General features: G+C 37.7%; 2 protein-coding genes across 2 annotated transcripts; one reads left to right on the top strand and one right to left on the bottom strand.

Moving 5' to 3' along the window:
* The first annotated feature begins 18,342 nt into the window (after positions 1-18,342).
* Positions 18,343-27,025, top strand: ZNF518A (zinc finger protein 518A). The gene is made up of 3 exons (XM_053450215.1): positions 18,343-19,092; positions 22,123-22,193; positions 22,298-27,025. Exon 3 carries the CDS (start codon positions 22,377-22,379, stop codon positions 26,499-26,501), a length of 4,125 nt encoding a protein of 1,374 aa, XP_053306190.1. The 5' UTR covers positions 18,343-19,092; positions 22,123-22,193; positions 22,298-22,376; the 3' UTR covers positions 26,502-27,025.
* A 4,479-nt stretch (positions 27,026-31,504) lies between these two features.
* LOC128468260 (B-cell linker protein-like) lies at positions 31,505-57,418 on the bottom strand. The gene is made up of 21 exons (XM_053449949.1): positions 56,943-57,418; positions 49,615-49,680; positions 45,554-45,603; positions 45,022-45,065; positions 44,767-44,911; positions 43,784-44,040; positions 42,575-42,650; positions 41,218-41,301; positions 39,909-39,934; positions 39,431-39,456; positions 38,408-38,447; positions 38,026-38,068; positions 37,449-37,500; positions 37,347-37,368; positions 37,083-37,139; positions 36,232-36,278; positions 35,342-35,385; positions 34,223-34,290; positions 32,946-33,029; positions 32,449-32,604; positions 31,505-31,855 (listed from the first exon to the last, which is right to left on the bottom strand). Exons 1-21 carry the CDS (start codon positions 56,987-56,989, stop codon positions 31,736-31,738), a joined length of 1,554 nt encoding a protein of 517 aa, XP_053305924.1. The 5' UTR covers positions 56,990-57,418; the 3' UTR covers positions 31,505-31,735.
* Positions 57,419-72,089: the final 14,671 nt, after the last annotated feature.

The following is a 72,089-nucleotide window of genomic DNA, read 5'->3' as shown; positions in this document are numbered from 1 at the left end:
GGCTATATATCACGACTGATTACGATGGTGACCTCCAAGTCTGAAGATAAAGAACGTTTTGTTAGAATAACATGAAATAAAACTTGCTTTTGTTCAGGGGTACAACACATTACAGATATACATGAGTATTACATCCCAAAAGGGCTAATAATTTGGGGGAGTAATTAATAATTTTTCAGATGGCATAATTTTGGGATAATTTTTAATGCTTTGCTAGAAAGAGAGGGTGAGGATCAAAATATTGATTGTCTGTTTACAAAACACATGCTGCCCCCACTAGACTAAAACTGGTTATACTACTGCCCCGGGTAAATACGGAGGCAAAGTTCTGAAAAGGGTAGATTTACTAGTGAGACAAAAGTTATTGTATGGAACTCGATCATCAAATTGAAAATGAGACTTAACACCATTCCCTTTAACAATCAGATAAGTGCAGAGATCCGGGCCAGGGCCGGCCGTTGGATATACTGGTATCCGGTGCCTGATGGCGCCCCCTCTGTGTGGCTTTTTGATTATAGGGCTGATTTTTACCCAGTCCTGCACAGATCAAAATAGCTTGGGTTATAACATTTCCTAATATACAAAAAATAGATTAACCCATCGCATATATCCAAACCTAGTACTGGGTGTAAACTGTATTAAAATATCCTTCAACAGATCAACTCTCTTAAAATTAAATTAGAAGGACAGGTAACTAATCGGAGGTTATAGAACTTCTGCTCCTATAGTCATTTGATCAAAAGCACGCACCTACCTGAAAGTGTAATAAATATCCATTTTGCCTTTTATTTAAATAATTGCTTGTTTTTTTGTGATAGTATTATTATTTTTTATTTACAATTTTAATAAAACTGTTGCACAAACCCAGCTGTAATTATTTTTATGAAAGTTGTTACTTGTAGAGTAAATTGAACAAGTTTGAGTTTCAATATTCTGTTTGAAGCTTTCAGCGTGTCTCTGTGTTAGAGATATTAGCAATTTATTATTTGTTAATATTGAAACATGACATTCAATTTGAGTTAAGTTTATATTTTAGGATTTACTGGTACTTAAATAATAATAAAAACGTTTTTTTTAACATGTTCCACTTTTAGAGAGTTTATAACACAATAAAATGTAACAATATTTTTTTATTTAGTTTTTCACAATTTTAATACAATCATCTAAAACAAAGATCAGACATAGAGGCTGAGTGGAAAACCAGCAGAATACCAAAGAAGCGAAAACTAACATGGTGGCGGAAAAACGTACACAAAGACGCACAGCACGAAGAATCTTCGTGTTCGTCTTTGTTAGTATCGCCTAAGTAATTTCCCCCTCTAGCTTACATTGTCTACGCAGCATCGCAGGGGTTAACAGGAGCGGGAATCCATAGGAACGCTCAAGGAGTTAAAGGTCCGTGCCAGTAACTCTACTGGTCAACTGCAGGGCCTCCTCTGGCATCAACCAATAAAGGGCAGCTGCCAAAGGAGGCCCCTGCAGGCGACCAATAGAGTCGCTGGCACGGACCTTTAACTCCTGACACCTAAACTAGGCCTGAGGAGACCATTTAACTCCTGGAGCGGGGAGACCAGTGGTCTCGCCAGGATTTTAAAAGTCAGTACGAGCTACTCTATTGGTCGCCAGCAGGGGACTGTCTGACATCAACCAATGATGAGCATTTGCCCTTCATTGGTTGATGGCAGAGTAGGCCCCTGTCGGCGACCAATTGAGTTGCTAATACAGACCTTTAAAATCCTGGCGCCAAATCTCCTGTATTAACCCTTTCTAAAAAAAAAAACCAGCAAAAAACAAAGAAAAAAAACACAAATACGAAGAATATACACAAATATCCGCCCGAACTGAACACAGTAACGGGCGAATATTCGTGGAATACGAAGAGTAGCCGGCGCCCAAGTCTAATTTCCATACAACTTACCAGACCTATATTCTTCCTGAAGGCTTCAGGCAAGGTGAGAAATATTTTATTTTTATATTTTGCATTGACAATTACATACAGTACCTACAGAGGCACAGGCAAGTTATGGAATGAAGAACAATTCAGTTGAACACTGAAAAATCAAATACAGAAAATATAAATATACTGGTTTAAATTATTATTCAATGCAAAGAATGTAGACTTTTTGTGACACTCCAAGTAAAAACTAGGAATTTTTCAAAAAAATGTAAAGTTCCTTTCTTATTTTTTCTTTTTAATAAAAAGCTGGATTTCTTTTAAGATTCTAAAAAAATGTGATTCATTTTTTAATACTTTGGCTGGGTAATAGGAAGAACACGTTGCCTGGTGTGCTAGCCATTTTCAGCGCGCAATCGATTGAGAGTCATATATTTTCTGCCTCTAACCCCGTTATTGCTTGAGCCTTTAAAGAAATGTATTTTTACAGATACAGAGCCTTTGCCGGCCCTTCTCTTCCTTTTAACTAATGGAATTATTAACTAGCCAATTGAGTAGCCGTAACGGCATTTTCAATCTTAAGAATGGAGGGACTAGCTACTAAGGTTCAATGTATCTTTATTGATCATTGTCAGGGAAAGGTGAGGAAGCAGATTGAGCCGAAATGTAAAGAAAAGGGCACGGCATTCCTTTAAATTTGCAGCAATGCATCAATTCCCGTATTTAATTACGCTAATTTCTCTTTAAAAGCTTTCCGTCACTCTTTCCGTCATTGGGGTCTGAAATAATATTTTTTATTTCGTCAAAGTGGCGCCTCTTAGGAACGCAAAGAGTTAATATGCTAGCATATCCCATGTAATTCATGCAAAATCTAAGATATAAAGTGTTGGGAAAGGGTTATTCAATGATGGGCCGGTGAGAATTTCCTGAAATTATTCTACCTCCAGCACCAAAGATTTCCTTTTTGACAACAAACAGTCTGTCTGGTTTCCTATTATTCCCAGCAGCTCCGTCTCTGCCGATTTCTCATGTTCTGCTCTGTTTTCATTCGTTTTTTTTGTTACCAGTTATTTTTAGCTTTCCTGTGTCTCTCCGCATTCCACTGATCGCCTTTCCCCTTAATTCTCACAGTTGCTTCTTCACAGTCTGTAGGCCCCACGTTTTAAGAGCCTAAGGGTTATTTGGTCATGTACTAACCTTCCATGGCGTTCCAGAGGTTAACAGGTATTAAAGGTGCTAGCCCACTTAGCAGCACTAGAAACACCGGCACTGTTCAACGTCAGGTCATGTGAGCTTTTGCCTCATTCATAATTTTATCCCAGGACGACTTGTCATGTGCCACAAAAGCATCCATTGATAGGTTGTTGCCATACAACATTAAAGTGAGGTCTGCACAGTCTTACCCTTTGATGATGATTTTCTTTCGAATGCATCTCCGACCGTAAAAAGGCTGACTTTTGATCTAATTAAAGTACGCGTAATCGATTTCCTAAAGGGGAGCTCCCGCCGTACGTTTAGATTCTTTTGTTAGTGTTCTATGGTTTTAAGGAATGTGTCACAAAACAGCAACTTCATCTTTTATTTCCGTGCTTCCTGCAAGTACACATCCAGCCACGATCCTCTGCTATTTGAGAAGCTAGTTTTAGGGACCTGGAAGCCCCCCTTTTACAGTAAAAAAAAAACATGTTTGGTGGGACGTTAAAGCTTCCTAAAGGGGACCTCCGACATTTTTTGGCGGTATAACCTAGTAATGTTTGCTTAGTAAAGGGGTCTTAGGTGAGATGGAATCTCTGCAGCGCTTTGATCTTCAGGAGACTTCCAGGTCACAAGGGCAAGCTTCGAGAGTGCCGGAGAATCATGGGTAGGCGAGCACTGGCGCGAAACATCAGGAAAGTAAAATAATTATGGGGGATAAGATCATTGATGATAAACCAGCAGGTTTTATTACCTACATATTGAATCCTTTATTTTAGAAAAAAAAAAACATTGTAAAGGACGGCTGATGTTCCCCTATATAATTTTCTGTCTTGTTTCTATGTGAAAGCTTCAAAGGAAAGAATAAAATGACAGATTTAATAAGATCTATATTCTGAACACGTCAGAGATGGCAATTAATGTTTTGTCTAAGTGGAACAACAACGTTAACATAGTCTATATTTCATTGAATACTACCCTTAAATAGTTAATATTGGCGGCACAGAATGTGAGAATGATGTTTTCATGTTACACATATAACACGTTTGTGTCTATACTTCATTATTGATACATTTCTTTATCATTACAGCGAATAATCGTATGGAGCCCATGAGGCTCACAGGATGGAAAAACACAGAACTCACATCTCTGAGTTTCTTAGCTGCGGTGCCGGTCGGGGAATTTATTGTCTATACATGAAAAATGTTTTTACTTGTAACTTGAGATAAGAGCAGGCGGTATCTCAGCTTCAGTCTGCCAGAAATGTGTGGTATGTTTCATAAATATTTGGTGCCGAACCATTCAGTTTAAGTAAACAAGTGCAAAATTTAGACAGTATTGAAGATTAAGTCTTTAGCTAGAATCTGCAGATGGGTACAAATATGAAAGATAAATGTGAATTTATCTTTGTTGTTCAGGTCATGTGAAATTTTACCTTGTTCATAATTTTATACCAGGAACATTTAATTGTCATGTGCCACGGAAGCATCCACTGATAGGTTGTTGCTGTAGAACCTTAAAGTGAGGTCTGCACAATCTTGCCCTTAGGAGATTAAGAGAAATCCCCCTTTACTTAGTTGATGCTTCCATTCTGTTCAGAGCCCGGACTCCCCACCGTCAGCGGAAGGCTGCACCACCGGCTTCCTGCTGACAGATGGCTTGTAACGGTGCTCAGCACTGGCGTAACTACAGCCCCCTAGAGGTACCCTGTCACCGCTGCGACCCCTTGCTCCTGTCTCCTTGTACCGATTGAAAACTAAACTATTTGGAACCAGCATGGGGAGACACAAGCTTCTCGGGGGCACGTTACCCCATGTGACCCCGCGGTGAAACCAAGGCTGCCCGTACAGTGTGTGAGCAACCGGAGAGGAAGCTGCAGGAGTGGGGAGAGGTAAGTGGAGGCGGGCGGGGGTAAGTATGTTTTTTTTTTTTATGTATGTATGAATGTGAGCATGGATGTGTAGTTTGTGTGTGTGTGAGGATGGATGTGTATGTGTGTGAGCATGGATGTGTAATTGTGTGTGTGTGTGAGTATGAATGTGTTATTGTGTGTGTGTGAGCATGGATGTGTAGTTTGTGTGTGTGTGTGAGGATGGATGTGTATGTGTCTGAGCATGGATGTGATTGTAAGCTCGTTTGAGCAGGGCCCTCCTCACCTGTTGTCTAATCGTTATGTTCTATAGTAATTATGTCCTGTCCACCCATTGTACAGCGCTATGGAATTTGATGATGCTATATAAAACAATAAATAATAATAATGTGTATAATAATAATAATAAAAATCTACTTGGACTCTGACTACAAATGTGGGATACATGGGACTTGATTCAATGACCTTTTTCAACCCTAACTGTTAAAGGTGGTGGAAAATACATGGTTTGTGATTCAAATTCCCCTCTAAAGAATGGGTTTCTTATATTGGCGACGACCGCAAAATAAAGTCTAGATTTTAGACATTGAATCGAACTCAGTTGTCACCGAGCACCTAAGGTGCGTCTCCCTGTTGTAAATGACCCAGCATTATGCTTAAAGTCACTCTATCACGAAAAAATGTTTGTCTGTGCACAGTACGTGTTCAGTATTATATAGTAACTTAATGTTATAAAAACACACCTCTTGTTTTGATTTATTTATATTATATTTAATTTAGTAACTGCCCATTAACCAATTGCGTTACCTTTGTCAAGATTTTTAGATGTATTAAATGTATTTACTGACTGGATGTTATTTGTAGATCTGGTGCAAAATGTTAAAATTGGTTTCACCGCGTCAACCAGTGGAATTTTTCCTGCAGATTCAGCCTTTTTATTGGTTGCTTAAGTACTAGTCGGGCACTTTGGACTAGAATCGTTTTTTTCATAATTAATGTGTGTAAATGATGTGTCTTTAATCTGATATTTTTAATATGACCCAAGTCAAACAATTTTTCAAGTTCTAAGATTGGTTGTTATCTGCCGACACATTTTATGTTTCTGTAGTTAAAGTAGTTGTTATTTTATACCCAGCTAAACATTTTACATTCATAGAAAAGCGTGGCATCAGGGGATTTGAGTACAAAAGAGGGACTGACTTTCCTAAACATGGGTATATCGTTGTTAACTCACTAAACAATGGAAGGACGGTTATTAGACGCCATCTTACCTGCTGACATATGTGAAATCGTTATAAGGGGCACTACGTGGATGAGTAGAAATGTGGTCTTAATGGCCGAATATTAGTGTTAAAAGTAGTGTAACAATCAGAAAATACACACAATTGGGTTTGAACAAAATCTCAACCACTTGCAGTGTTGTAACCCCTCCAAAAAATTACTGTATTCACTAAATGTACATTCATAAAAAAATGGTTAGATTTAAAGCGAATCTGTCTCTTTTCCCATATCTGACATATTCACTCCATGAATACATGTGTGTTCAGAGCCCTCCCTCTCCTAATGTATCCCATGGAGAAAGGTATCTTAATTGCCCCTTATCTCAGTTGCTATCAGATGAGCCTTTAAACAAAACAATTGCACAATTACATTGAATCCATCTAGACGGGAATTGATAGGTTTGGTAAATTAATTTACTTTAAATACACAAAAAGCTGTTGCTTTTTATTTAATTACCAGCCATACAATAAATATAAGAGTGCTACAATGTTATCTAAAAAGCACACATTATGGAGAAATGAAATTAAAATATAGACCAGGAAATTTTAGGGAGTTTTTGGATTCACCATTTTGATAAAAAAAAAAAACAACTTTTGATAAAAAAAGAAACATAAAGCCAAATTTAATGAAATGTCCCTACTTACTAAATAGTAACTGTTACTTTTACTCTAGGGGTTAATCATGAAGGTTCTATTAACTATAAGAAAAATAAAATAATCGCTGGTATTATAAAAATTGTACCATTACCGACCAGATTATTCGGTTCATGTGGAGCGTTTTCTAGTTGTTTTTAATGTTTAGTTAAAAAGAAAGCAAAGTCACTAAAAGTAATTTAAAGCATACGAAGGCCTGTCTTGTGGCTATTATCCCATGGACTCTGTCACACTTTATGACCAAGCAGCTGGTTCCCCCTTGGGTAACTAGACTATGTTAGTAACATGTGTAGCTCCTATGTTGTATGCTCCTGTTGTGTCTAACAGAATGGAATAAGATAATAGAGCACATACAATGAGAAACATACAACTGTCACTGTAAGACATTGTATTAAATAAAAATTATTATAAAGGGACATTCAAACGTATCCATGGATGAGCACTAATACCCCGGTCCTGCAACATGGAGAGCTAAGGCTTGGAGAAAAAGAGCAAATGTAAAGAGGAGATTCCCAAGAATCCCTCCATGCATTTACAAAGGAAAACAAAAAAACATTCAATGGGGACATAGCTGGAGAGACCCTTTAATCTAATAAGAGATAAGAAATACAATTAATTTCATTGATTTAATTTCAAGGGTTTTTCATTGATTTAATTTCATCACTAAATAGTTAATAATGAAGCAATCACAATCGTCAATATAACAACATGTCAAGTAACAGATTACTACATGAAAACTACGATTTAATAATATATAATATAAATGTTACTGGGCTCTGGTTTATTCGATTTTACAGACGGGTATTATTTGAAACTGAAATAAAACCCTGTCCTATCTGCACTTCTGGTCTCTTCGCATGATTTCAAATCTAGCTATATTTTGATTGGCTCAGCCGTGAATTCAAAATTTCAGTTATTTTGTTTCCCTGACACTTATTGCTTTTTTAGATTATTTAAAGCGGTAAAAATCTATGAATAAGGCAAAATTACAGGTTCTTTGAAGTGTATTTTTAGCTTGCTATACATTATCAAACTATAGTGGGTTGTTTTTTTTTTTTTATAAAATACACATTCAAACTCAATAAGCAATTACTGTTTAAACATCAATATATAATATAAGTACAAAGATGTATTGTCATATTGGGGTGCCATACCAGGCTCTATATATATATTTGAAACGGTGCCTTGTGGGACGCCCTGTATCAAATGCCTTAGCAAAATCTAAAAAAAAGACAATAATGTACAGACCTTAAAATACTATTATCTACAGACCTTACAGAGACACGGCTAATGGAATAGTATCTGTACTATGGATGCGAGGAAGACCCCTGCACTGGGAACCACCGGGTTCCTTTATTCTTCATGAAGCTCCATGCCGTGTTTATAGATCTTTGGGCTGCTTTTTTTATGAAACGTTATGAAGGTTTTAAGGGGTTAAACAACTATGCCTGGGAAGACCTGTCATTTTATTCTCTCCTCTGAGGGTTAATTTACATAAAACCACACAAAATGTGCAGTTACATTTGCTGAAAAATGACAAATTTAAGTCGTTGCAGAGGTTATATTTCTTTTTTGCTTATAAAGTCAATAAAGCATGTAATTTGGCCAAAGGAGCCCAAATATTTACATACAGCTGTAATAAAATAATGAAAAAAAATTGGTATTTGTCCCTTTAATCTTACATTTTTTTATCTGCATTTCTAATCTCAAAATTGAAGTTGTTTGCCCTTGAGCTATAACTTCTTGTCTCTTTCTTCCTCAAAAACGGATCATTTTAAACACATGATAAAAATGTAAATTTTCACAGAAAAATAGTATTTTGTAAAATTATCAGATTATGTTTTGTAAAATCCCCAAAATTGCCTCCCTGGTCCTAGACTCTTTGCTAAATTTGGTATTTTGTGAGATTTAAGTGAATTTTCTTTTAGAGATCATGCCACGGAAATGTAATTTGTTGATAAGTGTAACATGCATTTTTTTTTTAAATATATATTTTAAAGTCAAATTTTCTATAAACCGTGTTTCCTCTACTTCCTTCCTCTCTGGCACACAGAGAACAGTTAGTCAATGGGTGGCCTTGCAGACAGCAAGGTATTTTTATAGAGATATTATACAGATAATGTATCGGGATTCTTTTGTTTATAACGGTGCATTCAGATAAGATTTCAATGTGTTTTTCGAGACCGCAGATAAAATGAATGAAAAAATCCAATAAAAAAGTTTATTTATTAAGACCAAGATCTTGACCCATGCTCAATATTTCATTTGAGACAAAAAAAGTGTTATAATCCTATGTACTAATAAAGAGTTTTCTTATACATTTTCCTTTTACATTAACAATGGTGAAAAGCATAACATTGTAGGAAACTGAATGAGTAAACCCATGATGTTTGAAACCTTTATAGAAGCAATCTTTATATAAGCGACATTTTCATAATTGCTTACATCCACCCAGTAAATCATAAAGAAAAATGGCAAAATGTTATTTCACTTATTTGAATTTTTTTGGGCATGAATTATTAACTGAATTAATTGTCTAGTTTCTAGACTGTTTCATGAAAAAGAATAAACCTTAATTGTTACAAAGAACTCAGGAATTCAACTCACAGGGCACACAATCGCAGACACGTGTACACGTTTAGCGCATGTAACTTTGTATTTCCCCACATCACTGCTTGTCAAATCAAGGCAAGCCAGCCAATTAAGTTTCAACTTGATGTTTCCAGATACCCTTGATACAAACAAATTGATACAAAACAAATAACACACACATGTAGTATTATTTAGCAATATCATATATATTTATATTTTTTTTGTTTTTGGTCCATTCATTTTCGGACAACAAAATACATTTCCTGGCCATTTGTTTTGGCTGAATATCAGCAGGATTTTTACATTCGGAATCAAAATTCGTTGTCATTCACCCTCAGTCACTCTCTCATACGCTCTCATTCGCGCTCTTTCAAACTCTCATTCACTCTCTCTCCTGCTCAGAATGTCTATCTACCTTCACAGCTTCCGTGTTCCTGTCTTCTTGCAGCGTAGCTCAGCTTCTCATCTTGCATCTTCTTGTTCTTCTCTCTTCGCCCGGTGCTCTAAAAAAGTCTTCGTTCTTCATCTGCTTCTCTGTGGACAACGAATATATACAATATATATTTATATATTATAAATATATATGTTTGTATGGCACTAACAATGTATGCAGCACTTCTTACTATAAATATATTCAAGGGTAATGACAAAACTACAATACACGGATTAAGACAAATAATTATGTATATATTAATAATGGCAAGAATGGAACTTTAAATAAATAACACAAAAGAGTCAATAAACACCAGAATCCATAATGCAGCCAAGTGTGCCAAATTACACAACAATTATGTTTAAAACCTACTTACACTGTTGAAATGTTTTTTAGTTTTATTTTTACTTTCTATTGTTGGTTTCTGGGACACAGATTTGCTACAATGTTTCCAGGTACAAAGTGGTGTCCCAGAAATCAACTAAATGGACTTTTACAAGTTGTGAAGTTTGACTGAAGGCTTCATGCCAGAATTGTGTCAGTCTGTACCGGTGAAACAATCTTGTCACACTAAAGTTGTGCAATAAAATGGTTTTGATGTGGTAACTTCATAGCATATTGTGGGCAAACTTCCCAGATATCAATTTTGGCAAAAAAGTTAAACATTCAAATTAAAAAAAAGTTACTTTTGCAATGCTGACCCATTTTGGATTCTGGTAATTAATTCTGCTAAATTACTTTTCTTTAACATCCCCCTTTCTGATACTTATTCATATAGGTCCTTGCATCTATTAATGCATTTAAAATTATCATCATTATTTTATACAATTATTATTGCTATTATAATTATATAATTAAATATATACAATAATATACAAACTACATCATTGTTTATTACATAGAACTGCCAGCATATATTCATAATATTTGGCAATTAAATAATATTTTTTTCAGTGTTAAGGTTTATATAGACTTCTCTGTGGACGTGCCAAGAATTAGCTTTACCTTTTAGCAATGCGAATTCATTGAATTTAGCTCTGTCTACAATTTTGAGATGTTGTTTTTTAATCTTATAGAAAATCTGCATAGAATGTGTAAGTTTTACATGTGCCAATGTTCTATGGGCAAAGTAAATCACTCAAGAGCAGATATTTCCATTAGCTTTCATTGTAGCATGTTTAGTGGTTGTTGCCTTAATTCTACCCCAGACAATTTATTTTTTATACTTTTTTAATTGTAGTTTTAAAAAAAAAAACATTAATTGTCCACGAAAACCAATTAAAGGCAAAGTCCAATGGAAAGAATATCTCTGTCCTTCAGCAAAAACCCCAGTGCTGTAGACAGGTCGGCATTGGAAACAAAATGTTTTTATCTAATTTTAGTATAATAAATGCCTTTTCTCAGTAGACTTGAATAGGAACCTCTACCTATTGTTCATAATTAAGCCAAAGGATAAATACAGTAGTCATGTAGCAGTGTTTACAGATTTAAATAAGCAATATGTATATTTTAGTAACCCATTTTATTTGTATACCATGTAAGCAGCCATGTAGACTCCCTGCTCTCCGGATCTGCAAGGATCTGATCAGAGAAAATCAATTTATGTTTGCCTTATTCAGTCGAGGGGAGAACTACTATCCCATTGTACAGGGCTGGGGAATACGATTCCACTGTATAAATTAATAAATAACAATAATAATATCGTAGAAAACTGAATAAGCCAACCTGGATATTAAAGCTTGAACTTCTTGTACATTATTATTATTATTTATTGTTTTATATAGCGCCATCAAATTCAGTAGCGCTGTACAATGGGTGAACAGGACATAACAAGTAGTATAAAACATAACAATTTGACTAACAGAGACAACGGGTGAGGAGTGCCCTGCTCAAAGAGCTTACAATCTAGACATACATTGCATAAAGGCAAGACCAATTGTAGTGCAAATTTACATGTAACTCACACATGTAACTTTGTTTAATCAAGAAGAGACCTCTGAGGTCCTGTATGTTTTTTTCGATTCTACTTTTTTTGTGTTGGCCCAAAAACTGGAAGGCGCCATCCCCTCTGAGGCCAACATGACTATATCCATTTTTCTTATTAATAACCGTAATGAAACAATAAAAAATGTGGGCAAAGGAGAGCTAGCTGCCGGTCGAATGACTGTGTCAAATTACATTTTAATCAAGTTTCTTATTAAAAGGACCCTGTCACCTAAACAGTGGTTTCAGTGGAAAAGTTTACAAAATATAGATTGCATTACCGAAATTGCAAGAAAACCAAAACCGAGAAACATTTGCATGGTGACCAATTCAGGATATCTGTGTGTTACATAAGCAAATATACATCTTTGTACATCTACAGTGGAGAATTAATGTGCATATGACACCATATGTTAATATTGTAAATAATATATATAATATATAAATGATATAATGTATATTTTATAATTTATATAAAATATAAATTATATTTAGACACTTGTATGATAATCTACATGGCCAAACATAGGTTAAAATGCATGCTTAACAGCTGCAAATACTTTTTAGTATTTGCATAGAATTAATGTATAATCTGTTTTTGGCAACAGGCCCACTTTATGATCGATGATATAATATATGTAATGTATTCCGCCTAGACAATGCTGTCTGTAACAGAAAATGCCAAATATCTCAGCTTCCATGAAGTGGATGTTTAAACCAAGCATCTCCAACGCAAATATACCATTTAACAATCATCTTTTTATGTAGTTTTAATATATTTAACATATTATGCTAAAAGCAGCGTCCGTGACCAGTTCCCCTTTAGTGCACCCAGTTGGAAGCCTGATAATATAACTTTAAATCATTTTGTATTATTTTGTTTTGTTGATTACAAGTTTGATAAACAGATAACTAAATATTAATATTTAAAACATGGGAAATATAAAAATTAAATGAAATACAAGAAAGAATCTTGCCTTAGAGTCACCCTACGTGTTAGCATTGAATGAGAGCGAAAACAAAACTAAAATGAGGAAACAGAAAGAATCCATGAAAATGTTCGCTACATAATATTTACACAGATGAACCAAATCATCCTTTGTTAAATGTTGCCCTATTAACCATTTGTGCAGCGCTTTACTTCAAAATGAGGCAAATTCAGACCCAATATAAGCACTAAAGCAGACTTTTGTCTGTTTATATCTATTATTTTCTGTATGACACATTGCATGCCAGCGCAGAATCAATAAATTTTAATATTTATTGATTTATATAGGGCCACCATATTCTGTAGCGCTGTACAATTGGTAAATAGGACATAACTGGTAGAGCATAACATAACAGTTTGGATTTAGAGGAACAAAAAGGCGAGGAGGACCCTGCTCTAGCAAGTTTACATAGTAATTAATAGTAGTAACTTACTGTTAATATTAAAACTTAATATTTTCAATTTTTGTGATGAAAGCCATATACACCCTTAAAAAGTTTGGGTTTGAAGACTATAATGTCTTACTTTTGATAATTAATATAGGTAATAATTATTATTTTATTATTATTATTATTATTATTATTTTTGTTGTTATAATTAATACAGTCAAATTATCAAATCACTATTGAGTTACAAATAATGAAGATTTCTTAAAACCACTATATATCAAAATAGTTTAAATCAAACTTTTAAGAAGCATGTGACGTGCTTATAAAGAAAAGTAAAGCAAACCGTTCTTCTCTCGTTTTTTGTATTACTGTAAAATAATTCTGTACAGAAAGAATTCAGTTGTAAATATTTATACAGAATATGTTCTGGAAATCGGTATTTCTGTGAAACATAATATTATACTATATAGTATGAAGCTGTATTTAAGTACAATTTTAATCATATTGTCAAATATATTGTCAGGTTTTAATGTTGGCTTTTATTCAGTTTGTGTAACATGATTCTTTCATTTGATCTTTTCATCCTAGGATTATATTTTATATTAAAATAAATCATAATATTTTTTTTATTTTGGAACATATATAAATGAGTACTGCTTCAAAATGCCAGGGAACTACATATTAGTTAAAGATAAAATGATTATTATTATTCATAACTCTTAAAATCTAACACTAAAAGAAGGCAACAAATTCCAGAATTTTGCAGTTCATTATGTAAATGAATGTTTTCGGTTACTATGAATAAACACGCTGAAATTAACATTTATAACAGAAAAAAAAGGTTAACTAAGATACAAGTGCGGCAGGTAGAAGCAGAAATGAGAAGAGCCAACAATGGATATAGTAAGGTTTTAGAAATGCTTTTCCTTGAACATTAATTGCTATATTATAGAGGCAAAACACACAAAATGTTAGTATGTGTTTTATGATTACATTTATCTGGTGACCTTGTGTTGTCAATGTTGTGTTACCATACCCAAGCTGCATGATTCAAGATAAAGCCATGAGAGATTTTTCATCAAAAGTGTGGGGGGGGGGGAAATCTGTGACCTAAACACAAATAAAGAAAACAACAATTCCCATTCAAAATCAAGTGGTGCTTTCCTTCTCTAGTTGTGTCTCTTTGGGTATAAAATTATAAGAGACATGAATTACAACAGTGAAATACACATAAGCCACACAAGGAGACTGAGTAACATGATGCTATAGAGAGTACAGAAAGAGAAAGGAACATGCATCAGGGTTACAAAGAACTACTCAATGATACAATGTTACGAGCAGTTTCCAAAATTGCAGAGAATCACTAAGTATAGGTTAGCACTGTAGTCATATAATGATCCAATCCCATTTTGTTGTTTTTTTTTGTCTTATTATACCTATTATCCAAAAAACAAAGGCCAAATGATATGGAATGTTAATAGTTTCACTCATGCACTCAAAATGTTCAACTAATAAAGAATGATACAAAAGCCTTGTAATTAAAATAGATTATGAAGAATATGTTCGGCCAATATTTGTGAGAAAACCTTTAGAAATACAATAAAGCTTGTTGCACCAAAATAATTATTTGCTATTATTGACTGTAACAAAAACGCTTTCCTAACAATTCTGTTCACAAAGCGTTAAAAGGTATAAAATGGGAGCAAACAGAAAAATCCTAGGCGATCGACATAGACGTATACTAGAATACGGTTTGTAGAGAGGGAAGGTTGTGTTTCCATGGAAGCAGTGGTGTTAGAAGAATGGTTGTACATTGCACAAAGAACATCTTTAAAAACATGTAACGCATATCACCATAATTGGAGATCAAGTTAAAGGTAAGACAGTTCTACAAATCAGGAGAATGAGATTTTTTTTTTTTTTTTTGTAAATGTAGCCTAAATTGTCTGTTTACCAGCTGGTAACATTCAATACTGGTGTAGAAATCACATATTCAGTAGAGGTTAATTTGCTAACACATTGGCTTGTGGTGAGACAAAAGATCTCATTGCCCCTTCTTTAACTATGTACTACGAAGGTAGTAAACCAAGGGATATTCTTCCATAAGTACAGCTGGATAAGCTAATGTTGGCACACGCCCAATGAGCCCAAGTCATTAAGAGTGGATGAGTGTGAGCCGTATCCGCGAGCAATGGACAAGAGAGCTTGTGGTTTGACAAGCAGGGCAAGGGGTCTGGATCGGTTCTTGCCTTGCCAGTGGGCGATATCTGTAGAAGCAAACACACAGCAAATGCGGTAACGCACAGTTTAGTGAATAATCACCATAGTATAGGACATCGAAGACGCTGTGTGCCAAGAATATTAATCAGGATTAATTGTAAGCATACATTTACCTATTTTAAACATAATGCTATATACTGTATATATATATATATATATATGTATATTATGTATTTATTATTATTATTTTTATTATTATCTTTTATTTATATAGCGCCAACAATTTAGGCAGAGCTTAATACAATACAAATGTTCAAGGGGTCTGACAAGAAAAGAATTGACAGACTAAGACAAACCGATACATTAGGTGGAGAGAGTTTAATTTATATACATAAAACACAATGCTATATATTAAACATAATACTACATAATGCCTTACTATTTTTGAGTTAAGTTTTGTAATATTATTGCAACAGAAAATTGTTGTACCAAAAAAGGCATCATTAATAGCAATAATATTTAATTATCAAATATTTAGCTGTTACAAAAAAAGTTCATGTTTGATACATTTTAGTGACACCAGACCATTCCATTGGTTGCTATGGAGACAAAAGCCTACCTACCTAATCTACTAAATGTCTAAAGAAATGTGCACTCCTAGGCGTGTTATTTTTCCAACTAATTTCGAATCTGCTCATGTGGAAGATGCTGACTATTAAAACTACTAATTTTTTTTTTTTCTAGATTGTAAGCTCGTTTGAGCAGGGCCCTCCTCACCTGTTGTCTCTGTAAGTCAAATTGCTATGTTACATACTACTTCTTTTGTCCTGTCCACCCATTGTACAGCGCTATGGAATTTGATGGCGCTATTTAAATAATAAATAATAATAATAATTTAGACGACGCCAACAATTTCCGCAGCACTTTTTACAGTCCAAAACTAGAACTGATTGACTAGGTCAAACCGATACTTTCGGTAAAAAGGGCTCGGCTCTCAAGCTTACAATCTAGACAGAAATTCCTTATCTGGCCACAGCTGTTATATACTGAACATGCAATCTATTGTATATTTATGACTGTAAAGATTGGAATGTGTAAGAATACTGAATAAAAAGAAATCAGTAGTAGAACAATGTTTCTCTTAATTTAAAAAACCAAACATGTAAATAAATATATATATACAACATTTAGCAAAATGTGTCTTTTTTGTGTATAATGGCAAATTGTTTTCAATAATTAACTGAAATACAAATGTAATAAACTAAAGTTTAAAAGTCAAAATGTAATTAGCGAAGAAGGCGATATCATGAGAAACTAAAATTTGTTACACTATAACCTCCATTTGTTTTGAAGGCAATAAACTACAAATAACGTAACACTGTTCTTTTTTAATAAAGTTGTTGAGAAAAGACTTACAAACATTAGCCAACTTTATTTAAAAGATACAACATTTAAGGGTGCAAAGTGTTACTTATAACATAAAGTATTGCCAAAATGACAAATTTTATTTCAAGAATCTCTTTTATTTAAAGAGTACGACATTTGTGGAGTTAAATTGTTACCGATGACAAAAATTTGTTGTGAGAAGAATTGCAAACAGAAAACTTTATTTCAAAAATACAACATTTATTGACCTAAAGATAAGACATATATAACGTACTGTAAATGATATTGGATTCAAAAATAAATATTAATATATACATTTTGACTATATCTAATTTACATGAATATGCAAAACACAATTTATTTCCAAAGCACACAAGAATTGCAATGTATGCAGATCCAATGTCTAATCGAACATTCTGTTTTTTAAAAAGCAGGTTAGATTGTCCGAACTTTCACGATTTATCTGCATATTCTATGCTATTCATTTTGTTTAAATGAGTTGTTTATTAGCACCCCAAATTATGTCTGTACATATGTGGCAGCTTTGCTTAAAAACATATTCTACATTTGAAAAGCGGTCTTATCACTATAGCAACCAAATGGAATCCAATCATCAGAAACATTCCATTTATATGATGGTAAAAGAAAATGTCAAGGTTTGCACCATAATCACTTTATATACATAAACCCAGTGAAGATGTAATATTTATATATATATATATATATATATATATATATATATATATATATATATATATGTCTAAATATATATATATAATATACTATATATATATATATGTTGCCTGGTATATGTTAAACAATCTAAACATGACAATTCATGCATTATGCTTTAGCGACGGCAATATTGCTGATGTTGTCTATGAATTAAGGAAAATATACATATTTGCATATTTTTGCATGTTTAATAATACATTTTTAAGTAGCCATATTATGTGATCAACAATAATATCCCAATTTTAATGGCTCGTCATAAATAGAATTCTAATGCTATAATCCACAACTATTGCTTTACACATTAACTCTATAATTCTCATATATAGTCTATTTGGACTATTTTCAATAAATTACAAACATGCCACAGTGGACAAAATTATAACATTAAATGGATGTTAACCGCCTATTCAATTGTACAATCTTGATTTCCTTTATGCTAAGCTTTTAAGTAAAAAAATGCAAATACAATGGCATTTTCTTCGTTTATTGTCAATATTTTTATTCACTGCAGTATTCCTCTTTGCCACGAACACCCACGACCCCCCAAAAATATGAATTTTAGGTAATTAGTAGGTAAGGTGTTTGCAATTTATTTATTTGCAATGAAAAAATCCGCACAAGGCTCTGTGTATTTGTCAAGAGGAAAAAAAAACAGAATACAAAAAAATACAAAAAGCAAAAGGACTAAAAATGGCATTTTCTTAATTTCAAGTCAATGTTTTCTTATACAATCATAAAATTGTGTTTCATTTTTCACCAACAACACAAAACCCCACAAAAATTGTATAATAAAACAGTAGGTAGCGCAATTATTTGCATGTGAAAAACAGACGCACTGTTTTTGCCCCCCCAAAAATAGAAAATACAACAAATGGAAAAAAAAGCTATTTTTTGTTATGATGACAGCAAGGAATATATTTAATTGCAACAGTGAATTATAAATTCCAGCTGTAGAGATTTGAATTCATGTCCAAAGTGTAAAAATCTGAAATAAACTTTGTAAAAAAAAAAAAAGGTCAACTATTGAAAATAGTTTCTTTGTTTGGTGTTGAAAATGCAAAATTCCTCATTGCATTGAAACACCCAGAAAAAATGTAGTACCCAAAAAAGTAGTACCTCATCCCCAGCAGCTTTCATGTCTTTAACTGCCATGCAAAGAGAAAGCAAAGCTCTGCCAGGCATTCAGCAATCCTAAATGAAATAATTCATCAATAAAAAAAGAAGTGGAAATGTCTCCCCTCCTCTCCAGTGAGTGGAAGCTGAAGGGGGTTATTCTGAGGAGTCATGTTGAACAGTCATGATGGATTATAGGGGAGAGTTGTCTGCCCCATCACAGGGACAAGGTGGAGCGCGAATCCCTCCGCCGTCTCTGCTAGGAGTCCATTTTAGGTCTGCCGAAACCAGGACGATCCCCGGATGTTACTGTCATGGCCGCCAACGGTGACTCGGGCAGCATATGAGGAAAAAAAACAAGGTAATATCTCCGCGTGTGCGTGCTAATAAAGCAGATTAGAGAGCGGGGGTTTAAAGCCTCTGAGGTCTCGGGTAGGGTATTTCCGGGTGGGTTTATCTTCATCATACCCCACGCGTGGCTTCAAAGTTCGGTTGACTTTTTTTCCCCCCTCTCACCCACCAGCTCTGGCTGAGGGCGGCGGATGGCGATTGTGTGGCAGCAGTTAAATAGTGCCGGGCAAAAGTTTTAGGGAAAAAGTTGTTAAAGTTCACTAATACCCTGGGTGATGGGTAATGGGGACTCTGTGTACACCAAGCGCCCCCCCCCATAATGGCGGGTCTTATATCCGTATCGGGTCACATGAAGGGGGGTGCTGTGTCCATCCGCGCGTGGACACAGCTCCCCACGGAATTCTTGGTTGCAGCTAGACACCCAGCCCTCATGGTGCATGCTTTAATCCCCTCCACGTCACGTAGTGTGTGTGTGTGTGGAGGGGGTAAAGAGCAGCACCTCATAAGTGTTGACTGTTAATCCCACTGCACCAGTGATCAATAGCCCCACTTACCAGCTACTTGCCCCCATGCATTGGGAATGGCATGCCTTCCACCCATCACTGTGCATTGCTGCAAACCCCCACTTTTTTTTGTATTCCTTACAAATGTGTGTGTGTGTGTGTGTGTGTGTGTATATATATATATATATATATATATATATATATATATATATAAAAAATATATATTTTTAATTTACTCTAGATTGTAAGCCTGCGAGCCAAGCCCCCCTATACCCAATGTTTAAGTTCTAGGACAGCCAGAGCCTTTTAATAAATGTACTGTAAGGAAGCGCTGCATATGTTGTTGGCGCTATGTGAATAAAAGATCCTCTAGATTGTAAGCTCTTTGACATCTTTTTAACATCAAATTGCTATGTTATATACTACTTGTAATGTCTTGTCTACCCATGGTGCAGCGCCGCGGAATATGATGGCGTTATATAAAACCATAAATAATAATAATGGAGGATTTTAGTTTCTTGGACACCAACATGGAACTTTTCTTACACCTGATGCACCCCCCCACCTCAAAGCAACCTTAATACCTCTTAGTATTGACTACGTACCAGTAATCAATACCGGAAAGCACCCCGCTTACCTGCTAGTTACCCTTATTCCTTCTGTATGCCATGTGCTCTAGCCCCCCAATTTTTTTTTTGCAGTTTTTAAGTGTTTTTTGTGTTTTTACTATTTTTAACTATATATTTTTTTAATGGACTTTCTTCCAGGAAATAGATGATGCGTATTAATGCCCCACACCCCGTTTTTCTTAATCGGTGTAATTATGATGCAAACTATGATCAAAAGCAAAAGGAAAAAAAAAATGTTTTTTTTGTGTGTGTGTAAATAACCATTAAAGAAAAATCAAAGCGTAATGTAAAGGCTTGAGTCGGGGTAACGTCGTCTGTCCATCCTCCGTCGTCACCAGTGGGTTGGAGTTTTTTTTTTTTTTTTTTGTCCGATTGTGTTGTTTTTCCAACGCCGCGCTCTTTGTTTTCTTCGGGTTCCGATGTAATTATCCAACGGGCGGGGAAGTGTAGTTGACGCGACGTTCGCTCTTGGTTTTCCACCAGGGATGGACGACGTTATTTGGTAAAGCTTTGTACGCCATGATGTTTTAGAAGCTTTTGATGATCGTGTTTGTTTCGCGTCTTATAAACCAAATAGGTTATTTTTATCTGGTGGACTTTTGGATTCAACACATTTCTACCGTGACTTTATGGTGACTCGACTAAAATTAGTCTCAAGTGATTTGTTGGCATATGGCCACTCATCCAAAGTGTGTACGTAATATATATATTGATTGTTTTATTAAAGGTTTTTTACAAGTTATGTAAGCTTTTCAATTTTTTTGCTGAATCTTTCCAACCTATCACAATACAGCAATGTATTCCCATCGTCGTTACCATTTGTAGCCATGATTACGCCTGGTAAGTATGGTCAGCGTCAATGAAACCCAACCTTTCAAAGAAATTTGCGCTAATATGGAAGTTTCATTTCAAAGTTTTTTCGAGAAATTATTTATGGGGGGAAAATGTCCAATTGTTCCATAAATACTAGTACATGCTACGTGCCAACGGCATCTGCTGTTTGCTATAAAGAAAAATACATAATAAATAAATAAAAAAAAATATATATATTATAATATAGAAGTTATAAATTATAAATATTTTATATAATATGTTTTTGAGATTTAAAATGTATGATCTTTAGCACTTCGTGTCTTCAGTTGGATGTGTGTTTTTTTTTTTTTTTTGAGTATATGAGAAATGGGTGACAAATATATTTCTTTATTGAAATCTGTCCGGCCGTGTGTTAGGTTTTGTTGTCTTCCTGCGGATTAATTAATCGGAATAATTTGTCATGTACTCCCTGTTTTCAAATGGATAATGTTGAACAGTAACCCAAAAGGCTGTTGAGAAGAGTATCTACCATGTATTGGTATTCTCTCTACGTTCTGATGTTACGGTTGCCACAGCGATTGTGTAATCAAAATGAGTTTTTTTGCGTTTTGCTGCCGGCTTAATCTCACAATGCTGATTATTGAGATTTTGTGTATTTTATGTAACATATCCATTTATATGAGTGTCTTAATAATTATACATTTTGGAGACATGGCTAGACAACTGTATATAGAATTAGTTTATGGAGGTCTGTATCACTCAACTCAATTGCTGATTATAAGCAATTATTTTTCAGCGCCTACCCAGTGATAGATATTATTGGATTTATATGGATTATCCTGTTAAATGTGCATGTATTCCCTTACATGTGCCTACATCCAAAATATAAACTTTTAGCTTAAATTGGAGAGTTTCTTACACGTGCATACATCCAAATTATAAACTTCAGCGTAAATTGGAGAGTTTTTCTTTTGTTCAGCCGCCTAAATCAAATTTAGGTTCCAGGAATGGGCCTCCAGAATATAACATTTCTGTTCCTTTACTATATCGGTTATTCTTATGGATTACTCATGCAGTCTGTTTTTTTTTGTTTAGGATCTCCAGTTCCGTATTGCCGCGTGATCGAAGAAATGTAAACACAAAGTGATGATGTTTCCGACTATTAGGTAATTTTTTTTAATCTTATCTTTTTTCACATACACCAACTCAAATATTAAAACAAAAGAGAAGAAATAACCTTATTTTCCATTCCCCCCCTCTCTCTACGTAGGTGATTTTAACGGAACATTCATCATCACGCTGATTGCGTTTACGCTCATCGTTGTTTGGATACTATCGCATCTCTCACAATGAGATCGCCTAATAAAGACTGTCTAATGGACACCGAGGACTCTGCTCCAGCAAAGGATGATTTTTGGGACTTTGGCAGACACGGCTTCGGTACCAGCGAACCAAATTCAAATCCATCGTTATCGCTAAGTGAAGCAGACGAAAAGGTTAATTCTTGCAAGAAAGATAATGAAGAACAAAAAATGGATCAAGTCAATGAAAAAGTCCAAAAGCCTCCGTGTAGGAAGCAAACCGCAAGGAAATCATTGTATAGGGAAAATCAAAATAGTTTAGGTCGTTCTGAAGAGCCAAATGCCGAACATAAGTCAGAACCGCAGGTCGACGATGATGCAGTAAACATGTCTGCAAAGGTACTTCATTTCTTCTGTCAAAAGTGTAATAATGGAATCCGCTATAGCCCCAATGACCTTCAGAAACATTTTGAAATATCTCACAATGGCGAATTACCGCTTTATCCGTGTGAAATGTGTAATTTCTCGGCCAATGATTTTCAGGTGTTTAAACAACATCGAATAACTCACCGAAGTGCTTTGGTGAAATGCGAGATCTGTAACAATGACTACTTGTATACGTTGCTGGGGTTGACGAAGCACTTTTCCGTCATGCATTGTGTCAACGGCCATTTTAATTGCTCAAAATGCAAGTTTTCGACCCGGGACGTCGGTACGTTTGTCCAGCACATTCATAGACACAATGGAATTGAGTATGCGTGTCAAAAATGCAATCATATCAGCTTTTCGAGAATAGAGTTTCAGAAACATCTTCAGGGTCATTCTACAATGTTTCCGTTTAGTTGTCGGTACTGCAACTACAGCGCGATGAGGAAAGATTTCATTGTGAAGCATGTCTTAGCGAAGCACAGGGAACACGTTCACACAAAAGATGAGCTCGTAGAGGAAGCTTATAATGCACAGATGGCTCAGACTGCTGCAGGCCTTAAACTGCTTTTAAAAAAATACCAAACGGATTCCCCCAATAAGGCATTATGGAAAAAGGATAACAATAATGTTGGCGTTGAAAAAGCCAGCGAAGATATTCAGAGCACAAGCAGCTTTCCGTATAAATCTAAAGATGAAAGCCAAGTGGTGAAAGAGTTCACGCAGTACAATAATTATGAGCAAGCCACCAGAGACGAGATATCATCGGTGACTACAATAAAGTGCAACTCAGAAGATGGCAGCCTCCTACAGAATGCAGTCCACGGGCCTACTGTGTTAATGGTGAAGAACAACAAAATCACTGTACCTGCAAACTACTGTGCAACGTTTATGGGCTACAAAATGGTGAATGGAAAACAGAACCTTGTAATTAAGCTGCTCCCTTCCAATAAGCAGGGCGCCAATGCTTTGAAGGCCGCATCTCCGTCGACAAATAGCATGAGTCGCGTACCTCAAAGCCCCGGCCGCAGCTCTATTGGTATAGCTTCAAATGGTGCAGATAACAGGCCTGCTAGCCAGTTGTTTAATTATCGCTCAACCTCATCTGTTGCATCACTGGATCGGTTCTCGAGTTCTGCCCAGAGTAGAAGCCAGCCTGCGACACCCACTTCATTTATCACAAGAAGGAATCAGTCCCCAATTTCTATGAAGCTCGGTTCAGCCACCAGTCAAGCATTTTTTGAAAGCATTCGTAAAGATTTAAGGTACCACGGCATGCCCAATTCATCTTCTGCTACTGATATAGCAAGACACATTAAAGAAGAACCAGAGGAATACAGTGTTAGTGAACAACAAAATCGCCATTCTGAATCTACTAGTGGTCAACCAAATCCATCTTCAGGGCCAAGCTATCTAAAAGGAAATTCAAAAGTGGAAAATCTGTACAGGCTTCGTCATAATAGTGAAACCAGTGGTCAGGCTGCTGCTAATCTCTTCACAAAGGATAAAGAACTTAGAAATCCTGCACTGTATAAATCAGCAGCCGGTAGTCTTGCGCATTTGTCAAAATCGAATTTGAAGTCCAAAAATGACTTTATAATGAGAAATGTTCTCATGAGCGAAAGACAGGAAAGATTAATGGACAAACCCGAACGGGACAACATGACTTTTATGCCACGAATAACATCAGTCTTCTCGTTGCAGAATCGGACCTCTGATTGTCCTTCATCTCCAAAAAATACTTACCTTCACAGCATGCTGCAAGAAAACAAAAAGATAAATGACAAAGTATATCACTCCAAAGCGCAGAGCCCAGTTGCCAGCAGCAATACATTTACATCAGCGAAACAATCACAGTCTACTTTAGCCTCAACTTTTGCCCACCGTGTATCCAATGGGGATGGTACTCAGAAAGGAAATGTTGCCAATTCAGCTCTACTAAAGCAGGAGCGTGACTCTCCCGGTTCCAGTTTCAAAACGCAGTTTTCTTTATCAATGGGTGAGCTTGTTAAATCACATACTGAGAACATTGCCAATGAGCGGCTGGCGAAAGAGAAAATGAGTGGAATAGTAAAAACACCCACTAGCTCATCTGGTCTGCAGTTGCTTCGGAGTTCGCAATCATCCAGCGTTTCAGAAACGAATAAGGTTTTACACCCATCTTCCTCTAGCCAATTTATTTCACCAGTGTTACCAACTAGCCAGTCTGGCTTTAAAATGGTTTCCTCTTCAAACTCTGTGGGTGCTTCGAACAGGGTCAATGCGCCCATTACTATGAACACAAAGCCTGGTATGGTGCTAACCTTTTCCAATGGTCATTTTGGTGCCATAAAAAACATATCCAATGCAACTTCTCAAGAGGGTTCTTCATTTACCGGCCCCAGCAAGTTACCCCTACCCAGATTACTGCGTCCTCCTGTACCCCAGGCATTTAAGAATGTCTTCAGAGACGTTGGGAAAACTTCAAATCATGTTTCTAGTAATTTCCTGTCTGGTTCTGCAGCCAAAAATCCTTCGCCTAATCTGAATTTACTACAGTATTGTGTTAATTCTATTCCATCGAACGTGACGGCTGAAAATTTCGGATCTGCCGGCAAACCCCAAGAATCTTTCCAAAAACAGCCCGTTTATGCCGTTTTGCCTGACGGGAAACAAGCTGTACTGTTAAATTATGTTTTACCAAACAATCATGCCACGGTTCCAAAGAGAAAGCTTCTAGGAGGTCGTGTTGTACACAAACTTCTACCAAAGACGAATGAAGACTTGCAGCAAAATGCCTCCTTGAACAAAAATGGACCCATACCAATAACCTCTATAAAGAAAGAGGACGCTGATTCTGCGAATGGGTATCCAGAGCCAAGCAACTCCCTGGCTTTTCAAGGTAGCGGTATGGATCAAAAGCCTACTCTCAGGTCAAGCTCAAGTTTAGCCTCGGCTGGACATTTATTTTCCACGCAAAATGACAAGTTTACGCTGCCTTCTTCATCGGCAAACGCAAAGGCGCATAATCTGAAAACTAGGCAACATATCTTGAACAGTTTGAATACGCAAAACAGGTCCTTAAAAAGAAAGGCTTCACTTGATTCTGGCCTCTGCAGAGTGGATCCTGATATTAAAGACCGGGCGCCTAAGAAGAAAAGCGAGACTCTGCCGGAACCACCGAGAAAGAAAATGTTGCATAGAAAGTGTAAAGAGAAGAACGGCTCAATTGATGTGGACAGCGTCGTAGACCTTGGCGGACCAAAACCTGTGAAGGAAGTTGTGCGTACCTTAAGGCTATGTCCTTTAAGTTCCAGTCAACTTGTAAAATGCCCTCAACAAAATCAACCTGTTGTAGTGTTAAATCACCCTGATGTAGATACCCCTGAAATAATTAACGTGATGAACATGATTTCAAAATTCAAGGGTCAGATTTTAAACGTATCCTTGTCTAAGAGAACACTTGAAGCTCTGCTAGAGTCTCGATCTAGTAGATCAGCCGAAGGTGGTTATGATGGATTACCAGGGAGGCGTCACAGAAGAGCCAAACCAGTTAGTCCTGTAAAAGAACGCTTTGTTCTCAAGTTAACACTAAAGAAAACCAGTAAAAACAACTATAAAATTGTGAAAAACACTCCTGTAAACAAACTAAAAACCAAGTTCAACTGCTGGTTTTGTGGTAGGATATTCGACAACCAGGATAAATGGGTAGGCCATGGACAAAGACACCTAATGGAGGCAACAAAAGACTGGAATACTCTGTTTTAACCATTTCTAATATGTTTGCGCATAGAGGAATTTTAAAGTCGATCCTAAATATGCGATCCTCCTTTTTTGTCTTTTGGCAACTTTTTTTTGTTTTTTTTTTTTACCGTTTCCACCTAACCCGTCCATGAATCCCATTCCAATGTTGCAGTGGAAACTTGTCATATTAAGAGTATTCAGGGCTTTCTTGACACACGTATTGGGAATTCTTTTGTATGTATATATTGTTTTTGATTTAAAACTTGCTCTTTGTGAATACGATACCAAGACTAAAATATTGCGTAGCTCTGTTTACTGTTTAGTTCTAGTACAGAGTATAGCTAGAAGTAACTGGAAATTTTAACTGAGAGTGCCTCGAGTATGTGAAAATAAAGTTTCTCAAGTGAAATTCTTTTCTATCACAAACTGAATTATAAAAAGCCATTTGTAGGGCTTGATATGTTCGATTCTGGTTATGCAGGTGTGTGCTGTACCATTTTTTTTTTTTGTTCTTTCATATTAAAAAGAATAATTTCCTTTCAAAGAAAGATGCAGCAGTAAATCATTATCAAAGATACATGATCTCATTGTCGATAGTATCAGACACACACTGGGTATGATTAATGGGGTTTCTATTAAAGTATTTGCTTTTTTATTTCTTTTTAAATTATTTTTGAAAGAGATTTATCCTGGCAAACATTGGCATACTTTTTCCACGTTTCTCAGCCAGGGAGGGCTTCATTAGTATAGCCACAAATTACTATATTTGTGAAAGATGGGACAAGTATGTCCGGAATCAGAGAACCTTTGTGGGTTCGCAATGGATACCTTCTGAGATTATACCGAACACGATTTCAGTACCTTTCAAGGTAAAAAATAAATAAATAATAATAAAAAAAGATAGAAAAGGTGACTTTTTAAATGCTTTTCAGTCTCAGTTGGCAGTTTAGCTTCATCTTAAGTGATTCCTACAAGCAAAAAGCATACTATGTGTAGGAGGAACAGTGAAGTTTAGCCATAATTACCTTTTTACATTTTTTTTTTTGTAATCCAGTCCAGAAAAAAAAACCATCATCAGGAATTTGATCCTTGTTCAAATTGTTCCTGTAATGGTGGAATATTTGATGGAATGTGCATAAATTCAGTTACTGATAGAAACCCTACAATACTTGAATTTGGATTCCTTTTCTCTCAGCCCCCCTTTTAAAATATATATATATACTGCATAGGCTAGTTCCTTCTCTGGCAGAAGAGTGTATAAAGTACCGAAATGCTGTCAAGTAATATTGGGGGTAACGATCTTCTAGCAAAAAAATTTTTTGTTTGTATTAATTCTGTAGATAAACCAACATTTACATTTTGTCACTTGTAAATAGATAAAAACAAAAGCATGATTGCCAATACCTTGAAAAATGCTTTACATTGCAAATTTTTTTTCAAATGAGCATTAAAAGTGAAACATTGTAAATAGCTTTGTGCATTGTGTTATTTTAATCAGTGCACGGTGGGCAGTGTCCTGTTATCTCGCTTTTTTTTTTTTTTTTGTAAAATGCACTTATTGTTTTAAAAAAGTACCTACTATCTGAAGAACTGCAGGTAGGTATCAGAAATCATTTATCAGCACCGCTCTTTAGAAAAGCTTACTTTTAAATATGTAGGAAGTTCCATTTCAATTTTTGCTAGAAAGTTAAAACAGGGCTGATTATGCACGCTACCATCCAAAAGTTTGGGGTCGCTTAGAAATGTCCTTGTTTTTGAAAGAAAAGCAAATTCTGTCCATTAAAATAACATGAAATGGATCAGAAATCCAGCGCAGATTGGGTTAATGTTGTAAATGACTATTGTAGCTGGCCCTTTATCACTCCCGTGTTCCAATGACCCTTTATCACTCCCATCACTCCTGTGTTCCAATGGCCCTTTATCACTCCCATCACTCCTGTGTTCCAATGTCACGTTGTGTTCGCTGTTCCAAAATTAAGTTTAAAAAGCTAAATGATCGTTGAAACCCTTTTGCAATTATGTTACAGCCAGAAATGTAATTGTTTTTCATGAAAACGGCTATGTGACCCCAAACCTTTGAACGGTTGTGTGCAAATATTTATTTAGAAAGTATTTTACCATGAGGAATACATTGAGATTTCTCTTGTTTTGAAGGGTGCAGAAACTGTTACACGGTTTACGGTTATTGATATAGAAAAACAGCAATAAACACGTACGGTGTAAATGGGAGTTTAATCTAATAACAGGTACATTCTGTTTTTTGGGAGAAGCTTATTTTAAGAGATTTGACGGCGTCTAGGGGGCTTTTCCACATGCGAGGAGCTGTGAAAGAGAATGGACCTTTTACCGGCTTCTTTTTTGAAGTGAGGGACAGCTAATCAGGGGCTGGTGCTGGATCTGAGATTGTAGGAGGTGTGGGGGTAAGAGTGAGCGTGCAGCTCAGGTATGGGGGGGTGTTATCCACTAAGCACGCCGGGAGTCATTAAGTCAAGGGTCTGTCTTAATGTTTGGCAGCGATGTGTGAGAGAACAGATCGGCACGGTGCATCGTACAGACTGACAAGTTTACCGAGATGTGTCTCCGATGTGGAAACTACGTCCCCATGGTCTAAGACGGACATTTTCTGCGAGAAGGGGCATCTAGGCTAGATTTGTTCCGAGAGCTAATCCTACGATAGCGCTTTGATGATAGCTTGTCAATGTGGAGACCAAAAGCCAAATTGGGATCTAGCCCCATACTGCGATACTGTGTAGGAATTTCCCTGGGTCAGTTCCTAATCTGACTTATATAAAATGTGTTAGAGATCTGCATGTTTCTAGTTGTTCCGGTTTCTTTTACAGTAGCGGGAAGAGATTAAAGCTCTCTGGTACAGTATCCTCGTGTCTGGCCCTTCACATGGACAACATGGGCTCATGGTGGGAGATCCTGATATTTCAGCCTCTTCTCGCCAGCGCTTTACATTTTTGTGTCACATTGGATATGCGATTTGCAACATCGATCGATGGTGTGTAGTCAGTATAAATTTGAGACTTTTAGTTGCCTCACATATTCAGCCAGCATCTTGAAGTTAAGAAGAAAAAAACAAAGGTACTGAAAATCTCCAGACACCAACCTAATGCAATACAACAAAGCCTTACGCTGGATATTATCCATTGAAGTAATTGGCTATAATGATATAAAATGTTATGGCCGCATTGAATGAAGCGCATAAGAAATATAGAAGCGTAGGATATAGTCAGTGGGTTTATAGAATCTGGAGCCGGGGCTCCTTGCAGGCGTTATAACGCAGAGCATGTTTGATTTAAAGGACCCTCTGGGATCTCCCCAAAAGGATGTGTTTGACCTTCAACACAGATCAAGTTAAATTACAGAATGCAGGGAAGTATGGATTGGTAATACGTGAAAGGGTTTTCCATCACCTTTACCCACCATAGCTTATGTTATTGCTATTAATACAACCAAGCATATTTACCTTTAATTTACAATACTGTATGTGTGTGTATATATATATATATATATATATATATATATATATATATATATATATATATATATATATATATATAGTGGTAATGGAGTAGTAGGTCTGTTTCAACAGAAAATGGTAACATTGATCATGAGCTTTTGCTCTCCTCAATAGTTTAGTCTGAAAGACTGCGTGGCGGTATGTAGCCATTCTTAGAATAAAAAGGATGCAAAACTTGCAAACGGAACGGTTGCCTAAAGACAAGTTAATGTGAGTTTTGATTTAACCTTTTGAGAGCGAATCACAAGAGGAGATATTGGTACTGGTTGCCTTTAAACTAATGTTAAAGAGCAATTCCACCTACTCCGCTGAACATCGCACTTTTATAATTTAATCCAGTATTAGAGACATAATTCATAGTTCTACCGAATATCTAAACCTTTCTGGGAAATCTTTATTATCATGTCTCCGTTTCTGGTTCCTAATTTGTTTCAGGGATTCCCAAATGGTCATGTGACACAAAAGCAAGGACTGATGGGTAGGTTAATTCGCTTCCTCGATCTGTTTGTGAAAATAGCAGCTCATCTAAGCTTATTTTCTTAATATCCTACAATGTATAAGTTTTATTTCCCGTAAATGGAACATAAATGTACTGACGTTCTTAGTTTATAACAAATGACTCGATTACTTGCTTTCATTTTCATTTAAAACAAAGCTTAGTATTCATTGTAGATGTTGGAAGTTTTGACATTTAAAATACAGCCAATGGATAATACAACGCCGCAGTCAAAATTAAATAGTCTTCTAGCTGGGATATTTACCCCATGACGCGTTAACATTCTATTACGTTTGAGTCACAAAAACCTCTGTAAACGTTTAATAAGAGAAATTTTAATAAGGGTTTTACAGGTCATTAATTTTTAACTAATATAGTTAATGGTATTTCAGAAAACTTAATGGGAACTGTCACCTTCACGGCTTTTGGCGAAGAAAATTTTATAATATCAAAAGTAGAAAAGCCGCGTCCTGAAACTCCTCGGCACTCGCCGCCCAGCCTGATAAATGCTCCCTTGTTTTATATAGCACCGTCATATTCCATGGTGCGGTACAACGGGAGAACAAGAAGTAAAGATGGCCGCTCCCACAATATATTAAGTTGGTTTCTAAAACATACTGCTTTTTTTGTGATCCAAAAACACTGTTATATAAGTTTATTTAGTATACCCAGCTGTAGAGTGCTTTATAACGGATATGCTGCTCCAACGATACGGCTGCTGGATAAAAACATAGCAATTTAGGTTGAAATTAAAGACAAGTCTATGGAGTTCGACCCTGCGGTCGATCAAGAAGAAAATAAATCCAGCATTTTCCGTTTGTGCGTCAATATGAGGAAAATTCCTTCGTGGCTCCGTAACGACGTGCGACTTCTCACCGGATCAACGAGCTATAACTATAGGATATAACTTTATAGTAAGTTATATCCCTGTATGTTCTCTGCTACAAAATAAATAAAGTTAAGAATGTTTGAACAACTGAAAAAAAAACCCCACAGAACCATGGCTTGCTTTGAGTAGGCTTTACTGAGGAGAAAGATTTGGGTAGCTTTATAAAAATATATACAGAAATGGAAAGTTGCGGTTTTTAACCAGCTAGAAGTCTCTGCTCAAAACAATTAAATATACACACAATATAATTTAAGTGTCCTGCGTGAAACGCTTTCACCCGCTTCCTAACCAGTAATAATAATGTTATTTACGAAACGTAGAACGGCTTCGGCCCTCCGGGGGCCGGCTTAACGCACGTGGATGGCGTGTTTCAGCTTCGTGGAGTCTTTCGTGTTGTTTTGGCTGTCGATTAGGACCAGCGGGGCTCGCTGATGGTTCTCTACCATCTCTGACACGCTGCCAAACCTCTGAAAGACAACGAGAACCCCGTTAGCCTCCGTTTAAACGCGAGACCCGACGCCGTCGGCCCGTTATCAACGCTCTGGTCGCATGGGTTTCGTTGACTAAACCGTTTAGTGAAAGCACTTTGTCTCAGAAAAGTTATGAAGGGTCTGAGTTCGCCTTTTCAGGGTAAAAACGATCAGGAAAGACAAGGGCGTCTCGGTATGTCCGGCTTTATTTAAATGGAGGAGAAATGCTAGAACTAAAGGCCATCATCTAGAACTAGAGGGTCAAAGCTTTACAGACAAGATAATGACATTTTAATTAACAGAGAGGGCGGTAGATAAGTGGAACAGCATCCCAGCAGTAGTGGTAGATGCTGATAATGTAAGGAAATGTAAACACACACGGGATAGGCATATGGCTCAAATTTAAGACAAATTTACAGCAAGAAAAGACAGTAGCTAAGTAAAAAAAAAAAAAAAAAAAGGCATTGTGTTGGCTGGTAGTATACGCCACCCTTAATTTGTGTGTACATTAAATTGTACAGTAAATTGACTTTCTAAATCAGATTTTTTACATTTATTGTACATTTTTAGTGTTAAAAAAACCCCCATACCTCCTCTCCAGACTTCTCTCTTCCAAGAGCGTATTGCCGCGTCGATTCAATAAACCTCACTGGAATATTATATACTTTTCTGTTGTAGAAGACAACCAGGGTGTATGGCTGTTTGGGGTCCTGTCCAGAGCTTTTCCGTACAAGGAAAGATCCATCCTAAAAATAACAGACCTTGTTACAAGGATACGTATGTAGCGGGTATAAAAATAATCACACCATGACAAAATATATCTATATTTACACATAAGCTAAGCAGCCAGGATAACAATATGGAAAAGTAATTTCAAAAGTAGGCCATTATTTCATCTCAACGTACAAAAAAGTTTCTAGCTGTGTTAAAACTGGTGATAATATACAGACTAATCGCTGTCATGTACCAAATAGAACTTTTGGGTGTAGCTTTTAATGTTATTCCCAAATTTTGTATATCTACAGGTAAAAACGGCATTTTTATTTTATTTTAATGCATTTTTAGATGAACGCGGACAGGTCACTACCATGGAGGATCCATACAAAGCGTCTTCTGCTGTTTTCCGGTCGCACAGCGAAGCATACCATTCTTTATTCACTACGCCAGCTTCCTACAATAAAAAATAAATCAAAATGAACGTATTTATCATTACAATCGATCTGTTACGGATTATGGTTTTCTCGGAGTATAGCAGAAACGCAATAAGTCGGGTATCCCAACTTCTTTCTGCAAAGAATAGTTGAAGTGGGACTGTCATCTAACAAAGTCCACATTATCCAAAATGTTTAATTTGCATTTATTTTTATTAACAGCTTTGTATTGTCTTAATATCTTTTTAATGAAAAATGAAAATGCTGAAGCTCCAATTTTTTTTTTCTTCCAAAGGGGAAAAATGCCCCCCCCCCAAAAAAAAATGTATACTTCCAAATGATTTCATTGGAATTTTAGATCATGTATTAAAGCTCATATTATTTTAGAAACATACGTCTATCATTGTAATAGCATATTATATATGGTAATGATTATTATAATATATATCAATAACTTACACAGTAGACTACACTGTATGGGGTGCGACAAACTAACATTGAAAAACTCAGTTTGTTCCACTGATCCTTGCCTAAAATGACTTTTTTTGGTGGTATACTAGATAGTCAGTTGGGGGAGGGTTTGCCATTCTTTTTAGTGTTATCTATGTTTGTCACTCAGCGCTGACTGTACAATTTTTCACCACACCCTGTAGTTCCTAAATCAATTGGAAATAATGAAACTTGTGTTGTTTTTGTGTAATTGCTACGGAGATATTTGGTTTAAAAAAGTAAGGGACTTTTATATAAAAGGAAGCTGACATCTACAGCAAAAATCTCTTTTTTTGCCACCCCACCCTGAGAAGGGGTGAAAGAAATGGGTGGGGACGAGTAATCATGCAGATAATAGGCTGCTGCTAGGGTATGGAACAGGGTGGGTTAATTAAAATATTAGTTATTTTAATATGTAAGCATACAGAGGTTTATCGTAAATTAAAATGTTGAGTTTCTGGAATATGACAGATATAGTTAAAATTCCAAAGCGGCGAAGTCTAGAGAATAGGAAACGTTGTTACAAATCAAGGACCTTTCATTTGCGGTCGGCCGTTTTTGGGGTATCTCAGCAGGAACCTGAACGAAAAGCGGAACAAAAGCACATGCAGCCAAAAATATTCTAACAACATTGAGGACGGGAACGGTTTTCTCAGAGCCATGGATCACAAGCCTTATAATATTTCAGCAGTAAGACTAATGATATGATGCGAAGTTTTCTCACCTGTTCTCCTATACTTGGAAGGCTACGATTTGGAGGGACCATAAAGCGACTTGGAATGTCTGCAGGCCCTAGAATATAAACATCTTTAACTGAAACATGTACGTAACATAGAACAGAGAATTCATTTTAACTATATAAAAGGAAAAAGAAAATCAAAATTGTCAGAGATAGTTATGGGTTCCCTCTATTATTTCTTGTTATTTCTCTGTGTTGGAATAGTTTAGCACATAAAACCTCTTCTGTGCAGCCTTTCCCTGCTTTACTGGGAGACGTGACGGGTGGAACTATTAAAGATCCACTTTCCTCTTACTATAAGGCATTCTAAAAACACTGTGTAGTCACTCGAAATTAGGTCAACCCACTGGTGATAGCAAAAAAAAGAACTTTCCGTGATGAAAGTAGCAACACATGAATACTGTTATCTGCTGAAATGCAGAGACACGTATCAGAGAAATAGTCTGCTAGAACTTCCTTGTCACCGATACAACCACCACACTACCTCTCACCCTTTCTCTATGCCTTATGTTTGTCACCCCATTTCCCTCTAGATTGTAAGCTTGCAAGCCGGGCTCTCTCCACCTAATGTATCGGTTTGTCTTAGTCCGTCAATTCTTGTCTTGTCAGACCCCTTGAATTTATGTATTGTATTAAGCGCTGCGTAAACTGTTGGCGCTATATAAATAAAAGATAATAATAATAATAAATAGTCTGCAGTTTGCATGAAGTCCAAGAAAATAATTATGAACAGTAGAGGATTTGAAGGGCCGGGCCGGGGGGTGAAAAGTTCCATTGGGTAAAGAGGAACTAAACGAGTCAGGGCAACTGGACAGAAACCACAGGAGGATTGTTGAGAAATTAATGGGATGTAGAGATTAAATTAAACTACTGTATTTCGGAAGTAGCCAAGGACAAAAGCGATCAGAGCTTCTAATGTCGTATAATATTTTCATTACATATTGTGTTAGGATTGAAACATTTCTTTACAAACCATACATATTTGGAAATTATAGTACACATTTATAATTAGAAAGATGAACTCTGATAATAGATCTTAATAAAAATGTCAAAAACATAAAAAAAAACAAAAAAAAAAGTTCACATCCAGATTCTAGTACTTACGTTGCATAATGTTTGGTTTGGGCATAGGATTCGGAACGGGTAACCTAAAAGGGAAAAAATGTAATATATATATAATATAATATATAGCGTTAATGAGGATTTAGGATCAATTAATAGGGCAGTGCTCTCGGAATGACCTGGGCAGGGGATAAACTGAGAACAAAGCTTGCATCAAATCATGCGAGCCACAAGATGGAGCAATTATTAAATTCATTATTCAACTAAAACAACCCTGAGCTTTAGAGTTGTGCAAAGCCGAATCTCCGTTAAGGTTCAGGGACATTGGAAGTGTCTTGAGAATGGAAATGACTCCTCAGGTTGAGTGGGGGCTAGGAGGCGGAAATTTAGAACTTTAGTCTTAAGGTTTGCCTTGGCCCATAGTGAATAGAGTTCCTTTACCTAAGCAAGCTGGACCTAACAACTAGCCAAAACAGGCTAAACTGTAGCCTTGTTCATTCTGATACGTGTGAATGTACATTTTTAACTAAATTTGCCAGTTTCGTTAATTTGTACGAGGAGCAGCAGAACCACTTCTCTTATTCTGCCTGTAATATTCTGGGCTCTTGGAGTACTTCTGCAAAAAGGGTGGAGCCACAGTGCATAGCACAGGCACAGTCTCTCCCCCGTTCCTCCAATTGGGGGGAGGGTGAGCATGGAGGCTCCGCCCCATTGAGGAAGCGCTCCAGGAGTCCTGGTTAAAGGAGCTGATACCAGGGAGGAGCAGGCGAAGAAAGAAGTCAAAGAAGAGGCAAGAGAATAAGGATTTATGTTCACATAAACGTTGCCTGTCTATATGCATATATATATATATACATATACACATACATATATATACACATACACACTATATATACACATATAGATATACGATTTTTAGAAGTAAATCTCACTTTGGAGGTACTGGAAATTCGGATCCTACACTGGTTTCTCTGTGTCGCTCTAAAGTTGTGGGTTTATCTGTAACACAAAATTAACAAAATTTAACTATTTTACAATCAATATTGTGTTCATGCTTGCAAGAGTTGGATAACGTATAATAAGTCTTTTAGGTTAACTCACTGATAGCCTACGGATGTTTTTACACTATAGTACTATAGTGTACTTTAGTACTATAAAACTAATAAGCAAACATGCCTGGGAACTTTCTGGAATTGGTTTTTAGGCTAGGGTCCCGTGGACCTTCAAATTGTCTTCATTTTGATTCAAATTTACACATTCGAAATTTTTGAATTGGCAAATAGAAGGTGCCACGGCAGCAGTTATAAATAATAAAAAGGGATTACGTTACAAAGTTTGAAATACGATCTTCTGGAGTGTTCTCTAAAGAACGCAGATGTCTAACTTTAACTTTGTTATATGTTTAGCGTTTTAGATTTGAACTGCCTTTAACTCATTAACATTCCTAGGAACTTTCCAGTATAGACCTGGGGAAGACGGGCTTCACCCAGTTACTGAGAAACAGTGAGTTTCAAAAGTTCTAAAATATTCTAATATTAACAAAAAAAGCCCCTTTTAATTTGAAGCTCATAGTGAAACTGTGTTTTCAAATATGAAAACATAATTGTATTACACTGAATATGATTTCCCAATCATTGTATCTTAATTACAGCCATATCCCCGCTTATGGAAAACCTAAATTGCAAAAAGCCATTAAAATTTGTTACTCCGCAGAATGCGTGATTATCTGTTCTGAAACATCTCAAACACCCAGCATAAGGATTCAGATGTATTACAAATTAACTTCAGTGTACTTACCAATATTACTGTTCACATCCCTGGTAGGTAACAATGGTTTTTGCTTAATAGACAAAAAAAGTTTAAAATTAAAATGTATATTTTAATTTTGTTTGCAGAACAATTTTTTTAAACACACACATTATATATATATATATATATATATATACACATACATATATATATATATATACATACACACACACATAGGTATATATATACACATACATACATACATACATACACACATACTTAGTAGTATAAAACTTACTGGTTTTGGTGGTGTTGGTTTACTGAAAAAGCAAATAATAATATATTAATAAATATTATATATAATATAATATATATATTTTATTTATGTATAAAAACTCACCCACTCCGTGGCAGCGGACTTGGTAATTTGGCTGTTTCTGGTCTGTGCTGGGCTGAAGATAAGAAATATAAATTGTATTCTATTTCAAAGATTCTCTGGAAAATGTCATGTTACTATTTATGGTATTCATTTTACCAGGTTTCCAAAGAGAATAGCAAAACCACATTTTTAAAAAAAAAAAAAATAGAAAAAGAAATATAAAATTTTATTTAGCTGTAGTAGGAATAAAAACATCACACAGGAGCAAATATGTCTCAAAATGTTACAGAAAAAGTCTAAATTTGAAAATAAATAAAAAAATGAATACATGCATTTGTGTAGGCACAGAATAACTTGAACACAACTGTGTTAAAAGGGAAAAAAATACAGGCATGGCTTGTGATCTTATTGTTTTTTTTTTATTTGCAATTCTGCCATCAAAAAGTGAAGTAATACAATAATGTGTAGGAGTTAGCAGATAAAAAGGGCGATATGTAGGTGGCCGAAGCATGAAAGGCCCAAAAAATACATCAAATCTACAAAACAATATTTAATGATCATTCCATAGAATATTTCAAATTACAAGACTTCTACTCACGGTGATCGTCCCCCGTTTCATATTCATCTTCAGCTGGGGGTTCCTGGAAAAGCAAATGCACCTCGTTAGGGGCAATTCGTTACTTACTCTTACACCCCCTAAACCTAGACATTTTGCGAATGCACTATACTTCTTTCCATTGCCAAAGTTCCCTTTCTTACACATCAGTAAATTATTATTTATTGTTTATATAGCGCCATCATATTCTGCAGCGCTGTACGATGGGTAGATGACCTTGTAGTCTTCTATGAAACTTTAAAGACATTTATTCCAAGATGAAACAAAAATCATAAATATATATATATATATATATACACACACACACACACATACACACTGTATTCAGTCTATATTTCATGCAATATAGTGGGCTGATACCTACTATTTTAGGTGGCAAATTCCTTTGAAAAGGGAGTGAATCCCTAAAAAAAAATATATATATATTGTTTACACCACAAAATAAAATATAATTTTAAGCAATAATACTTATCCTATGCAGTAATCTTACAACATGAAGGCTAAATATTTTGGTTGAAATTTTGTTACAAAAATTTGGACCATGTATTCATGTTATTTAGGCATAATTAATCATCTTCCTTTAGCTCCCTTCTGCAGTAACAAAGTTACCCGTGAACCCGCCAGTCCCCATCTGCCAACATCACAATGTTTCATGTCATGGGACACAAAGGTCACATCACACTTTACGTCAAATTGCTTCTGAAACGTTAATTTTTCCCCTAAAGTTTCCACTGGTTGGAAAGTATTACTTTTTTTAAGAAGTTACACTGAAAACTTTTTGATGACCTTGAATATTAAAAAGACACATAATGCCTCAAAGCATTTGGAGAATATATAATATATAAGTAAAAGATCTAAAGAGCTAACCAACAAACACTATGTAAGTACATAAAAGTCATTTTTTTGTTTAATAAATAATGTTGGGTATTTTTAAGGGGTTTTCTCATTTATTGAAACAGATCATTATGCAGAGATGAACAATACTTGTGCTCACCAAACCATACATTTGCAGGCGATTAAAAATAAATGTATCTCGTCGAATTAACTTTGCATTATAAGAGGACAACGCAGCTCTTATTCTACGGTTGGTCATTCATAATGCATTGTGACGTTTAACTAAACGGCAATTCACGGTTTAGTGAATAAACACCCTCCGTCTGTAACAGATTCCAGAACTGCTGTTTGAAACCCACCAACACAGTATCACTTTTAATTGTTTCAAGATTAGACATAACCAGATGCAGAGCTCCGAAACCCCCAAAAAATAAAACAGAAGATCGGATAGATTTTTTTTTTACATGACCCTTTCTCTTGAAATAAGAAAAATTGGGTTTACGGTTGCAAGGAGTTCATCTAATTAAGTGATAAGGATGATGTAACAAATTACCTTTTTAAAGGTGGGGAAGGTTTTGCCTAAAATAAAGTAAAAAAAAAAAGTAAATTAAAATACAATTAATATAATAAAAGTCAGCAACAGCCACTTTGTATAAGCATTATACAAATTATTATTATTATTTTCAACTTATTAGGAAATAGGACAGAAAAATTCCTATATGTATTTCCACGTGATATTATTATTCATATATTATATATGAAATATATTATTGCTGGAACACCCATCACCGGTAAGTATTTGGAGCCATAGGTGGTATCCAATATAAAAATATATTAATTAATGATGAATCCTTGACATCCTAACAAATGTTTTTAAACTTGAATCCATTTCGGGGAGAACCAACCTTTATATTTAATTTAATAATAGATATATGCATTAATATGATGAAAAATAAAGATTGTATCATACATAAAAACGTACACTTTTTTTTTTTTTAAAAAAAACAACCGGTCATACTTAAATATATTACCTCATTTTCTGGGACCTCATAGAGCACTGGAAAAACACAAGAATATAATATTAGAAAACAACTCATACTCCAGTTTTCTAACGGAGCATTTATAATATTCTGTACACTGACGGTAATGAAAATAAATAGAATAAAATATTTAAAATGTGGTTTCCTCTCTGATACTATGGAGTCCTTCCTTGCTAAGATCTTGGGTGCATCACAATACTCATCACACCACAGTGTGTATAAAATACAATATCTCATTTATTTGAATAAAATTACTTAGTTACATGTACAAAGTATTCATTGGATGTAGCCATGTGACTTAAGCACCTCCTATACAAAAGAATCCATTTGCCAATATTATATATTCAGAAATTCATTAGTAAACTAAATGGCTTATTGGATTAATTATAACTTTTAAATATAGATCAGGTGGATGTTTTTGAGCAACACTACTAATTTATAATAGCATTTTGTTTTCTTCTCCTTTGTACCCTGAAAATATTTTTAATTGTTTATATTCCAAATTTACTCAATAAGCACAATCCAGCTGCTGGGTAATTACTGTTTGAGGACTATGTTTTTAAAGCCATTCTAGGTGGGTGGCACTTATCAATCGCCCTGCCTATGCCCAGCTAAGCACCGCCCACTAGGATCTATCTCTCCTGCTTTATGACTTTTCCTGCCAATACCCAGCCTTCTCTGCCATTTTAGGGATTTTTTTATTTTAACACGTGAGGATGTGATCTTTCAACAGTATGCAGAGTATATTGCTGAGAAGGTAGATAAATTGTCCATATAGCAGTAACATATATATCAAGTTTGAGATGCAGAGTAGCTTATATTATCTTAGACCCACTAAACGTAAGCCAATAAAAACTCCCATGAAAATAAATATGGCATTGAAATTAAGTGGATTAAATGTATTGTTTTAGAAACCCTGTACAGGGACACTCAAATGGGTCCATTGACTAAAGATGGCAGTAGCGTTTTGCTGGACAGTTGGGGTTTCATTTCCTTGACTTCACTACACATAATGAAGAGCCAACCCCAGTGATCTTCTGCTGCAGGCACAGACTGGCCGGCCCTGTAGGATGTATAGTTAAACCAGTGAGATTTCTTCAGTCTGCTTTTCCATGGAATGATTGGTTATACAGGGCTGAGCTCTTTTTGTTTCAGGAACCTGCCATTGTTCACCCTTCACAATGAACAGCGAAGTCAGAAAGTTAAAACCACAACTCAGCCTTAAATTAAGCCCCACAACCAGCTATTCTTCTTACATGTGCTGTTCTGATGCGGAAGGACACCTAGAATTTCCACTCACCTGGTTCGCTGGCATCCGCAGATTGGTGTCTCTGTGGCTTTGGTGGGGTATGATTGGGTTTAGTTTTACGATTCACTACAGGAGCTTTAAACAAAAAAAAAACAAACACAAATTTAAGTTACATTTAAAACATTATATGCAGACAGATAAGTTTTTCTTATATAATAATGATAATTATTTTTTTCCCTATCTTGTAATTTTATGACATTTTCTGTATTCCTCTTGCTGGACATAGAAACATAGAATTCGAAGGCAGATAAGAACCATTCGGCCAATTTTCCTGTAAAGACTCAAACCTTATTCCGTCTTTAGGCTTGTCTTAGATTCAGGAGCCATATGCCTATTCCATGTTTAAATTCGACTGACTAACAATCTAAAGCTTTCTATGTCATTATAAACCATACGGTGTCCAGATAAGGCCCAAGTAACCAAACATCATAAACCATAACGCCCTACGTCTCTGAAGCCAATATGAAATGTGGCCACCCAACATCCAAATTATATGTTTTCTTGGTTAATTTTCTGATAATGACATCAGTACTGTTAGGTTCACTTGGTTCATGACCGACATGTAAATGTCACAGAAATATTGCTCAAGAAGAACCAACACATTCCAAAAACAGCTTTGTGTTTTATACAATCTATGTTATTTATAAGTCTTCCTTAGGAAATCACCACTTTTCATTAAAATGAAGTGACCGAAAATAGGGAACTGAAAATACGCCTTATCTACTTTTTTTTTCCCCTTTAGTCTTGCACTTGTTTTTTTTCTTGAGAGCCCATTCATTGGTCACAAAAAATGCAAAAACATAAAATATAAAATAAATAAATCAGACATTAAAACTTTTACAACTTTTTTTATTATTTCTAAAAAAAAACAATAAAAAAAATAGAAATGCTTGAATTAAGCTACATGATTTTCATCTTGGTGCCAAAATATCCATTAAAATGGTTTATTCCTTAAACCACATGTTGGCCAGAGATCGAAAATCTAACACTAGTCGGCTTGGTTCCAGGTCAGGACAAATCTCTAACGTGGGCATGAAAGCAACGTTGATAAGGGGCACTTGTCCTGCCGTATTACCCCAGACTGAACTAGCAGTAGTATTTTTAACACCGGTGCACATTTAGTTTTTGGTTTCCTACTCTCTTGAACTCTATAGACAGCTCCCCAAGCTCAGGGACCTTATGCACATCGGTTCAGTTCTTTTTTAATATAAAGTATATGGTGCCATTAGACTATGGGACAATTAATAATGGAACACCCCAAATAGTTTAGTATTTGAATCTGAACTATTGATACAGCATCTGGGAAAGTCATAAATTATATTAAAATTAAAGTTATTGTATTTCTTACGCTTATAAGCTTGAGGCATCTCCTGCGTAGGTTCAATATAGTTATCATCTTCATCTCTCGGCACAATGTAGTCCTCCTGTAATAAAGAAGGATTGTTAACCGTATTGGCACTTGTTTAAAGGAAAAAAAAACAGGGCCGACACACAACTTCTCCTCCTTGGTCCTGGTTTTCGAGCTACCGGCTGATATCAATGGGAACTCTTGCTGGACACAGGTAGAAGGAGAGATTTTCAGCCGAACACTCAACCATTATGCACTTCAATGTGCCTAATTTTGCTGTATTAAACTAAGTTTTGGGTCTAAAAGACAGCGGAAGTTGTGCTTGGAGGCTAGGGCACTATTCAGATATTGAAGGGGTTTGTCGGTGTTGAAGAAGCTATATATTCATCAACCAAAAATTACACTTTCCATTTTTACAGGGTCACCAACAGGACAGTAAAAAATACATTCCCATGATTATACTAGGATGTTCTATTTTTTGGTGAAAAATGGAAATGCGGGTAGATATGAGAAATCTACCCAAATGCACCCATATTGAGCACACATCCATATGTACTCTGCCCCATCGGGTGGGGAATTGGGAATTCTATTTTCCCTGCCCAAGGGCCATCCGACCAAGCGCCCTGCCCAAGGGCCATCCAGTCAGGCTCCTTATCCTGAGGACTATACAGCTTCTGCCCTGTCTGTGAGCATCCACCGCTTGTAGCGTCCACTGTAACTAAGACACATATGCTTACTAACACACACACTTATCTTACACACGTGCACACGCAATCTACATCTCCCTACTAACCCTAGATTCACGCCTGACGCTCTAACACCAAAGGCTTACACTATCGCCATACACGAACCCCCCCCACACAAATGCTGACACCCGCTACTAACACACACGCAGTCTGCGACCATACACTAACAGACACACTCACTAACATAAATGCACTCGCACATACACTATCTCCCTCACCCATCATCTGGTGCCCTACTACTGCAGGGTCACCTTACATGAACTGGGCACCTGAGTTCCATGCACATGCACAAACTTGCCCCTACTCAGTTCATCAGAGGGGCAGAATTAGAGATGTAGGTTTCCCCGTATCTTTTCTTTTGTGCTAAATATCTCTAAAACAAATACACTGATTGCAAAATAAAAAGAGTAAGCCGTGATAAAAAATGCTAGAATCAATAGGTATGGCATGAATGAAACCTTACCTCATCATCAAAATGTTGCTTCGGTGGGGTCAATGGTTTTTTGATCGGCGGAGGCGGCTGTGGTTTCACCTGAGCTCTTGGACTCGGTGGTATGGGGAACGGCGAGTTTCCCGTGGGCTTGGGGGGAGTGGGTAATCTAGGTTTGGATAAAAGTTGGCTTGGCTTTAGTACTGGTTGGTTTGGAACCGGTAGTTGTCTGATAGCCATATTCACTTTTGAGTTTGGCAGCTGAGGTAGTTGTCTGTTTCCTGGTTTATCTTTTGTAAAGAAAAAAAAACAAACAAACCTGTAAATATAAATTATTTAAACAACATTATATGTTCAATGACACAGTCTGTGTCCTTTTGGTCCTTAAGACTGGTACTTTGTTCTAGCTGCTACTTCTTGAACCGGAAGGATGAGATATTGCTATGGAGCGATAATTTGCCCCAAAAATATCCTCCAATGTATCCCCCAGGTAGCTTTTGGGTTCTATTTTTGTTTTATAAATATTATCATTTAGCTTTTTTTTTAGATGCTATTTCTGTTGTAATGATATCAGTCGTTATTCAGGGATTTAATTCCCATTTGTTGTTGAAATCGTAGTAATTAGCCATTTCCCAGGACTATAAGACGCACCTTATTAAAAAAAAACAAAAAACAGACCTACAAGCAATGCCAAGATTTATTTTCATGATGTTTTTTTTTCTTTTTTTTTCTGTTTTGCTATTTAGTTGCATTAAAACATCGGTGTATGGATGAGAACGACCAATCATTAGTTATTAGCATTAGCGTCTTTATTGATCGTGAACATCACTATTTTCTGTACCCTTGTATTTGTCTTTGAAAAACCAATAAAAAGAAAAAAAAAACATTTAAAAAACCCACATGTATTTAAATCGCACAAAAAGGAAGGTTATTGACCAGTTTTTAGAATATAACAATCAGGCGATTAGGTCAGATTTGGTTTTATATTCAGTAAAGTAGAATAATTTAGTAGGTACCTGCATATCCTCCACTTTCAGGACTAAAATGGAACGATGGCAGGAAAGGCTTTTCATGTTCTGTTGGCGGAGGCTCATAGTCGCTGCCGTCTTCCGGGACGGCGTAGGTCTCCGGATCAGCATCCGGGTCCTCATAGTCGCTCGCCTGTTACCAAGAATACAAAAAAACATTTAGTTAATAGATTCCCCAGCCTATCGTTAATACAAGACATAGAATAAAAGGGGGAAAAAATGCAAAAAAACACAATAACTTACAAACTCATCGGATTCATCCTCAAATTCTTCTTCCTCTATGTGATCTAAAATAAAATAAAAAATAAAAAAAGAGTATTGTATTGCTTATAGCCTATTTGTTGGCACAGGAAGTATTGTAATTGCTAGACAAAAATCGGCAATTAATTAATCAAAAATGTTTTACAATACTTTACAGGATAGCTTTTTTCAAGCTATCCTGTAAAGTATTTTTTTCTAGTATATCCCCATGAATAATATAATCATAATTCATTAATCAGGTAAAATGATGGCACTTTCATAAATTTTAAAAGGCAATGATTGTCGCGTGATAGAAAAGGACAGGTAGGCTGTTGCCATAGAAATAGCATCTTACCCTTTTCTGCGTTGGCTTATATGATCAAGTGCAGAAACAAGAAAAAAAAAAAACATCTAATAATGTTTGTTCACTTAACGAGCTGCAGAGATCAATACATAGCTCGCCTAAGGGGAACAGCACCTTTAATAAACTATATAGCACTTGATACTTTTCAATAGATGTCGATCATACGCGTACCTGGGACGTAGTCTCTCTGTGGCACAGAAGGAGGATTCTTATTTGTAAACCTATACGACAGAGATAATGAAACAAATTAGCAAAACTAAAACGTTTGCAGGACAAAAATGCAAAGTTGTGGAAGAACGTTAATCGACAGCATAACATTAATAGGACCTGAGACATATATATATACACACACACACATTATATATATAAATGTATGTGTGTGTATATTATATATAATCATTTACTAGTGTAGGATATTTGGAAATATGGCGAAGATATGATACTGTAGGATATACAACCTTAAGATTTCTCCAGACACACCCTGGGGAAAGCTGCGCATGGTAGAATACAGAAGACAATAAGGGTACATAAATGTTTTTGGGAAATGGGAAAGGTAACAGATCTCAAAGATCGCCAGCACTCCACTCAAAATTGTTATTGTTCATTGTTGTAAATTGTTTACATGTTTGCCATTTATTATACCTAACTATTTTGGAGTTCAGTATATGAAACCATGATAAAGAGGACTTCGATTGTAGTATTTTATGACAGCTGATAAGGAAAAATACCCTTAAATCTAGAATATTAATGTATCTTTAGCTATATCATTACGTGGCTACACTGAACGTGTAAGTAGTAGATTTAAAGATTTATGTACGAAAGGTAAACCCATAGATCTTACATATTCCCTTTCTTTTTATTCTGATCTATTCTGCACCCAGGGCCACCTAATAATGGGCACAGGGGCCAGTGCCGGATTAATCTCCACAGTGTATTTTGGAGGTTGTGGTCTGTGGTTTCTGGACACATCTGCTGGAAGGCTGTTCCACTTATACAACACCCACTCATTGACTTCATGCATTCTCACGTCACATCCAAACCAATTTCTAATTTTAGTCAGTGACGCGTTCATTTTCAGGTTGCGCACACCCAGGGAACCATATTCAATTTGGAAGGGAACGGACCTGAAGCCCTCAATAGGGTTTATCCATTAAGACAGAGGTGGCAGGAGAGCTGCAGTTATTTCTCCTTGACCTTACTTGAAGGGCCAACTCCAGAGAGCTTGCTCTCCAAGAGTAGCTTGGACGTCCCTGTAAAAGGTATACATAAGTAAGATTTCTTGAAGGTCACCTCATTAAGCTATGCATTATGCAGGGCCAGCTCAGCCATTCTTGCATAGAAATCATCACATTGTGATTTTAACTCCTGCTTTAGTAAATGAACCTAAACATGGTTGGCACAGGACAGAGAGAGGAGCTACAAATCAAACTGAAACCCTTAAATACACCATAACTTATGTGAATGCTGGGATACGTTACAGTCTATGGATCACTTCCTAAATCACATACTGCTTTTCATTCCTGTTTTTGTGGCTTGAACTTTTGAAGAATTGCTTAGGACTATATAGCCAATCAAACTTTTCCAAGGGATTCCTAGGTGACCTACCATAGAGGGGGCGATACACAAGATGCGCATGTGCCGATCATTAAAGGACTTACACGGCTCATGTATGGTTTATTCTGAGCCATCTATGGCATAGTATGTGTAACTAATGGTCATACCTGGGCATGGAGAGCACGGGGCAGGCTAGACGCTCCAAAACGCTCAACAAAAAGAGGAGCGGGCCACTCGCCGAAGCAGAAATACACCGGGGTCACGTGACCCTACTCGCACTCCTTGTGCGAGAAAGAAGCCTCCGGCAACATAAGGGGGTGAGTAGGTGAGAATGAGAAGATGAGGAGGAGAGAGAAAGCGAGTAAGTGAAGGAGGAAGGCACGGAAAGAATGAGAGGGTTGATGAGGAGTTAGAGAGTATGAATGCTTGCATGTATGCAACAGTGAATGTGCATGTGTTAACATGAGTGTGTATTCGAGGGAGTGTGAGCACGACTGTGTAAGTATGTGTATTTAGGAGTGTGTGTTAGCTGTTGTGTGTAAGTCTGTGTGTATTAGCATGAGTGTGTATGTGTTAGCGTGAGTCTATACAGGCATACTCCACATTAACATTCACAATGGGTCCAGAGCGCGAAAGACGAACTGACGTGCTGCGCGGGATGCTGTTACGTCTGTGAGTGCCACTCAACGTGTCCTTCACGTGCACTGCTAGCTCTACCGGAGAGTGTAACCGTGCGTCCCCTCGTGAAAACACCCCACGAGATCACCAGGGAACAGTAAGCAAGTCCTCAGGGTGCAGAAAGGGAGGTGAAAAGCTGAGATAAAGCAGGGAAAATCCGTTCTTGCAAAGAATAATTTTTTTGTGGATATTTTTAAAGCGAGAAGAGGGAGCAGGGGGGGTCAAATATAAGATCACTTTAAATACTCTGGGTATGCCCCTGATAGAAAGTTCAATCCTGGGGCTGGGACAAGGACTAATGTGGAAGCCCAGCGCCAGCACAGTCACAATCACATGGGGTCTGGTGGTTCTTCTTTCTAAACTTATGCAATGCTTATCAAGAGAAATATCCAGACATATGTGGTGTGGATAAAGAAAAAGAATATTGCGTATCGAGAGAATATGTTTTTGGAACAGCGTTGCTTTGTTCGCCAACGTCTTAGCAATAGAATTACAGACTACACAGAACTTTACAAACAATATTATTACTAAAGCTTCCTGGCACCTAGTCTGCTAGAAAAGAAAAAGAACTGGTTATTCTGCCAGCCTCCGCTCTTTATAATTAGAAAGATGGCGAGAGGAAACTACCTAATTCTGACAGATGGCCAAACCCAAGTAATTAAAACATTTCAAATATTATGCAGTATGCTTCACTGGGCTGGGTGAGTTTCTGGGTTTATTTGGGTCATCTAACAAGTATATAATAAGCATATTTCTGTACTTATCTTGAGTGTAAAAGAGAAACGGTCACTTAGACCCTAAAATTACCCATAGCTTTTTTTTTTTTTTTTTTTTTTTTTTTTTACATTTCCAACAGTGTAATTAATTTTTTTATATTTTTAAATATAAATATAAATGACTCCAGTGAAGTCTATATCGTCGGTATTGGTGCTGTATATCTATACAGATCTATACAGAATAAGTGAAGACGGCTTTTCCTTTGGTATACACCACGCAGGGTTCCGGCAGTCACGGCACTTTAAGGCCACCGGCCCTTTTGTTTTCTACTACATACACGCATGCTGTTTATTTTAATTAAGTAATTAATTTAGTTAAGTAAACACCAATAACAAAGCTTTATTCCAAACTGCATTCGAATTTTGGTTAGTTATGATTATTGCATATTAGACAAGATCACGAGATAAAAAGCAAAGTATTAGTACAAGGCCACGCAGAACATGCAAATTTGGGTTTTTCATATCGATCCCATCATACATTGATGAGAAAAACAATAGAGAAGAAGCAAGCTTTTAATCCATCAGTGGTTTATCGCTGTCTAATAAAAGGGAGTTATTCGATTAATATTAAAATCTGATACCACTAATATAACGCAATCATTATCCCGTCCATAGTTCTCTCCATTCCTCCCATTCTGGACCCAATCAACAATGACCAGCAACTTTAAAATAGGGATAACACGATGGGGAGGGATATTCATGGAGATCACGAGAATAAGGCTGTACCCCATGAGTTTTTGGTGTTTTTGTTTTTTTTACTACCGTTGTCTGTTAGAATTGTTTTAGAATATGGTATCCGTAACAGCTATTTAATGGCTTTTTACATGTGTTTATTTGGTCCAATCTGCTGGATCCTATCAAATCTTTGGCTCCTTTAAAAGACCAAATCCCTCTGTATATCCAGACCTTTGATCCACAAATATTTCCAGGTATGACGATATACTTTCTAACATATAGACTGAAAAACCACTGATGTCCCATGCGAAATCGGATAGTAAATGTTAAACAGCAACAGAAAAGGTTAGCTTAGTTAATATGCTTATTTGCATCTTATTTATGGAAATGTACAAAAAGTTAATTTTTACTTAATTTTAAACATTTGATTCTAGTAATATTTCTGCACAATTATTCTTTGTTTCCCATGGTTGGAACCAGAATGTTGACAATTATACTTTATATGAACTGCGTCCCAACAGATCATATGAATATCACAATTCTTCTTACCTTTTCAACTTCTGCATTAAGCCGCCGTCATTTTTCTTTATGTCATGTACAAGCTTTTGAATTTGTCTGTGGAGAAACAAGAGATAAATAAGTCTTCAAAACATGTGACATGTAGATCATTAGGTTAAAATACCTAAACATTATATTATATGTACACACACAATACACACACACATATAATACACAGTGTTTCTGCGGGATTTTTTGCCCATTCATCCAGTAGAGCGTTTGTGAGGTCAGGCGCTGATGTCGGGCGAGAGGTCCGGCTCGCAATCTCCGTTCCAGCTTATCCCAAAGGTGTTGGATGGGGTTGAGGTCAGGTTCCTCCACACCAAACTCATCCAACCATGTTTTTATGGACCCAGTCATGCTGGAATAGAAAAGGGCCATACCAAGGCATTTTGGACAACGCTATTCTTCCACCTTTGCTGGAACAGTTCGGGGAGGACCTTTTTCTATTCCAGCATGACTGTGCACCAGTGAACAAACCAAGCTCCATAAAGACATGGTTGGATGAGTTGTAGAAAAATGCTATTGGATGAATGGACAAAAATTCCCACAGAAACTCCCCAAAATGTTATGGAAGGCCTTCCCAGAAGAGCGGAAGCCGTTAAAGCTGCAAAGGGGGGACCAACTTCATATTAATGTCTATGTATTTAGAATGTGATGTCATCAAAGTCCCTGTTGGTGTAATGGTCAGGCGTCCCAATACTTTTGTCCATATATTTATATATAAAGCAGTTCAGGGCATCCAACTGGCTGCTTTTTAAAACTTTCACAAAATGAGAAGATTTTATAAAAGTAAAATCTGATTACAACGATTGATAAAACAGAGTATTGTATATTGTCCTCTAATCAATATGTCCATGGTTACGTTAATAATAATAGATATATTTAAATGTAATGTTATAATGATAATAATAATGATGACATGGTGTGTCTGTAATTGAAATGCGTGAATAAAAACAGACTTTAAAGTTTTTTTAGGCAGCGTTCACGGAATGCACCTGTTTGTGGCACGCAGGAAGCGTTTTTGGGGAAATGAAAGCATTTTTAGAAACTTTATTTCGGCCAGTGAGAAATCAGTATTTAGAAACAGTCAGATTATCTGTTCCCCGCAATGTCCCCTATAGATACAAATAGTGTAGCGCTATAAATGATTTACAATTTATCTAAACACAGGCCCCAAACCCTCGGCCATTTGTGTTTTTTTAGTTGTGGGCTAGCAAATTGACAAATTGAAAAAAATCGAGGTTAAGATTTTAAGAAATGGGTAAAGTTGTTTTTGTTTTTCTACTGAGAAGGTGGTAGATAAGTGGAACAGCATTCCATCAGAAGTGGTAGAGGCTAATACAGTGAAGGAATCTAAACATGGGATGGCGGAAGACCAAGAACGGATTATGTTTCCATAGAGAAAAATGGGCAGACTAGATGGGCCGAATGGGTCTTACCTGCCGTCAGATATTATGTTTCTATGATGTTGAGTATAAAGTGGTAAAAATACAGTAGGATTGTTCCACGTTCTCTACTATTGAACCAGAACTGCCCTTTATCTAAAAAAAACATCTTCTGCGTTCTAAATAGATAGAGCTTAGAGCGATTGCCATTACTGTAACGTAAAGCCATTGCTTGGATTCAGGAACGTAAGAATAAAAAAAAACAAAAAAAACCCACACAGAATGTTTACCAAACTGACACGTAACAATGTCACGTAAAAATATTTGACATTCTAAACCTGCGTGCGTGAGATTTTACCAAAAAGGAAAAGTTGTGTTAAATAATGAAGCATACAGACCTTCCTCTGTATAAAATGCTTCATATAGTAGGGAAGATCAGTGACTTTTCAGGTCCGTCCCGCGGTAAAATAGACATATATATATATATACACACATGGACATACGCCTAGTTGAGTTTTTTTTTTTTTCTTTTAAACACAATAATTGGGGTTCTCTTTGTCTCAGCAGCTAAGATACAGATTCATTAATATACTTTGTATATGTGATATCCTAACATATCTGGGCTTTATCTAATTTATTTGTAACTTTGTAGGCTTTTAGAAGCGTAGCCAGTGTGTAATTACCTTTTCTTGGCTGCCATTGGCCTGACGCAGTGCACCCCCCATCCGCCATGGTTGGCATCAAGAATCCATTAAAAGGCGTTTTTGTGTCTTTAAGTCACAAAGCACTGGGTTATGATGTCATTTGTGGTGTCATATGTTGTAACTAAGTAACAGGTTGAAAATAAGACACACGTCAATCAAGAACGGTGTCTCGAGGAGGGGAAAAAAAATCTTGACTCCAGAATAGCCTCTGATTTCTCTCTAGATCAAGAATATAAAAAACAAATCCTGTCCTTGTAACCATGCGCATTATTCTCTTCAGCCCATATCTGAAGGCTTCAATTACATTTGATACCACAACCTCTGCGAATTCCACATCTTTACTGCTCTTACTGTAAAGAGGGCTGTAGAACGCCGATTTTGGGGCCATAATCGGTAGATATTTATTTAAGAACCATACAGTTAATATGAAAAAGACTTGTAAATAAGTGATTCTAATGCAACGTCTCAAATCAACGTCTCAAAACGTATCATCCAAAGGAATGGTCGTATTATTCTTAATAAGGATTAGGTAAATGTAATAAATTACATTTGGTGGAAAGGGGTCAACAGTCGACCAGCTGGGGACGACAAGGACCTTCATGACGAACGGAGGAACTTTCTAGACTGTGTTTAGAAAGATGTCTCAAGGTATGGCCGTTATTCTGTTTTTTATACAATGTTTCACATTTCAACATCATACACAATTCTATAGACATCAAGGGATGTTTCAAACACAATCAGAATTTCAATGGCTCCTTTGTTGCTTACTAACGGACGGGAAGGGATAAAAGGATTTGCTGTCGGTGTTCTTGTTTGGGAAAACACAAGAGTATGTTTAATGGAAACATGCTTTTATTCAGAGGAACACACATCCATCTCTGTTCATCAATTGCGTCCTTTCTATCATCAGTTTACTGTTATTATTTTGCCTAATAATATAAAATATTTTCTGCCTATGACATCACAGCTTAGGCATTTCCAAAGAACAGTTTATGCATAAACAAAGCTGTTTGTACTTAAAAAAAAAAACAAAACAAAACAAAAAAAAACTTATTAATAATAAAAAAATTATTGGAGGAATGAAAAATTGTCATAAACTTTTTTTAAATCAAATTTACCTATACAAACTTAAATTTCCTCCAAAAGATTACAACATAGGTTTTATTAAAAAAAAAAAAAACATAAATTAGTTGCTACCCAACGTAAAATAAATACAGCATACATTTAGAAATATTTACCCCATCTTTCCTATTTTACCCCCCCCCCCAGTGCCTGGAAAATGAAATCCATGGTGGTCCCTAACGGCACAGACCTTTTCCTTGTTTGTTCAAAAGACATCGTAGTGTCAGCAACCAATAATGTAAGGTATAGCTGGGTCTTATGAGACCCTTGTAATTGGTAGTATAGACATTTCTGGACAGGCTGAAATACATAAAAAATATAATTTGCTTTGGTGGGCAATAGTGCACAATGAACAGCTGATCACTATTGTACCCCCCACCTAACCCACATCAGGGCTGATTTCCACCGGTGCCTCTCAATGACTGGTTCCTTTTCTCAACAACCAGTAGAGAGAGAGGCAAATGGCTCCAGAATTTAAAGGAGCGACTAAGGGCCGATTAAGTAAGAAAAAGGGCAGACTAGATGTGCTGAATTGTTCTTATCCAACATCAAATTCTATGTTTGTCTATTTTCCTGCAACCAACTAGATTAACGTATTCCCGTCAACATCTAACAGACCTTACTGAGGAAGACAGCAGTTAGCAAGCGGAATGCGCAAGCATGGGCACCATAGACTGGTGGGTAAGCAGTGAGTTTTTTTTTTTTTTTAACCCTTTAGTTTTTAATAAAATGTTTTTGATCGATATAGTTACATTTTATCTTTAGTACGCACTAAATTCCTATCTGCTATTACCAGCAACAGCTGAACGAAGCCTTGGTCTGCAACTCCTATGATAACCAGCTGCAGAAGACAATTTTTTGTGACAGTCCACACACTGGCAGTTGTTTGTTGGATGCACAATATCCGGATAGGACATTGCACAGGTGTAAAATGGATGGAAATGGGGTAATATTTTAGTGGAACGCCTGGCGCCATTGATATATTATGGACGAAGTGTAATTTGATGTCATGGCAAAGCTCCCCTGGCTGTGTGCAGATCTGCAGGTGACATCATAAATCCACAGCCCCCCCCCCCAGAGAGAAACTTCAGCTCAACAAAAACTTGCGGATTAACCTTTGGTTGGAACCGGAGTAAACATTTACATTTCTTAAACCCTGCGCCAGACAGTCAACAAAACGGTAAAGTTACTAAAGTGAAAACCGTGGCTCTGCATCATAGTCTGAGGTCTGGGATTCCAGACGACGACGAAAACACCCATTTTTGCTGACGGTGCACATTTCTTATACTACAGGTGATTATTACAATTGCCCAGCTTATAATTAAAGCATTTTCCCGGCTCGTTTCATTTACGGTAAGCATCAGTTTTCCCCTTCTGACAAACATTTTGTTTAAAATAATCCCTGAAATAGAACGCAGTGTATTAAAATACAATATTTTTGGTTTAAAGATCTGTATCTGGGTCTCCTACCCGATTTCACCGCGATGGTCACATTATCAATCAGCTTTTTTTGTCCTAAATACCAAGGGGTTTCCTGGTTTATATTGAGTGGCCGTGAATGGCTCCTATCAGAGTTACTGATGGTATAAGGAACAGAGCTACTTTTTTAATGGTTGGTTCAATGGAGTCACGTAACTCAATGTCTTCTGGCGTCCCCAGCTGGTAAGTAACCCTAAAGGGCGTTGGAGATAAAAGAATTAAAAATGCTACTCACTGTGTTTCATTGTGTCAATCTATATATGAATCAAGGGCAGGTGCACACAATCTCCTAACTACTCTATAGGAATAACAAATAGCACCCCATGGCTCAAAAGTTTTATCCAAAAATAGAAGTTTTATGCTTAAATACAAAGCTTACATCGGATGCGAACAAACCAAACTAAATCAGCTCTTACTCATAGGTGAAACGCGTTGGTTTGCTCTCATCTGGTGTAAGATGTGTATTCCAGCATTCAATTTCTATTTCTGGATAAAGTCGTGGAGGGCTATATTTAGGTTTAGAACTATTTGGAAGTCTCCGTAATAGGCTCCTATCTGGATGGAACACAACCTAGACAACAGGGGAGAGCCTGCACCTGGATGGAGAACAAACGGTGGGGAGGGACACACGGATCTAGCACCACCTAGATGATGGGGAGGCATCCACATGGATGGCGCCCTACCTGGATGACGAAACAGGTCCAAACTTGGGTCAAGCTCCACTTGAACGGACTGCCTACATGACCGCTTCTAGACGGACTCAGTTGTCGGAATTAACACCAAAGCCTTGACTCACAGCCCCCCACAAACAGCATTCTCCCACCTACAGATCACTAGATGACATGTTTACTGCATCCAGAATCACACACACGTGACTTGATGCATGTCATTACCATGTAGTAGCACCATCATCCCCATCACCATCTCCACATGAGGAAGCACAGGTCATTATACTAAATAGAATTAAATCTGAATGAACGTAAAACGTCTCACCTGACGTACAGCAAATACCGGTTAATTATACGGATCTCATTTCTTGGCAAGAGATACAAAACTGCAAATACCTAGTGTGCCCTTAAAGCGCCTGATCTGCATACAAAAGATAGACAAAGGTATCTACACAATAAATGTAAGTACGTTAATAGCTCGTTAGCTGTTTCCTGGAGAAGGGGCAAATGCACAGAATCCGTCCATGCATTTCCAAGGGGGATACCACAAACATTTAAAGGGACCACTCAGCCATCATATACATTAAAGTGCGTACTATGGCACTTATGTTCCTTTAAATTTAGTGGCTAGATGAGATATTTGCATGGGGGATGCAAGTTTTCACCATGTATTTTAAATCCCATAAACCCAGGTGATGTACCTAAACGGCGCCTGTAAAAACTTTACCCTTTTTTAGCAAAAACACTCTGAATATAAAAACGGATCACATTTATAGGTATTTTGAGGATAGCGTTACTTAGTCGAACATGTCCTTCATGTCTCATGTCGTAACGTAGAATGCACCGGCGTCAAGAACCCAAATTCTACACCATTAAATTACTTTTTTTTTTAAATGTATTTTTTTTTTAAATTTATTTAGAGAATTAGGGATTTCCTTGCATGTTTTCAAGAAACACGCTAAAAAAAAGGGCAGCTAAAGAGTTAGTAATCCATGTGGTACAAGGAAGTAAAAATTTCACGACCTGATTATTAAGGCGTAACTAAAGCATAATACCGTATGCAAATTATCAGCGTTATAAACGGATTGTACGAGCCAAACTACTGATTGCATCATTAAAGGCACAGTATCACCCAAAAAAAGCTTACGGACATTTAAATATATTCAACCTTTCAAAGCGTATAACTTACACTTAGGTTAAAATATGTCCTACAGAATACATTTTTATATTTTTGTGCCCCAGTTCAATGAGCCTCCTGGTCACCCTACTACCAGGGTGTCACGAATACCACTTAAGGCTGCTATCGTTACAGAGTTATTATTTATTAATTATTATTATTTATTATTATTATTAAAATGTAATGAAACAAGTAAAAAAAATGAACACTATGTATCACTGAGCAGTCTGCAAAATATATTGTCAGACAGCCCAAACCCCAACCCCAACCCCAACCCCGACTGTCAAATGAGGTCATAATGTAAAACTAGAGGATCAGAGGCTTAGATGTAAGGGAGTTACGTTTTTTTCTTTATTGAGAGGGTAGTAGAGAAGTGGAACAGTCTCCCAAGAGAAGCGACAGAGGTTAACACTGCAAGACAATTTAAACTTGCACAGGGTAGGCACATGGCTCCTGAATCGAAGACGAAACCAAAGACTCATTAAGGATTGAATCTTTACAGCAGGGGCAAATTTGTGGCCGATCTGCCGGCAGATTCTATGTTTCTTTGTCCGTTTAAATTCAGCAAACGGTTAAAAACACCTTATGTGTTTCCTTTAACATTCTGAACGCAACAACCTGTCTAGAACAGGTGTCTGTTTAGGAATTCACATTCATAATCCCTTTTAAATCACCAGCACCTAAAAATCGTATAACTATTAATCATTGTTTTCTAACCAAAAATAATTAATTTAAACGCGAAGGTAAAAAAAAAAAAAAAGTTAAAGTAAAAGGATCTCACCTGAACTTCTCTCCCGCAGGTACTGCGATTTTATTAAACGTATTCATTCTCCAAGCGCAGGAGGCGAAAGCATGAATGAGCTTCGAGAGTCTCTCTAATATCCTTATTCCTGACGGCGGTCTCTGTCGAATCGTAACTCTCTGAACTGATTGTTTTTTTTTTTTTATCTGTGGTTTGCCGGCACATTACTCTATGAATGCGAGAAGGAAAACTTGCCTGATCACATATTCAAGCTTCAAGTTTCCTTTTCATCACATGACAAACATCCCTGCCCATGCAGCTCGTGCGTCTTAGACAAACAGTAAGGTTCTACCTTTCTGGCTGCGAGAACCAGGCTGCTCGGCTGCCTTTCCTGATTGTAAACTTTGGTTCAGGAGGACTGAATTCCCACTCTACCCTCGCTTGAAACGTTACTATGTGCGGATGAGTTTATAGCATTTTAACCCTTTAATGCCCCAATGCCTTCTTGCGCTTTACCTGGCGAATGTATTGGATCCCTAAACTTTAAGGGATGGAAGGTCTGTAAACGGCGCGTTTAGACATGAGATGGAACAGCCGATGGCGTTGAACTTGATGGACTCGGGTCTTTTTTCAACCTAAATTACTATGTTAATTAAATTACTATGCAACTCATTTTGGTAAATTTGCTCACGAAAGGTAAGGTAACCAGATTTCTCCTTTAACCGGAGGAACCTAATGGGATGATGCAGGGATCCACTGCATTGCATTAATACTTAATGTTAATATAATAATAAAAATGAATAATAAATGTAATATATTTTTAGTAAGTGCACCTGATTACGGGGTCATCTAGCCTAATGAGGTCTTTGTAAGACAAGCCACATCACGGCTCTATGTTTGGCCTGATGCAAACATATTTATAAAATTTATATTTACAAAATATATAATGTATAATGTGCTGAAATAGATAGGACAATTAGGTCACTTTGATACTGATTAATAATTAGATTGCATCACGGTGATGTCATTGCATATTTGAGATAATGCCAGATAATAAAACATTGTTTTCACAGGAGAACCAATCAATTATAAAAGAATGTCACATAAAGTCAGCGGGAGAGACGAGGCACCCAAAGTATCCAATTCTCTCATTCGGTAGAATGTTACGTACAATGACATCATCAATATGAGCACATTTATGTGATACTCTCATTACACGGTCGTTTGTAGTGTTTTTTAGATTACAATTTAGACCTGGGAAATGAGTCTACATAAAATGAAACTACGAACTGTGTGGTCAATGTTACAATATTATTTTGAAGATTTTCCTCGACAGTGTGGCGTCACCATCGGAACGAATACCATATACTAATAACGCAATTACCTTTAACCGTATACGTATCTAGAGAAGGTTTACGTTTGGTCTAAGAAAGGCTTGCAGACGTGTAAAGGCTGGCTTGATTTGGTTGATTATGGCATTAATAATCCAGGTGTTGGCTACCCCGCATGAGCAGGGCACAGATGGGGTGCTCTGTAGGTTGTGTGTTATGATGTCATGATGAGACCTGTGATTGTCGCCAGACACTGACAAGCTAAAAGCTGGTATGTTAAATCTGTCTTAAAGTGCCATAGATATTAATAAAAGCATCAGGGCCAGACTGGGGGTGCTTAGGCAGCCAATGCACTTTAAGGCCAGCGGCCACCAACTGGGCCACAGACTGGATATATGTGACCTCATGTTACACTTTAATACTCAGGCAGCGTGTGTCCGCCTTGTTACACTAGTGGACGCACACAGCAGGACACTTATTGCCACTGGAGAGGCATTATCGATCAGTATGCAGCCCTATCGGCCACTGGGCCATTGGGCATCTGCCTGGTGTGCCAAATGGCCAGTCCAAGCATAACTGGAAGGTGAGCATGATAGAATTATAGGATGGTTTGGCGATAGGCGTGGGGGTCTATAAATCTTTTTTAAATACTACACACTTTATCCTACCCAACCCAAAGCAAGAATTATTTAAAGGGATAGTTTACTTAAAAATAAAAATATCCCTTTAAACCATAACTGACCGCCGTGAGAGGCCGAACAGGTGGATGGTAGGTTCAGCTCCAAAAAAGTTCTCAGTTATTCACCAAAACAAACATTATTTTAACATGAAATTTACACACGCATATCATTCGCATTATCTTGGCTAGACTAGGTAGCCTTTATTGAAATGATGGGTTTACCCACTATAGAGACTGTTCCACACTGTTTAATCCCATTCTCTATTTATAAACAATATATCAAAAGTAAATACACCTGTCACCATCACACCTATTTAAAAACCCATAGGCATTAATATGGAGGTCTTCCCCTTTGTGGCCACAACAGCCTCTACTTTTCTCGGAAGGCTTTCCAGAAGATTAAAATCTAAATCACAGGACAAATAAATATAAAAAGCAACATAAAGATTGAGCATTGATATATGTTGTACACAACTAAGTAAGCCTTTAATATATAATAATATATGACACATAAAGCCATGTCATAGAATTAGTACGCCCGTTATCTCCATCATTGCCACTGATAATAAACCTGCACCCCATCTTTAACTGCCTGCAATGGGAAGGGGGGGTGATCCTGTCTCTTGCCAATAACAATATATGGTTATATTTTCTTGTAACAAAATATTAAGCGTTATTTATTCCGGTTGTTCTACCTATAAAAAATAAATATAGGTTGAAAATGATTTAGATATTAATTATAATTATTAGATGTTACAAACAATATCATTGATATGGAACTTGTTGCATCTGTCCGCAGTTTTGGATATTACGTATAATTAAAAAATATATATTCTTATATATATTTGTGTATATATATATATATATATATATATATATATATATTTTTTTTTTTTTTTTTTTTAAAGAAAATATGGTGTCGAGACCTGCAAGAGATATACGTCTATCTGCCGAGGACAGCTCATAATACACAGTACAAAGAGTTATTGGAAATCTTTGTGCGTTGTGTTGTGGATACCCAAATATAACTAAGCCCGGCGCTCTGAATTTGACATGAACGGGCCGGTATGTAATAAAGACTCACTGAATTCTGGTAAGTCACCATAGCGTCGCAAACAATTTCTCTTTGTTACGGAATAACGTCAGGGTTTTGTTTCGGTAGCCAAGATAAACACCTTGTGGCTCGGTGTTCTGCGGGGTTTGCAGATTCATGAAAAGTTTTTTTTTTTTTTTTAAATAAATATTAATGGAACTTTGTAACTTGAGCAGTGTTTGAAAAGTGTTTCTTATTAACTCTGAGTATATATTTACCAGATTAGATCATTTCACAATAAACATAAAAGAAACACGTGATTATTAAAGGACTTTAAAGTAGAGGATTAAATATTGCATTTTATGGCCCCCTTCATCTATATGTAAATATGTGTATATATATATACATATATATATATATATATATATATATATATATACATACAGTGTGTGTGTATATATATATATATATATATATATATATATTCACAAAATCAACAGTGCCCAAATTGTTTTACTGCCTGCGAATTGGTGTAGGAAGCTGGTGTTGTTATTTACATGAAATTATTGTTTTTGTTAAAAAACAAACAAACCAGGAAGTCGAAGCAGGAAGCTTACTTCTGCACATGCTCAGTAGGATAAGTGTCTGAACACAGATGTTTTACTAGTATTCATGCGACTGGCTGCTGCTACCTCCTCTGATTTTAATGGGAGCTAAGCAGCCAATCACGCGCATGCTAGCATGTTAGCCCCGCCTCCACCAGAAGAGGGAGCTCTCCGACTCACATTGATGAATATGCTGAATATTCCACGACTCGAACACTATGTGTATAAAAAATGGCGATGAAACTTTCTCCTTTAATTAAAAAAAAACCCTTTACAGCCGTCTGCGTGTACATTTATAAAGAAACACTTGCATGTATTACATGGTATGTGCCAAAATTGCCACGGAAGCCTTCATGCCCTGGGCTCCTGGAGGGGCCTGGGCCCAGCCTCCTCCCTACAGACTAAGGGGTTCTGGCCTTGAAAGGGGTTCTGTTTTTTGTACCCCCCCCAAAAAAAAACCCTCTACAGCAGTCTACATGTTGTAAAAACAAAACACTTGCATGTATTACGTGATATTTGCCAAAATCAAATCCTTTTTTGTGATCGTTAGCCTCCACTCGGTAAGTAGCTTCCATCTCTTATATCTCAGCGATTTCCGGAAAATATAATATTTAAATCTCATATATATATATATAATAATTTCCGTATGTGGCAAGGGCTGTAACTTGACAAAGTCGTTTCCAGCTATTTCTCAGTTCACGCTTCGCCGTTCGCATAAACAGGAGCTGGCAATATTTTGAGCACCGTCTCAATTCCCAGGAGCCCCATCAGAATTTCAATAGAGGAAGGGAAACCACCGATGCAAAACTTTAAGCGCGTACTTTGTGCGGAATTATATCAAGAAAGCAGAGGCGTAGAAGAGTTTTTATATTTATAGACGTTATTTGATTTAGGTTTATCACGTTGCCCAATAGCCAACAGATCACGGGTTTAATATGAAAACTTAGAAGTACACTTTTAGGGGTCATTTTTTTTAATGGCAGGGTTGTCTTCTTTAACAGTTTCCTCAATGGCTCCTCTAAAATCTAGACCAATGCAGAAAGTTAAGATCATTCATGTACTAAGAGTCTAATAACATCATAGGAAAACCATGTCACTGCCACAGCAGAAGCTCATTGCAAAGGCAGTCCAGCCAGCAGTGTTAGTCCCTTTTACATTTGCTGTTTCTCTTGATGTCTGTTTACCTTTGTACTAAAGGAATATATTTGTACTACTCCAATACTTTATTTTTTCTTTACTGCATTTATGGTTACTAAAATGTATCAGCTGTGTATTGAGTGTAGATCAAATGTCAGATATTGGGATGAAAGTGAATGAAATGGGAATGGGATGTGGTCAGAAATACGCCTAATAAATCCTGACCTTGTGAAGGTACAGAGTTTTTCATCTGTCCATAATTCTATCACGTTTGGATTTCTCTGCATGCACCGTTTAATCTCTTAGTAAAATTATTTTTTAATAATTTTAATTTAGTTTTTTATTATTAAAAAATCACGTGTTGTCCGCATTCCACACTTAGAACTAAACTTTCGGTTTTATATCCTCTGGAAAACGAAATATGTTTTTCTGTCAAAGAGAGTTCCCTGTAGTAAGTCTGAAAACCCGCGTAGAATTCTGTGTTAAATCATCACTTCCTTAATATTTCAACAAAATAAATACATATCAGCTTTTCAGTGTCGCTCTGCAAAGCCACAAGCCTGTCTGATATACGGCGCTTCGGAGTATATGAAGTACGCTGCGGCTGTTTCTAACATTCCAAATAAGAACAAAATACAGTTGGTTTCAAAGCAATTTTAAAGTTTATTACTTTGTACTCCTGCCTTTATTATTGGAAAATCTGGGTTTGAAAATAATATACTGAAATAAATCATGTATGAGTTTATAATATGAAGTAATAATTTAATACGGCATAATGTACGGCATTTAAGTGTAAAAGGCATATGATTGCAAAATTTGTACATTTTTTTTTCTTTGTTACAATTCATTACATTTTGGGGACTTTTACAAAATTCATTATGAACTGAAGTGAAATTGGGCACAATCAGATGACAGTACAACTTATCATGGATGAAAATGGGTAGGGAACCCCCTAAAACCCTGCCCTTTTGCTCTGTCCTAGCATGGTGCTTATAATGTGAATTATATACAGTCACCCTCTTTGAATTCTATGGTTTTACATATCAGGACAAAATAACAATCGTTTCTTAGCAGGTCTAAAAATTAGGTAAATGCAACCTCAGATAAACAACACCACATGACATATTACACCCTGTCATGATTTATTCAACAAAAATAAAGCCAAAATGGAGAAGCCATGTGTGAAAAACTAAGAACACCCTTACTGTAGGCTCTTACTTGGCATAAGCAATATCATTTTACTGTCACATAAGCATTGCCTGGAAACACACAACTTAGCTGTCAAAAGTCTCTTTTCTGAACATAAACTTTTATTGATGGACAAAATTCTGCTGTCGACATCCTCATCCTGGAATACAAAAATAGTACGGAACCTCGAAACTGTCACAAAGTGAAGCAGAAGAAAAATCTCACTTCCTCTTTGGGCTTTGAAGAAAATGCAACCGACACAAGACTATTATGTTGCCTTTCATCTCTTTCATGATTCTGTCTGAAAGTATTAAAATCAGGCGCTGGATTTACACCAACCCAAAGATAACAGGCCCCTTCCCGTCTCCCTGCGCACAACAGCACCCCAACAGGAATGAGTATTCTCGTTCCTCAATAGCTGTGTTGTTCTGCACGAACCCAACAAACTTTTTGTGCTACAGTTTGGCAGATAAATCCTTTTTCTGAGCTGCTACTTCCTGAATGATAGAGAGCTGAACGTCTTGCTGTCCCTAGGGGGCTGACATTTTTTCTTTTTCTTTTTTTTAACTCCATCAGAGACCTTTTGGAGGATGAAGAAGCTCAAACTCAAGGCTGGATTTGCATAGAAACATTGAACTTGACGGCGCATGAGAACCATTCAGCCCATCTAGTCTGCCCATCAATCCTTGGTCTCATCTTAGATTCAGAATATCTCATCTATGTTTAAATTCCCTCAATGTATTAACCACTGCCAGTTTTGCCAGGAGGCTGTTCTTCTTACCTACTACCCTCTCAGTTACATTTCTTCCATACAGTAACATAAAGTTCCATACAGTCCTGGACTGTAGATATGTAGGAGCAGGCAGAGCTGCCCAACACGGTGCTTTACTCTATTTTATGGACTAAGCATAACGGGAATTGTAATCGATATCATTAAATTAGCAGATTTGCCTAACTTTGAATATGTTTTTTTAAGAAATGTCCACATGCTTTTATATCAGTAGTGCAAAAAACTTGGAGACAGCTTTGAGGACAATTAGTTATTAGAAGGGGAGATTGTTTGTGGCACTTTGTGCCCACTCAGTGTCATGCTACCGACAATTAGTAATTCATGCACAGGGCTGTGATTGATGGTCTACGGTAACGAGGTGCATTTGTAATGCTGATGAGCCGTCGGAATGTCACTACATATTCATTCTGTATTTACCAACGTCCATCACAGGTACTGGAGCTCGGTAATGGTTATCGTCTGTAAATATAGCTCCGGTAGAGCAGTAACTCTTTCTGAACTGAGTGTAAGCAATGTATCCATTACAACATTGTAGCGCGGCGTATTGTTGGTCATTGTATTGGATAATGTGTAGAAGTATAGACGCGTCAGCAAAAATGACAGTAGTGAAAAGACCAAAGTCGGTATTATGCGTAGACTGTTGCCTTCATAATAGACAGAAACAGAAGATAAAGTAAAAGGAGTATAATAAAAACAATGAAATAAGTCGTATGATAACCGGATGAAGAGAAAATGAAGTTTGGATTAATAATGTATTTTAAGGCTTTGGATTTTATTTGCTTTCCCTGCTCAAACACCAACACGGATCTGATGCTTTATGGCAATGCTAATGAAGTCTGTTCCTTCATAGACTTTCATTAGTTAGAGTGTCCGGCTGAGTGATTAAGACTGAGCCATTCTATTGTTTACCACAAGGCTGTACGATAAGGACTCAGGGTGTGTGTCTAGTAGATTGGGCTCAGATAACAGAGCGAGAATATATTATATAATGGGGCAAAAACTAGAACTGTTTTAAAAAACAATATTCTTGAAAATGTATTGAAATCTCATACTAGTTATACAAAAACAAAATTCTGTCCGTAGTATACCAAAGCACGTACATATCACGGAAAACCCTCCTTATCACCCGTAGCGGAGCCAGGACGGGTATGATGTCTGCTGACAGAGCCCCCAATAAAGTCATACACAGTCGTGAGTGCAGGTAACAGATAATTACAATAGTAATGTTTTTTAATACAGTAGTCATTGTTTTAAACACAATAATGCAAGCTTTTTTGTTGCTTTATTTTATGAAATACAAGTATATTTATTACAAGCTACTAAAAAAATTACAAGGGAAACAAAAAAAAACAAACCACAAAATTAAATATAAAAATCAAAAACCTTTTTCTGCTTTTCTCCCTGCTGTAAAGTGAAATTTTCTTTTCTGCCACAAGATAGAGCTATGTGCATTGGAAAATGTACACAATCCTCCGTACGGTGTATTTCCTGAGACGCCTTCCTATTCTAAGTGTATGTTAGTGTGTTAAGTGTATCATTATTATTATTTTTGGTTTATATAGCGCCATCATACGCCGCAGCGCTGTACAATGGGTAAACAGGACATACCAAGTAATAAATAACATAACAATTTGACTTACAGAATTAAGTAAAGATGGCCCTGCTCAAAGGAGCTTACATTATTTTACTTGCAAAACCAATAGATTCTTAATTCCAATTCTAAAAAACTTACATTGCAGAATACTTTGGCGTAAACTCACGTGACAACAGCAAGGGCAGGAACAATGACAATATATGAATGCTAGTGCTTCATCATATGGTGCCAGTTATACACTAACGCTCAAAAGTTTGGGGTCACTCAGCTGTTTTCATAACATCATTGCAAAAGGGTTTTTCTAACGATCCATTAGCCTTTTAAACTTAAACTTGGATCGGCGAACACAACGTGCCATTGGAACACAGGAGTGATGGGAGTGATAAAGGGCCATTGGAACACAGGAGTAATGGGAGTGATAAAGGGCCATTGGAACACAGGAGTGATGGGAGTGATAAAGGGCCATTGGAACACAGGCGTGATGGGAGTGATAAAGGGCCATTGGAACACAGGAGTGATGGGAGTGATAAAGGGCCATTGGAACACAGGAGTGATGGGAGTGATAAAGGGTCATTGGAACACAGGAGTGATGGGAGTGATAAAGGGCCATTGCAACACAGGAGTGATGGGAGTGATAAAGGACCATTGGAACACAGGAGTGATGGGAGTGATAAAGGGCAACTGGGACACAGGAGTGATGGGAGTGATAAAGGGCCATTGGAACACAGGAGTGATGGGAGTGATAAAGGGCCATTGAGACACAGGTGTGATGGGAGTGATAAAGGGCCATTGGGACACAGGAGTGATGGGAGTGGGCCTTTTAGAATCAGGAGCGCTTTGTAGCATGTCCACCATCACTGGATCCTTTCTGTGCTCATTTTTAAATCCCCCCTCCCCCCATGCGATCAACATGGTTGTCAGCAACAAGCAGTTTGCCAGCCATCCCCTCTACTAATGTTAAACTCTATTTAGAAGATAAAGCCTTGCCATCGAGCTAGAATTGTAATATTCCTCGAGTAAGGCTTTGCTGGATATGCATGCTGAGAGTTGTAGTTAAACAGAACTGTACATATGATTTGAATATCCTGTACAAACAAAGTTAGAAAAATATATAAAAAAAAAGATGTTTTCTAAAAACTCTAATATTCTGAGATGGCTCCGGGTTTAATCCTGAGAGCTCATCTGCATTTGATGTGAAGATGAAGGCGCAGAGTAATTGCTATTAAATTACCGCTCGCGAGATAAATCATTTTGTGTTTAATTTTATAAATGTACTTCGACTCTGACACTTATTTTCCGTGAGTGGAAGTTTTTGTGATCTCCGCACGACAGCATAATTATCCTTAAATATGCGAAGAGCTTCGAAAACTCGCTGTAATCATAGTTAAAGGCAGAAATTATTCAACGTCCCCCTTTTTAAAAAGCTCTCGTGTAATAAGTGCATAGGATTTTGCATCAGGGACCCCAGTAAAGCCTCATAAAACACGGAATTTGCCGGCAGATCGGCCCCATTCGGCCCCCGTCTAGTCGCCCATTTCAAAAGCCCCAATAAAGTGTATAGAAACAGCAGAAAACTGGATTTAGAAATTGGGAGAGTGAATTCCTCCCCGCCGGCCCTGCCCCAGCATGTATGTAACCAGGATGCTAGGTGATCAGGCCCCTTGTTTCTCTTCTTCTCTTTGGCCCATGGAGCGATATAACAGATCTCTCTTGTAACGGTCCCATTTACTTTGTATCACATACCCTGCCGTGTTAGAGCTCCCGCAGGTTATATCATAGGCCAGCGCTCAGGAGAGAGGACTGAGCCTAACCGAAATACACCTCTGCATGCATGGCAGTGTTAGTACGAACGTGTGTGTGTCAGCGTGCCAGTTTGTGTTGCTGTACATATGTACGTACAAGTATGCGAGTGCGTGAATATACTACAATGCCAACAGGTGTGTGTGTGAATGTAGTCCAGAACCTGAGGGTATGGGACCCTCTGGATACAGTTTGTAGCGGGACCCCAGTCCCCTGTTACCCCACTAATTAGAATAGGACAGCTGAGTAAGCTACTCTTGTCGGCGAGGACTAAGCCGGCCCTGTGTTATGCACAATTTAATCAATAAGCTAACGCTGGAACTCTCATCGTATTACCTATGCATCATACAGGGTAAGCTCAGCATATCCTACAACAAATGCTCACCGGGGGGGTCGGCCCTTCTTAGCTCACTGGTAAAATATCTCATAGACTCACCGCGCGCCGCTGGTATTCATCCTTTCTTTTCCTAAAGTACGCGGACGAGGGGTTAATGTGCACGGTCCAGTCTATCAGCCCGCCTTTGGCATTCTTAAGAAAGCTTCATAACTTATTTATATTCCTGCCGATCAATATGTAACTGCTATGGGCTGTGTTATGTCCCAAACTTCCTCACATCGCCGTGTTAATGATTAAAGGGACTGAGGCTATTTTCAGTACGTCTGCCTCGACTATTTATCAATGGCTCTTCTCTGAAATGCTATAAGGCTGTTGTTCTATGAATCTAATAATTTTAATTATATTATACATATATAATATATATATAGTATATATATATATATTATATATTATTATAGTAACTCTTGATTAGCAGCCCTCCACCGTCTACTCTGTTGGTTTGAAGATGTTATTATTTATTACACTTGCTACAACTAACACTAACAATATATATATTTATATATACATATTATAATATACAATATATATTCGAGGAGCAGGAATCAAACTGTTTTAAGGAAATATATATATATATATAAATACTGTATGTGTTTCCTTTTCTTAAGAGCATGTTATAAAAGTCAATGATTAATACATAGATATGATATAGGAACAGTACCACTTTCTCAGTAGGTAATAATTTGAAATTATTCTAGCCTTGGTGCCCGAATAATTATAATTTTAATAAAGACAGGAGGCGAGTATTTTGCATATCTTCCTTTACTCTCACCAACAGCAGCAAAGAAAGAGTTAACACAAGTGAAAACAACCAATAGAAACAGTACATAGGTGGTATATAAACTCCTTAACTATCTTCCTCTTCCTCTTTCGTCCGCTGTGAACCGGAACTGAAGAACGCAGCAAACCATCTAGCAACATAAAACCGAACCCAACACTCAGAACAGGGGCTCGAACTGGAACCAAAGTCAAGAGCAAGGCGACAATGCACTCCAACTGGGAAACAGAACCGCTATGACACGGAGATGGTATCAAGCTGAAACAAAGAGAGAGAGACATAACAGAACCAAATTCTTCACAAACATGGTAAAACACAGTAGAACGAGCATCACTGACAGTCATCACAAATCATCAAATGCAACGGAGCAGACAAAACCCCAAGAAAACACAAAACGAATTCAAACCAGGCTTACTTACCCAGAGTGTACACCTAACCATCGGGAGGGTAGGGAGGGAAAATACTCGCCTCCTGTCTTTATTAAAATTATAATTATTCGGGCACCAAGGCTAGAATAATTTCAAATTTTAAGGCAAGACAGGAGGCTTCGTATTTTGCATTTTTAACGCCGGAAACCAACGCCATTGCCCCTGAAGAAACCAGGCGGAAATATGCCCGAAAGGTGGCGGCACGGGACCAATCCGCCGCTCGCAGAATAGCCACTAAAGCTCCACCAGCCCGAAGGGCACAGGAGGCCGCAGCCCCCCTGACGGAAAGAGCACCGATGCTCTTGTAGGAGAAGAAAAACAGCCTTGAAAGGTTTCACAAAGGAGAGGAGGAGTTGAGATGTCAAGACCGGACGTATCGACGTCGTGTGTGACAGATAAGTCCTGACACACCCGGCGACACATTTTTGGGTCGTCTAGAAAAAAGGGATAGGATACAGACGAGAACAACTCAGGGGAGAATAGAGACAGCATGAGCATCCAAAGCGCTAACATCTGAAACCCTACGAAAGCATAAGAGACACAACAGAAGGGTAAGTTTCGCCGACAACTGTTGGAGAGAGAGTGAATCGTTGTCTGGCCATCCCGAATGGAAAACTAACACGACAGCTACTTCCCACAGAGAACCGTAGCGCGGCGCCGAAGGACGGGATAAATGAATACCACGCAAAAGGTGGCAGACTAAGGGAGCCAAGGGGATCCATGTGCCGTCCCAAACTCCAAGGAGCCCAGCCTCGCCAAGCTGTCCGGTATGACATACTGGTACCCGGAGCCCAAGATTTGCGGAGCAAGGACTGAGCCGCCTCCAATAGGCCCGAGACCGTTCGGGGTCCCCTGAAATCGTCCATACGACCAGGAGGAGATGTCTTTCCAGGATGAGCGCATGAACCTGGACCTCCGGGCCCGTCAGGGGATAGTACAGAGATGGGATCTCCAGAGGATCCTGGGCAGATAACTGCAGCAGGGCTGGAAACCACGGCTGAGCATGCCACGGGGGGGTCACCAGAACCAAAGGCCCCCCGTCCCAACACAGGTGATGGATGACCCTCGAAATGACCATCTGGGGATTCGTCCTGGATGCAAATAGGTCCAGGTGCAAGACCCGACCGAGAAGTCTCCAGTCGCTCGCATCCCGCCAGTGTCTGGAGAACCCGTCCGCCAAGAGAACCTCGGCGCCCGGGAGGTATCCTGCCGGCAGAGTATGTTGCACGCAAGGCAAAAGTCGAAAACATCCTTTGTTACCTCTGAGGTACTTGGACCGAGAACCCCCTAAGCGGTTGATATATCGAACCGCCGACATGCTGTCTAAGAAGCCTAAGAAGAGAAAGCGGCTTGGGACTAGTTCGGATTTGAGAGAATGGACTAGAAACCCGAGTTGGTGAAGGGTCTGCACCACGAAATCGGTCTGGGCGAGCAGGGTCTCCCGGCAGCTAGAGAAGAGTAGAATGTCGTCTAGATAGACTATACACCTGATACCCCTGGACCTGAAGAGAGCCATGACCGGCTTCAGGAGCATTGTAAGGCACCAAGGGGCTGAACTTAGGCTGAAGGGAAGGGCCTTTAACTGCCATACCTGCCTGCCCCAGCGAAACCGAAGAAATCGCCCAGAATCTGGGTGAATTGGGACGGAGAGAAAGCGTCCGAGAGGTCTAACCATGTAAAGCAATCGCCTTCCAACCTAAGGTCTCAGAAGAGACGGATCCCTTCCATTTTGAAGCGGCGAGAAACAAAGCATTGAGAGCCCGTAGATTGATCACTGGGCGGAAGTCCCCGGTGCATTAGCGTACTAGGAAAAGGGAGCTGAGGAAACCGATTGATCCTTTTGCCCGCTGGATAGCCCCCTTGTCGCGGAAGGTACGGAGTTCTGCTACCATTAAGGCCTGATCGGTAATGCCCTCTGAGATGTGGGCGGTATGCTACTTGAAAGGGGGGGAAGAGCTGAAAAACTATCTTGAAAACCTATACCGTTAGGGGGATCCAAGGGTCCGACGAAATCCACACCCAGTCGTGGAAAAAGATGATATATGGCCCGCAACCCCGAGGAAGGGAATGAAGGACAAGAAGCATTCGGACTTACCGAAAACTGAGCGTCCCCTGGGAAAACCAGAAGCGCCTCTACCGTCTCCGGGTGGGTTGAAGGCCCTCTGTTGGAACGGAGTCCTGTAGGACCTCTGGTTCTGAGGGAAGTACCAGGAGCCTGTGGATGAACGGCTGGCGGCCCGGCGGTCGACCAGCCCTCCCAGAAAAACAAAGGTCAGTCTGAAAGACCTTCCTCATTGACAGTTTGGCCTTATTCCATGATGTCATCACGGATACGTGGCGGTTTAATTCCTTGACAAATGTGTCTCCAAACAGTAAGTGGCTGCACCTAGGTCTTTAGGGCCCAATTCCGCCAACCTGGGATCCTCGGATCATCTAGGTGGGGCTCATCCACCAAATACTCACGGACGAAGCGTGAGTCAAATCTCTGGGCAAGACCAGATTTGCTGAAGCCTCTGATACACTAGATGAATCCGCGTGCCATACGTCCACTATAGATAATGGGTCATGCAAAGGAGTGTCAGGGGGTTTTGGCCGTTTGGCAGGTACCTTACCCTTGCCGACTGAAACACTACTGCCCGTCCAAGGCCGTTTGGAGCCGGACGCCTCTCCTTCAAAGTTCTCGGATTCTGACTCCGATGGTATTGCCTCTGGTCTGGAGGGAGCAGGAGGCTGCCCTTGGGGCAAATTGGCAGACATTTTAGAGAAAAAGGATTCCACTGAGTTAGAAGACTTTGCCCCTAACCAGGCCATAAAGGCATCCTGGGATGGAACAGTATCCTGAGACATTATGTCTGTATAAGGTAGGTGATGAGAACAGAGGCTCAGCCTGTATATTGTGCAAGGCCACAGGGACTCAGCCCGTATATTGTGCAAGGCCACTGGGACTCAGCCCGTATATTGTGCAAGGCCACTGGGACTCAGCCCGTATATTGTGCACGGCCACTGGGACTCAGCCCGTATATTGTGCACGGCCACTGGGACTCAGCCCGTATATTGTGCACGGCCACTGGGACTCAGCCCGTATATTGTGCACGGCCACTGGGACTCAGCCCGTATATTGTGCACGGCCACCGGGACTCAGCCCGTATATTGTGCACGGCCACCGGGACTCAGCCCGTATATTGTGCACGGCCACCGGGACTCAGCCCGTATATTGTGCAAGGCCACTGGGACTCAGCCCGTATATTGTGCAAGGCCACTGGGACTCAGCCCGTATATTGTGCAAGGCCACCGGGACTCAGCCCGTATATTGTGCAAGGCCACTGGGACTCAGCCCGTATATTGTGCAAGGCCACTGGGACTCAGCCCGTATATTGTGCAAGGCCACTGGGACTCAGCCCGTATATTGTGCAAGGCCACTGGGACTCA

This window comes from Spea bombifrons, chromosome 11, assembly GCF_027358695.1.
Source record: "Spea bombifrons isolate aSpeBom1 chromosome 11, aSpeBom1.2.pri, whole genome shotgun sequence".
NCBI classification, from domain to species: Eukaryota; Metazoa; Chordata; class Amphibia; order Anura; family Pelobatidae; genus Spea; species Spea bombifrons.
The sequence above is the reverse complement of the archived record's forward strand: the minus strand, read 5'-3'. Positions and strand labels throughout refer to the sequence as shown.

What these genes read in the sequence shown, in the direction of transcription:
- ZNF518A (XM_053450215.1), top strand. Translation starts at nt 22,377, where the DNA reads ATGAGATCGCCTAATAAAGACTGTCTAATGGACACCGAGGACTCTGCT.
- LOC128468260 (XM_053449949.1), bottom strand. Translation starts at nt 56,989, where the DNA reads ATGAATACGTTTAATAAAATCGCAGTACCTGCGGGAGAGAAGTTCAG. An exon ending in AGTCCGCTGCCACGGAGTGG is followed by an intron (nt 37,369 to 37,448) that starts GTGAGTTTTTAT and finishes TTGCTTTTTCAG; the next exon opens with TAAACCAACACCACCAAAAC. An exon ending in GAATTTCCAGTACCTCCAAA is followed by an intron (nt 35,386 to 36,231) that starts GTGAGATTTACT and finishes TTTCCCTTTTAG; the next exon opens with GTTACCCGTTCCGAATCCTA.